At 36.2% G+C, this 72,089-nt stretch overlaps 1 protein-coding gene across 1 annotated transcript; it reads left to right on the top strand.

Moving 5' to 3' along the window:
- The first annotated feature begins 12,352 nt into the window (after positions 1–12,352).
- On the top strand, positions 12,353–70,719 carry SLCO4C1 (solute carrier organic anion transporter family member 4C1). The gene is made up of 13 exons (XM_008059167.2): positions 12,353–12,689; positions 16,197–16,460; positions 40,758–40,937; positions 49,987–50,083; positions 51,480–51,601; positions 52,782–52,900; positions 53,536–53,680; positions 54,077–54,272; positions 56,739–56,892; positions 60,609–60,799; positions 66,766–66,830; positions 68,115–68,252; positions 70,339–70,719. Exons 1-13 carry the CDS (start codon positions 12,353–12,355, stop codon positions 70,497–70,499), a joined length of 2,169 nt encoding a protein of 722 aa, XP_008057358.1. The 3' UTR covers positions 70,500–70,719.
- The last annotated feature ends 1,370 nt before the right edge of the window (positions 70,720–72,089 follow it).

Below are 72,089 nucleotides of genomic sequence, written 5' to 3'. Positions count from 1 at the left end.
TTATAAGTGTTAATCACCATGCCTAGCCTAAATTGGTTTTGTTTTACATCATTTCACTTAAAGTTGTAGTTTCTAGGAATCAATGGACAATGTGAAGTGAGGACTTACTGTATCTCATCATGTAATCATCACCAAAGTTATAATATAGAATGTTTCCAGCATCCCCCAAACTCCCTCCTGTCCCTTTCCCACATGTCTGGTCTTTGGCAACTATCTGCTTTCTGTCTCTCAAACATGTTTTGAAAATTGATATGTTTTGGCTGAGGTGAATGGATTGCCTGAGCCCGCGGGTTCGAGACTCACCTGGGCAACTTGGTGAGACCTCTTCTCTACAATAAATCAAAAAATTAGCTGGGCGTGGTAGCGCGCGCCTGTAGTTCCAGCTACTTGGAAGGCTGAGGCGGAAGGACCGCCGGATCCCAGCAGGTCGAGCCTGCAGTGGCGGGGAGCGGCCACTGCACTCCAGTCTGAGCGACAGAATGAGACTCCAACTCAAAAAAAAAAAAAAAATTGATACGTTTTATTGTTTTCCTTTTCTGCTAATCCCCAACTCATTTCCCATATTAAATGAAATCTTCAGGAGTCATTTAAATATGCTTGTCCCCATACTAATGAGCTCAACTACTGAATTCTTTAAGTTTTTTTCATTTACTAGGTATTTGTTATTTATTTTCATTTTTTGCTGCTGTTGGCAGCTCTTCTTTTGCAACTGGAACTCTTTCTAAGAGGTTGCCTTATTCATATACTTTAACTGTTTTGGAAGATCTCTTAAACAATATTTTTCCTCTACTCTCACACCGCCACAACAGACATCAACCTTAAGACTTCTGTGACTAAATGTGCGTGAGATTTTTCCCACCCACCAAGTAACTGACACCACCCGGGTGTCCTCTAATTGATTCTGACACTATCTACCTGGGAATAGTGTCAGATCTCACAGGTTGAGGACTCAGTCCCCAAGACTGACCCTCCCCAGACACCAGTGACAAGTTTGGGCCTCCAGAATTTCTGACCAAACAGGTTCAAGTTGGGGTTGCCACAACTCCTTCTTTGAGTCTGATTCATTTGCTATAGCAGCTCACAGAATTCAGAAAAATGCTTACTTACATTAGCTGGTTTATTATAAGGGATATTGTAAAGGATATAGATGATAAGATATGCAGGGAGAGGCATGGGGGAAAGGGTGCGGAGCTTCCATGCCTTCCCTGAACTCATCACCTTCCAGGACCCTCCAAGAGTTTAGCTATCTGGAAGCTTACCCAGCCCTGCCCTCTTGGGTTGTTATGGAAGCCTCAGGATGTCGGCATTCCTTCCCCCAGGGTATAGGCTGGAACTCTCTCTGTGGAGGGTCTTAAGACCCACAGCTGGAAAGGTAGGGGAAGATTAGAGTCCTGCCTTGGGACATGTGAAAGGAGGATAGAAGATCAGAGAGATTCTGTTTCTGAGGCCTGCCCCTGAAGCCTAACACACCCAACATCATAACAAAAGACTGTAACAAGGGCTATGAAAGTTATACACCAGAAAATCAGGTTCTATGTAATATGAAGTCAAATAGATTATTTGCTTGAGAATAAGTGGGTGTTTTTACTTATTTCTATACAGTAAATCATATAAATTAACTCTGTGGTGGACTGTTTATGTTAACCAGTTTTGCTTTTTCATTATTTACTGCTAGACATGGCCTAGCTCCATTTTGTTTTGGCATTGATAAATGTACAACTGCTTAACAAGTGTGCATTCTTGAATAGTTAGGTACAAAGCCATTGAGTTTCTTCCTTTCCTCCCTCCCTCCCTTCCGTCTTTATTTTTCAATTTTATTTTGTGTTGAAATTCAATACAATTTCTATGCGAGTGTCATATTTTACTTATGAGAATACTTTGTTTATTAAGATATTAGGTATTTGTGTTTTACCTTCTATCAAAACAGTCAGATTTTAACAATCATAATTTTTTTTTTTTTCAGTTGGAGTCTCACTCTGTCGCCCAGACTGGAGTGCAGTGGCCGCTCCCGGCCACCGCAACCTCGACCTACTGGGCTCCGGCGATCCTTCCACCTCAGCCTTCCGAGTAGCCGGAATTACAGGCATGCACTACCACGCCCGGCAGAATTTTTGATTTATTGTAGAGATGAGGTCTCACCAAGTTGCCCAGGCGGGTCTCGAACCCGCTGGACTGCGGGCTCAGGCAGTCCACTCACCTCAGCCTCCCAAAGGCGCGGGATTACAGGCTGAGCCACCGAGCCCAGCTAATCATAATATTTTTATGTAAGGTTCAAATTACATGACAATACCAGCTTTGTATTACTGGCTTTGTTCAATCTGTTTTTTAAAAAAATATCCAAAATGGGCTGGGTGTGGTGGCTCATGCCTGTAATCCCAGCACTTTGGGAGGCCAAGGCAGGAGGATTGTTTCAGTCCAGGAGTTTGAGACCAGTCAGGGCAACATAGCAAGACCTCTGTCTCTACAAAAAAATTTTCTTTGAAAATTAGCCAGTACACCTATAGTCCCAGTTACACAGGCTGGATGATTGCTTCAGCCCAGGAGTTGGAGGCTGTAATGAGCTATGATCACACCACTTCCTTCTAGTCTGGGTGACAGGACATTAAAAAAAAAATGAAAATCCAAAATAATATACTAGTCTTCACTTTTTTAGGATTCAAAAAACCCCACATTTCTATATCTATTATAAAAGAAACAAGAATCTTAATAAACAGGTCACTTGTTTTTTAACTATCCAGATAATAAATGCAAACATGTTTGGAGACTTTGGAAATTTTCTCAAGGGCACCTGTTGACCGTAGGTAACCACTTTTCAGATCAGCCTCTACTGGCTGGCACCACTGCATGTATCCAGTGGCAGTTTTATTGTTTTAACTCGCTTTCACTTTAGGAATTTTTTACTTTACTCTTGAATTTTGTGCGTGTGTGTGTGTGTGTGTGTGTGTGTGGCGGGGGTGTTGAGCAAGAAAATACAGGTATAAACTTCTGAACTATAGAAGCCATAAACTAATATGTGATTGAATCCAAAACATTGACACAACAATCATAACAATCATGCTGGAATATTATGATTTAATATATTACGACAAATACATTATAGCAACTAATGTTCATGCTTAAAATATTTTTTGTACTTACAAAATACTATACCTACTGATTTCTTTAGCAAGTATTGCATGTCATTCATTAAGTATGCATTTTACATTCAGGCTGATGATTTGGTCCGGTATTTGTTGGTGTATATGCCTTCAATGTTTTATGACATTCCACCCCAAAGATGACCTCACATCTAAGTATTGTTTTCATCTGCTTTATTCTTATTTTCTTACTTCCCACACACAATCCAGGACTGAAGCTTTCTGTGCAGATAAATGCTTTGAATGCCTTGCACATACATAGGAAGCAAGAGTCAGGGTAAACAATACACCAGAAGCCTGAGAGACCTATGGTCTACTGAGGCAATGAACAGTAAGAAAGGAAGGCAGTCAAAACCAACTAACACCCTAGTCAGGGATCTCAGGGATGGTTCCAGTTAGAGTAGAACATTTGTTTGACTGGACAAGGTCTAGAGGCAAATGTAAGGTTGTTAAGTAAGGGAATAGGATATGGGGAAGGATTAAAAGTGCTCTAAAGGCAAGACTACGTAATTCTAATTATGGCTCTGACACTAAATAGATGTTTGCCAAAACAAATTTTAACTAAGTTTATGCTTTTGTCAGTACATCATGAAATTAATGAATGATTGCCTGGATTAGCATCATTGAATTTCAGATTTTGAATAGGCTTCAGTGGTTGTCTAACCCCAAAATCTATGGTTTGAATGCCTCACACAATATCCCAAAAAACTGACCAGCTAGCTCCTCCAGTGATACAGAAAAAAATTTATTATCTATTGAGACATTCTATCTTGTTTTGTATAGCTCTGCTTCAACAGGTTTTAAAAGTTTTGGTTTCAGCACTTCTTTTACACTCTTAGAACTTACTGAGGATCCTAAAGGGCTTTTGTTTATGCGGAATATAGCTACAAATATTTATTATATTAGAAATTAAAATAAGCCTTTTAAATTTCTAATTATTAATTTATTTAAAGACAATAAACTCATTACATAGTAACATAGTTTTTAAAATTTAATGATTATATTTTCAAAAATTATAGTGAAAAGAATGGAATGATTTATCTTTTTGAAAATCTGTTTTTAAAATATCTCTAATTTTTTTCGTTCCTTTTTTTTTTTTTTTTTGACATCTCACTCTGTCGCCCAGGCTGGAGTACAGTGGCACGCTGTGGCTCCCACAGCCTCAACCTGCTCAGGCAATACGCCTCAACCTTCAAGTAACTGGGACTACAGGTGCATGCCACCATACCTGGTTAATTTTTGGACTTATTGTAGAGATGAGGTCTTGCCAACTTGCCCAGACTGGTCTCGAATCCCTGGACTCAGGCAATCCTCTCGCCTTCGTTTCTCTGAGTGCTGGGATTACAGGCATGAGTCATCATGCCCAGCTTAAAATATCTCTAATTTACATGTGACAAATTTCAATTATTTTTTTCTGTTTCAGCTGCACTATCCTTGGGCCTGCTCTTATTACTCAATGGTTCCCTTAGTGCATTATTTAAGATTGAATACAATATTTTGAGGTTGTCTGAGTGGCACAAATAGACAATCTTAATCTGAATTAATGTCCCTTAAATACATTTACTTTTGATCCAGGTTTTAACTTACTGGTGTTTAAAGAAATTGCCCTTATTTTACAGATTTATTTATTTATTGACAGGGTCTCACTCTGTTGCCCAGGCTAGAGTGCAGTGGCACAATCATGGTTCACTATAGCCTCAATTTCCTGGCCTCACGTGATTCTCCCACCCCAGTCTCCCAAGTAGCTGGTACTATAAGTACTTGCCCGACTAATTTTTTTTTTTTGCTTTAGTAGAGAAGGGAATCTTGCTATGTTGTCCATGCTGGTCTCAAACTCATGGGTTCAAGCAATCCTCCTTCCTCCTGCCTCCTGCCTCAGGCAGGAGCCACTGTGGCCAGCCTTACAGTTTTGATTTGATTTGTAAATATTTTAAACCTATGTCAGCTTGTTAAATATGTATTATGGTTTTTGCTTTTTTGGTACTGATGCTGTTACACAAAGTATTCATAATTTTTGTGGCAGATACATTGCTGTGTGTTCAACAAATTGTTTATTTTCCTCTGAAGCATGCAGGACAACTACATACCCAGCACCCCTTGCATCTAGTTAGGCAAGGAACTAAGTTTTAGTTGATGGCATATGGGTAAAAATACCATATGACCTATTTCAGTGCTGGCCAGAAACATTCAGTGCAAACATCTTCACTCTCTTCCCAGTTTACTTTCAACAAGAAAAGAACACTCAGATTAGAGAATCAGAAAATAGGAGGAATTTCTGGATTTCCTATCACTTGTAGAGAAACTTCCCAGTAGGGCTATTATTTAGTTCTTTAAACTCATAGGATTGTTCGATAGCCTATCCTGATACATGTTCTCAGCTTTTATTAAAATTCTCTCTCTATGTTGGCATTGATCTGTTTTGTCATAATCATTTCATATAAAAGAATTGTCTATCTCAATTGTACTAATCTTACTATACTGTCATTTAGCCCATATTTATTTATTATATCCACAAGGATAACAAGGTAATTTGGGGCAGGTGCTATGATGAATCCAGACAAATGAGTAATTCTGGCACCATAGAGTGCGTTGAGATTTATTGCCTTCTCTTTGATTGTTCTGGGAAAAACAAAACAAAACAAAAACCTGTGTAGAACTGGCATTAATTTTTCTTTAAATGCTTCATAGAATTCACCACTAAAATTATCTGGTCTGAGATTTTCTTTGTTGGAAAATTTTTAACCATGAATGTTGAGGTTTTCTATTACCCTTTGAGAGATCTTTTAATTTGTTTTATAAGGAGTTTGTCCATTTCATCCAACTATCAGATTTATAGGCCACTTTTAGTGTAAGCATGATATCCTTTCACTTTTTTTATGTTCAGTCTATTGGCCTTTATAATAAAAATGCATTTCTTGTGGGCAACATATAATTGATTCTTGCTTTGTCTATCAAACCTGATAGTTTTCTTTTTAATGAAGTGTTTTACTATTAGTGTAGAATGCTTATACAATTCACATGATTATTAATTTGGTTAGGTCCAAGTTATGATCTTGATATTAGTTTTCTCTTGGTCCTATCCATCTTTTGTTCCTTTTGTCCTCCTTGCTGCATTCTTTTGAGTTAACTGAATTTTTTTTATGGTTCTACTTCATCTGTTTTTTTGGTTCCTTTTTGTTATTGCCATTTTAGAGGTTGCTCTAGGGTTTGTTGCATGAAGCATTATCATAGTCTACCTTTGATATTACATCATTCACATATAAGACGTATAATGTATCACTTCCAGTATAAGACATTTAAAATGGCATATTACTTCTTTTTCCTAGACCTTTGCACTACTATTGTGATACTTTTACATATCTTACAAACCGCATAATACTTTATTATTTTTGTTTAAACAGTCAATTATCTTGTAAATAGATGGAAATAACAATAAGGAAAGGGCAACCTCCTCAGGTCCCGTCCCACTGTGGGAGGATCTCTGTTCTCTTAATAAATCCTGCTTTCAAAACAAAACAAAACAATAAGGAAAAATCTTATACATTTATTTATGTATTTTAAATTCTATCCCCTCATTTTTATTACTCTGCATTCCTTTATATAGATTCATATATCTACCTGGTATTGTTTTCCTTCGGTCTGAAGGAAATTTTTTTTCTCCTTTCTTATGTGTAGGTTCTTTGAATGATGAATTATTTCAGGGTGTTTTTTAAATGTCTGAAAGCATCTTTACTCCACCTTCACTAGGCCCTGTGTGAGTACTGGCCACTGTCTCTCTTGACCCTCCAGATGATTATTTTCTTGGGTTAGAATAGCTTCTTTATACCCATGTGCTGTCCATATCCTGCTGACTACTTGAGGGGACACTCTGCACCTCGCCTCTGGGCAGCTTTCTGCTCTCTGGTACTCTGCTCTGCAAATTCTAGTCTCCTTGAACTTTCATCTGTCTCCTCAACTCACAGAATCTGCTGGATGTTCCATGGATCTTGAGTCCTACCTCACCCTCCCCTCTCAATCACTTGGAAATTCTCTCAAGGAAGGAAACTGTTCACCTAGTTTCTTCTTGTCTCTTAGAGATCACTGTCCTTCATTATCTGATTTCCAGTGTCTTTTGTATTTTCTTTCACACATTTTGTCTCCCCCGCCCCTTTTGCATGTCACAGGTGGAGGTTAAGTCTGGTTCCTGCTACTTCATCTTGGTTGGCAATGGAAGTCTCTCCATCGGCTGTACTTTTAATGGCAGGTTATTACATTCCATTTTTAAAAAAATGTTGGCTTTGTTTCACTACTGCTTCAGAAGATTTTGCTTCCTATAATCCTTTGGTCTAGTAAATTTTCATTTGCTCTGATGAACTAGAGTACAGAGATCTTTGTACTTTCTCTTCAAAGAGTGGACAGTTAATTCTGTGCATTTTCTCTGCTGCTCATTGAAGTCATTCTCTGCTTTCATGCCTCTGTGTGAGATATGAAGTCTTTGTCCTTGTCCTTTAAGAGTATGCTCTGAGAGCTTCCACAATTGTGAAGTATAAATATGTAAGTTTCTTTTTTTTTTAAGCTTATGTCTGCTGCTTTACACTCTGTTCATTGAAGCTGTGACTTGTTATTTATAAGAATTTTTTTTTTGCTACTTAGTAGCAGTTTGCTAGGTCTCTCAAAGTTCTTCTAGACTTCTCCCAACTACCAGGAAATTGAGAAAAGATTACTGTGAAAGAATGTATGAAAATTCCTCATTCACCTCTCTCCCCTTTTTTTTGTTTGAATTGGAGCCTCACTCTGCAACCCAGACTGGAGTGCAGTGGTTGCTCCCGGCCACCACAGCCTTGACCTGCTGGGCTCCGGCGATCCTTCCTCCTCAGTCTTCCAAGTAGCTGGAATTACAGGTGCACGCTACCACGCCCAGCTAATTTTTTGATTTATTGTAGAGATGAGGTCTCGCCAAGTTGCCCAGGTGGGTCTCGAACCCTCAGGCTCAGGCAATCCACTCACCTCAGTCTCCCAAAGCGCGGGATTACAGGCCAAGCCACCGAGCCTGGCTCACCCGTCTCATCTCAATTGTTATTGATCTCTTTCTTGCTTCTGAGTGCATTGAACTTTTGGATGGATTTGACATTCAATTCCTGGAGGCAGGCAGCTGGAACAAATGATATCTTGATGTTCCTTATAGTTCTACAAATACACTTTTTTTTTGGTCAAGGTCATGCTTTGTTGCCCAGACTGGAGTGCAGTGGCATGATCATGGCTCACGGCAGCCTTGACCTCCTGGGATCAGGTTACCCTTCTGCCTCAGCCTCCTGATTAGCTGGGACTACAGGCACACACCCCCCATGCCCACCTAGTTTTTTGAGAAAAAATTTTTTTTTGAGTCACATTCTCACTCCATCACCCAGGCTGAAGTGTAGTGGCACACTTATGACTCACAGCAGCCTCAACCTCCTGGGCTCAGGCAATTCTTCTGTCTCAGCCTTCTGAGTAGTTGAGACTACAGGCATGTACCACCTCCATGAGCTTGACATCCTCCAGGAATTTCTGCATACTGAGCTATAGGAAAACTCTTCCAACCCAGTTTTATATGTATATAAAATTATATACATCTATATTTATAGTTATATATGTATATATGCATATATATTTATATACATATATACACATATACCATAGTTTATATGTTTTTTCAAAAAATTATCAGCCATGTTTATGTGTGTATCTCTTAATGTTTTACAGTTAGTATAACTACAGGAAATAGTATAGCAGCAATTCTTCTTAATGTGACTATTTCTTTATGTGCAATTGCAATATACAACTGTATAAAAACAACCTAATTCAGCAATAAATTTTTTCCTAGATATAACTATTTTTAATTATACATTTTGTGAAATACTTAAAATGCAAAAGATAAATGAATAATACTAAGATGATACTTAGATTGTTTCATCATTTTTATTTAACTAATAAAAGATTATGTGATATTAACAAATATTTAATACCGGAATTTTTAATTAGCCTCAACAATATCCACATTTAACCATGTTTGTAGTTGGCCACTGTCAAGTCTGTCTAATTTTAATATCCTGTGATCCTCATAATATTACACTGCTAAAGGATTCACATTAGAATGCACCTGGAAGGGAATTAATAAAGCATTAAAAATACAGCAGGGTTAATGATAAAGTACTTGAGGTAGGCATATCAGTATATTTTCATCCAGTAGACATATCTACATGGAAAGCCAAAATATAATCATAAGATTGCTTGTAAGCATGGCATCACAGAAGGAAGAGTTAGTCCTTAGTGGGACAATCTTGAAGGTTTTGTTATTAAACCATTTCATCTTGGTTCATTCAATTCCTGATAGGGAAGACCTACTGCATATCTCAGACAAAGAATGATATTCAGAGGCAGTGTTGGAGCTTTATTATAAAATCTGTACACTTCTTTCTCCCATCTTCCACTCTTTATAGCAAATTATGCTGAGCATGGTAGCTCACACTCATAATCCCAGTACTGTAGGATGTTGAGGTAGGAGGATCATTTAAGGCTAGGAGCTTGAGAATAGCCTGGGAAACATAATGAGACCTTTGTCTCTAAAAAAAAAAAAAAAAAAAAAAAAAAAAAAATCACATACCTGTAGTCTCAACCACATGGAAGGCTGAAGTAGAAGGATCACTTGAGCCCAGAAGGTCAAGGTTGCAATGAAATGTGAAGAATGTGCCACTGCACTCCCACCTGGGTGACAGAGTGAGACACTGACTTAAAAAGAAAAAAACATTATATATATATATCTATATATACACATATATGGGTATATATACAGAGAGAGAGAGAGAGAGAGAGAGACAGAGAGACACAGAGAGAGAGAATGAAATCCACTCCAAGAAGAATAAATTATCAAATACTTTCAAAAATTTAACAGATGTATTTTGTCTATGCTTATTAGAGGCATATTAATTTAGCTAACCAAATAATTAATTTAAAAATCAATAATTTTTAATAGAATTATCAGAGGTAATATCTATCATATCTACCAAGTTTTCTTTTCTTTCTTTCTTTCTTTTTTTTTTTTTTTTTTTTTTTTAGTGTTTGTTGCAAACTTGAGCCCTCTTCCTTCCATCATTGCAGCATAAAGAATATAAGGGAACAGGAAAGTGGTGTTGGTAACACATTCAGTAAGAGCAAATATATTTAAGATTAAGCAATAACACTTTTGTTAATCTTTCAACAAAACTCGCTGACTCTCTAAGACTGTAAGAGTGGAGATTTCTCCTTAGTATGATTTTAAGTGTATGATGATTATGCCACTTTGAATTTGACAGTATAATTTGACTTTATTAATTTAAAGTTGTAAAGCAGTCTTAAGCCATGATTTTATATGACCACATCTCATCAAAGCAAAAGTTACTGGTTGGGTAAATACTTTATATTCCATAGATAAAATGGTGATAAAAGTAGACATCTACTTTGAGTCCATTTCTGTCAAAAGAAGGCCTCGGAGGAAAAATGCCATGCTTAATTTGAATACTTCCAAAATCTGAGATATTCAGAGCAGTATAGTCTTCAAACTTCATAAATATCAGAGAACTTCAAGTTTTGATCTCCTAGAAATTGCTATTCAATAAGTCTACCTTACAGAGATGGGTTGTAGTAATTAAAATATAGAAAATGCAAAGTCCAGGGAAGATATCTGGCTAAGTGAGTTGAGTTCCTTAACAAGTAGCAGGTCACTTATTAGTTATGTGACTTTGGAAGGCTTCCTTATCCTTTCTGGGATGTGGTTTCCTCAATATGTAAAATGTAGATAATAGCAAGTGCTTTTGTAACGATTGCTAATGGGGTGTATAGCAGACATTTAAAATATGCTAGTTCCTACTTTTTTTTTTGACATTTTTGACTGTGAAGGAATGGGAAACAGATGTTCAAAGTAAGATACATATTTTATATCGTAATCTCTTAACCCAGTAAACACAGCATAGATAATCAAAACAGAAGTTTAACAAAATAGTTTTTATTTATCATATTATGGCCATGTACTGTGTATTATTACTAATTGTCTGCCTCCTGCTAGAACATAAGCACCACTCGGGTAGAGGTATTGGTCAGTTTTTGTGCACTTGTATATACCTAGAGCTTAAAACAGTGTTTGGCACCCAAGAAATAAAAAAAATTTTTTTTGTGCTAATAAGTAAAACAAGGAATGAGCGAACTGTAGCTTCCATCACACAATGGTGTTAAGTTCTTCAAAATGCTTTTCTTATTTATTCCACAGATAGAAATTATTTATATGATTATCAACATTGTTGGTCTTAGATATGAAATATGCAGCAGAGAGAATGTCATATGCTTTTAAAGTTTCAAACTTTAATTTCGGGCCAGATGTGGTGGCTCAAGCCTGTAATCCCAGAGCTTTGGGAGGCTGAGGCAGGAGGATTGCTTGGGGTTAGGAATTCAAGAACGACCTGGACAACATAGAGAGAACTCCTTTCTAAAATAAAATAAAAATAAAATAAAATAAAATACATAAAAAATTAGCTTGGCATGGTGGTGTGTGCACCTGTAGTCTCAGTTACTAAGGGAGTTGAGGCGCACAGGTGTTGGAGGCTGCAGTGATTTCTGTTTCTAAGGAGGATGACAGGTAAAACTTATCAAGGTGCTCATGGATCCGAAGTATGGTACTTGTGGTGGATTGATTCTTGGAGTCCAGCCCTAGCCTGGTTTGGTAAGTAGCAAAGGAAGACAACCGCAGGATCTTTTCTTGAACAATCTCCTGATGCAACTGCGTTTACAACTTTCAAAGCAGCACCCGGGGGAACTTTCGGTCAGAGACTCCCACAACCTCCATTTGTTCCCAGTCCCTGGCCTCGGGGACCCATGGCCGGCTGAGGGCGGACTCTGGACGAGCGTAGCGAGCTGCGCACTCGCCTCCTCACCTGGCCGCGGCCGGGGCGCACGCCCACGCCGCGCACTGGGGTTGGCCGGGTGGCGACAGGTGGGGCGTAGCCGACCGCCAAGCCCACGGCCTGCGGCGCTGACGCCCGCGCTGGCGACAGCCGCGGGCGGCAGGAGGAGGGTCTAGGCAGCAGGGAGATCATTTACAAGAAGGAGGGCGGGGGGCGAGGAGTCGTGCCGCACCGGGGCGCCGTCACCAGCCCGGTGGCGGAGTCAGGGAGGAACCTGGCTGTTGGCTGCTCAGGGGCCCCGGAGTCGGAGAACCCATCCTGACCATGATGGGCGCCAAAGGCATCGCGAACCCGGCTTTCGTCCCGTCCAGCCCGGACACCCCGCGCCACTTGTCTGCCTCGCCCTCCCAGGTCCAGGTCTCCGCCCCGTCGTCCGACCCCCGGGGGGAGAATTCGGAGCCTCAGGAGCCCCAGAAGCCGTCGGAGCCACCTCTACCTCCAGCCGCTCCTCCTGCGTCCCCAGAGCGGCCCGGGCCGCCGTCGCTGTCCGAGCTCGAGGAGGGGCCTTGCGGGTGGAGGAACTTCCACCCCCGGTGTCTCCAGCGCTGCAACACGCCCCGAGGGTTTCTGCTGCACTACTGCCTCTTGGCCCTCACGCAGGGTAAGGTCCAGCGCGCTCCCGAGGGGGCGTCGGCGCAGCGCAGAGCCAGGGGGCGCGGCGAGCCGCCGGGGGGTGTGGGCAGGGGCGGCGGTCGCGCGGTGCTAGGCGGCCCTGGGCTTGAGACGCCCCCCGACGTCCACCAGCCGGGCTCAGCCTTTCTCGGTCTAGCTTCTCCTTTATCGCAACTGTGGGAACTTGCTCTACAACCTTTTTCGCTTTTGTGTTCTGCCTCAGTTGAGCGTCTTCCGTACCTCCAAGAAGGTGGCAGAGACCTTCCTTTGGGAATGGCATGCCCTGGGGGAGTTTATTCTACCTTGTAAAACTGTACATTTCACTGAATCCCTCATTAAAGGGGATTGGAAAAAAATTTTTAAAAATGTTTCTTTAGGGAAAGGATTAATAATACATTTGCAGATGAGATTAGGATGCGCATCAAAAGAGAAAGCTATTTAAATTCTATAGTATAGATTAGAGATAAGCATTCATGTTTTGTAGGTTATACTTAGCATGGGGGGGGGTCAAAAGGGGAGCCCGGTGAGTAAATTAGCATAGGCTTCTGGGTTGTGGAAGCAGTCACAAGGGAGATTTCCAGTATCTGTTTTGTTGTAGGATCTCTTTTAGGTTCTCTTGGGAGTTACAGATTAAGATAAATTTATACCCTCGGGAGTTTGCAGTCTAAGCTGAGTTTGGAGAGGTGAATGAGATGGTGGAGGGGGGAAGGCTCCCTTGAAAGAAAGCATAGAGAAGGTAAAAGTTGTTGTGGTACTGTATCTAGTGCAGGGGTGAAAGAAAATGAGACATTACTCTTAGGTGACATTGAGGAGGGGTGGAGATAAAGTGGAGTATTTTATAGGACACGCTGAAGATTAGTTTGAATTGGTATGTAGATTTTTTTTGGCCATTTGAGTCAGCATTTTGATATACAAAATTTTGTAAGTAAGCAAAGATTGATTGGAAGATATACAACCTAAGAAATGTTCTTTGGGGGCTTTGAAGTTGTTTTTTTAAAGATTTTAGATAGCTAAATCAAGGCATATATGTTCTTATTCCTGCTCCCCTGCTCCAAGGAACCCAGTGCCCCTGTATTTCCACGTGTTCGGTGCTAAGTAACTATTTGCTGTTTGCAAGTCAACTGCAGCTCTTCTACTGAAGAGATTTGTGCTAAAGAGTTATTGACCTGTCTACCTTTCTTGTCTGCACTAAAGTTCCCCTTCCATGAATGTCTTTTTTTTTTTTTTTAATTGTAGAGGTGAGGTCTCGCCAACTTGCCCAGGTGGGTCTTGAACCCGCGGGCTCAGGCAATCCACTCAACTCGGCCTCCCAAAGCGCTGGGATTACAGACTGAGCCACCGAGACCGGCCTCCATGAATGTCTTGATCATGGTTGTCTAAAATTGGTGATTGTGAAGCATTCAAAGGAATGTAAGGTTCAAAAAGTTGGACCCAAGTAAAAAATGTCTTATGTTTTATCATATGATCTTCTGACACATCTACATTATTCCAGAAGATATTATTTTATACTTTATATAGCATTGTTTAAAATTATTATCAAATGTAATTAGCACTCTTAGAAAAATATGTCAGGTTTAGTTTGGAGCCCACATCTACCCAAAGGTCCCCAATTTAAGAAGCATAATCTGAGGTAAAAGTGACCCTATAAATTAATTCATGTTTCAGTTTAGGTTTGAATGACCAAAATGTTATTGCCATGTTCCTCAGCGTGATCTCTAAGAAGATCATTTCCATCGTATATTAACAGATCTTTAGTTGGGAAGAAAAACAAAATTTGTAAGAGCTTATTTAACTCTATTTCTCAAAGGCAGTTAGGGTTTATCTTAGCACTTAATTTCTTAATGTGCTTCCTGTCTTCATGCTTTTACAATAGAGAGATGTAGTATACAGTATATCATGGATTTTTTTTTTTTTAATTAGTAATCTTGGAACTTGTATTGCATATAATTCACTTTGTGATTTATAGGATTAAATTGCTATCCTTCCACAGGAGTTTACAAATTTGTTTTTTTCAAGGAGCAAACAACCATGTTATCTAATGACTGATTTTTTAAATCAGTATGGCAGGTGGGTAGATTTTCCTCTTTTTTCTTTTTAAAATTTGATACCATGTCTCATTCTGTCATCCAGGCTGGAGTGCAGTGGCACAATTATAACTCATCGCAGCCTTGACTGCCTGGGTCCAGATGATCCTTCTGCCTCAGCCTCCCAAGTAACTGAGACTATAGGCATGCACCACCATGTCTGGATAATTTTTTGATGTTTTTTGTAGGAACAAGGTCTCGCTATGTTGCCCAGGCTGGTCTCGAACTCCTGGGCTCAAAGCAATCCTCCCATCTCAACCTCCCAAGGTACTGGGATTACAAGTGTGAGCCACCGTGCCTGGCTGGAAAATTTTATGTTATCAGATAACTTTATTTCTTACAAGAGTATTATTCCTAAGTACTTTAGATTATTTATTTTGAAATTTCAAGAATTGTAAGTTGGTTTATATAGTCTTATTAAACTGGCATACAAATAAAACTCATGTTAGGACCTTTGAAACTTGTTATATCTATTTTTCTTGTTATATCCATTTTCAGTTAGTCTTGATAGAGCAAAATTTAGAGATTTGTAGAGATCATGACTTGAATATACTCATTCTGTTAATTAATGAATGAAAATAACTTGCAACACCTCTTAAGTAAAAGCTGCATCTAGTTAAAATTTGATCAGATGCTTTTTATTTTCATTTTATAGCAATGTTTAAACTCATAAGTTTAATCTGTGTCTGGACAGGCCATTTTAAAGTCAGTCAAAACCAATTTTTAGTCTTTCCTTATTTACCTTCTATTCCTTTATTATAGTTCTAATAAGTAGATGAAGTGTCAGATTTTTTCTTCTACTTTCCATACAATTTAGAATGCTAATGGTTGCAATAAGACTCTCAGTCTATGTTTATTTTTGCTCCAGAACTTTTTAAATAACAACTTTTGTATTTGTGTTAGGAAAAAAAATGGAAGTTTGAGAGCTCAGTTTCTCCTTCTTTTTTAAGACTAAATCAAGGTGCTGTCATGTTCTAGATAAATATGTTTAAGGATTAACTTGGCAAGCAACTGAGATTGACTGTTATAGCCGCTATGGCCACTTGTATCTTTTATATTTTTCCAAGTGAAGTCTATGGGAGTGTACTTCTTGGAAACTCTAGCAAACTGACTTCATGGAACTTTACTTGACTGATTTTTTGTCTTTTGAAGAAAAATGAATTAAGGCTAGTTACTACAATTTAGTATGTAGCAAGCATACTACACCTGAAAACTCACTATTATACAATTTAAAAAGCAAGCCAATTTTTAAGTAAGTATGTTTGGGTTGCCTAACTGAAATTTTGAGACTTTAAAAATTGGCACATTTTTAAAAAATCAAAAGAAACGAACTTTATTGCATTGTGTTAATAATCATAATCTACATGGGAAAGTTTTCATAATGCACATGCATTTACTTTTCTCTTTTTTAGGTATCGTAGTTAATGGCCTAGTAAATATTAGCATTTCCACTCTTGAGAAGCGTTATGAAATGAAGAGTTCCCTGACTGGCCTGATTTCATCAAGCTATGACATTTCATTCTGTGTATTGTCTTTATTTGTATCATTCTTTGGTGAAAGAGGACACAAGCCAAGATGGCTGGCATTTGCGTCCTTCATGATAGGACTGGGAGCACTTGTGTTTTCGTTGCCACAATTTTTCAGTGGAGAATACCAACTGGGGTCCATTTTTGAAGGTAAGTTTCTTTTGAATTTGTTTGTTTTAAAGAAGTGTATAAAACTAGGTCATTAACTTGATATTGTAATTCATTTGTACAATAGATTTAAGTCTCTTCCACTGCCCACTACTTCAATTCATTTATTTGTTATGTGAACTGTGTGAGGTAGGAGATTACAGAGACAGACCTTCACTTCAGTCGTTCTACAAGTCTTTAATCTTCTGATTCTCTTTTCCCATATTACACACACTCCTCCTCAAGAAGAGGTGACTCGCTTTCCTTTGCTGGTGTTGAGACCTCTTTGGAGTTCTGAGGTCTGTAGTTTTTCCTTTGTGTTTTTATCTGCTGTGTCAACAGCTTTGCACCATAGACATGTTGATTCCTAATTTGAGATCAAGAGAGGTGACATTTAGAAGAGAGACTTAGTTCCTAAGAACTAAAACGAGATCTACTTTGGCTCTAGTTTAGAGACACAGAACACAGAGAAGCCTACAGTGTTGCTCTAGTTAGATGAAGAAGTACATTCTTCAAAGACTCAGAAAAGTAATTTGATTATTAAAAATATTTTTTTCCAAAATTTCATTTTTAGTTGAAAAACAATTACAGTAGAGTCAGAGAAATGTGTAATGAAAGTAGACCTTTGTTCTGTGCCTAGTTGTCAGGAGGAAAACAATCATATATTTTTATATCCTTTCTGGAGCTTTTCATAGCAAATATTGAAATAATTAGAAATAAATTCGGATGGTAACAAATTCAGAAGCTTTCAGGGATTCAGGAAGTGAATAAAAGTGTTAGAATAAGGAGACAATGGAGAATTGGAGCTGGCTATTCTAAAGCCATTAGTTTAAAAAAATTTGAGATCATTACATTTTTGTGTTAATATTGAAAATTAGTATTTGCTATAGTTTGGTTGTTTGTCCTCCCAAACCTCCTGCTAAAATTTAATTCCACAGTTGGAGGTGAGAGCTTAATGGGGGCAGATCCCTAATGAATATGTTGTCTTGTGGGAGAGATCAGTGAATTCTCCCTCTATTAGTTCCCACTGCAGCTGGTTGTGACAAAGAGTCTGGCCCCTCCCCTCTATGTATCTTGCTTCCACTCACCATGTGATCTCTGGCCAGCTCCCCTTCACCTTTTAGATGCTGGCATCATACTTCTCGTACAGCCTGTAGAAACAAGAACCAAATAAACCCCATTTCTTTATAAAATACCTATCCTCCAGTATCCCTTTTTAGCAACACAATGGACTAAGACAATATAAAAGTATTACTCTCTCCCAAGATGAGTTTTCCAATTCTAGAATGACAACAAATAGGAAAATATTCTCAATAAAAAAGTATGTTATGCAGCAAGGTTATAGAAGTGCACTTACTAGGTAAATAGACTTCATTTTAGAAGTTAAAATAGATTATACAAGCAGATAGATGAATAGAGGGTGTTTTAAGAGTGAGGTGGAGCTTGAAATGAATACAATAAGGAGAAATATAGTGTCAGTATTAGGAGCACTTAGGTAGTTTCTAGTACGTTATCCAAGATTGAACAAGGCCGACTTGATATAATTTCACTTAGTGTAGTTTTAAGAACAAGGCACATATTGCAGCCTAGGCTTTAGTTAAAGTCTAAATAGTAAGGGGAAATCTAAATATATTACTATGCCATACAAGAAAACATGATACTGGGCAACCCCCTCGGGTCCCCTCCTACTGTGGGAGCTTTTCTGTGCTCTCAATAAATCCTGCTTTAAAAAAAAAAAAAGAAAGAAAGAAAACATGATACTAATTCCATGATAGTGAAAATGTTGTTGGTTTATAGCATTTAGGTGGTAATATTTGTGCTATATCTAGGCCCTTATTCTTTGAATTGATCAGATGCTTTTCTTTTTCTTAAAGTAAACAAACCTTGTTCAAAAAACTCTCTAAACTAAAACAAAAATACGTCTTACTGTATACAAGCCTGATTTGTCTTCAGTGAACTTCTCAGCTTCACCTCTTGCATACCTGGAGTTATAGCCAATATGAATAATTATTTTCCCCCCAAAGGGAAGTGGTCACAAATTGAGGTGTTTGTGTGTGGCCAGAAAGGAAGCTAAGATGATTTCTGAGGCCATATCATAAACATTTAGTATATTACTGTTCATTGCTTAGGTTTTTTGTTGATCTAATTGACGTCTCTCATTATTTTAGTAGATTGGATTTAGTAGATTGTTGAAATAGATTAAACAGAGAAATTATCTAATCTGTAAAACTTTACTCCAATTTAAGACTTGTACTTTAAATAAATATCTGATCTGTGGCAAGTGAAAGCAAAAGTCAGGTTGCCCTTATGTTATCCTGCCATTCATACAACAGATATTTATGGATATGAACTATATGTGGCTCTGAGATAACAATAGTAAAATAGTTCCATGCCATCTGGATTTTATGTACTAGTGGGAAGGAATACACAATTATTAAGCAAATCAACATTGAAAACTTGAAGTCAACCTTGAAAAATTGAAAACTGAGGTGCATGATGAGGGGAACAAATAATATTAAGTAATAGTGTACAAAAGGGTCAATATGTAGGCCAGGGAAGGCTACTGTGATAAAATCTGGGTAATGAGTCAGCCTTCAAAGATGCTTTCCAGGATGAAGAAAAAGATGGTTAAGAGGGCCTTGGAGCAGAGAAGAGCTTGTTAGATTTTAGAAATTATCAGTTGTGGCCGGTATAGTCAAAACAAGGGAGAATGTCTGAGAGAGAAAGGTAGACACCAGGGAGGCAGTTAGATTTTGCTCCACCTACAATGTAAAGTCACGGAAGAGTTTTACACAGGGAAGTGCATGATCTCTTGGTATGGGGCTTTTTTTGTTTGTTTGGGTTTTGTTTTTTGAGTTGGTGCCTCACTCTGTCACTTATGCTGCAGTGTAGTGGTGTGATCATGGCTCACTGCAGCCTCAACCTCCTGGGCTCAGAAGATCCTTCCTCCTCAGCCTCCTGTAAGTACATCACCATGCCCGGCTAATTTTTTGTGGAGACAAGGTCTTGCTATGTCGTCTAGGCTGATCTCTAACTCCTAGCCTCTAGCAATTCTCCAACTCAGCCTCCAGAAGTGTTGGGATTACAGGTGAGGGCCATTGCTCCTGGCCTTATTTTAAAATGATAGCTTTGGCTTTTATGGTTCTGAAAGAAGAGTAAACGGGAGGAAATCACTCAGGAGGGTTGTAGTGTAGTTCAGGTGAGAGAAAGGTGCTGAGACTGGTATGGTAGCAAGAGATTGAAAGGATGGCTGATTCTCAATACATTTTAGAGGAAAAAGAGCTAGGACTCTATTGGAATTCTTGTGATGGAGGAACGTGTAATGACTCTGGTATTTGACTTGGTCAACTGGGGCCATTTTTACTATAATGTGGCAAACTTGGTAGAACAGAATTGGGAGGAGAAATCAAGAATTTGGGTTTAGAGTTTTAGGTGTGAACAGTGAATTATATCCAGTGTTGCAGTATATGTCCTCAAACATATACATAAATGTGCAAGTCATTCATAGGGCTTGATTCCTAGAAGTGAAAATGCTGGATTTGAAGGGCTTCCTCATTCTATTTTTTTGATAGAAAATATTACACTGGCTTTCAGGAAAAAAGATATTAAAATTCTCCCAATGTTACTGTCTGAAAATGCCTAGCTGCTATTTGAATTTTTATATTTTTCCCCTGAAACTTTTCCATAACAGAGATATCATCATTGTGTGTGTGAATAGATGTTTCAGAACTGAAATTGCATTATGTATTTAAAGGAACCCAGACATTTAGAAAACGAACGGAGTGTTAGAAATTACAAATCCCTTCTTTTTACAATGTACCTTAGGGTAAGAGTAAAGTGACTACATAGTGGTTTCATAGATGGTGAACAACAGCTAAAACTAATTCTAATTTTTATGCTTTATTTTTTTTAAATTTGTAAGCTAATTACTCAGTAGGTTATCTGCTATGTAGAATTATTTAAATATTTTTATGACTTGAAGCCATTTCTTCTCCAATTTAGGTAGTCAGTTATAATGGTCTGTACTTTATTTAAAACATCATAACTTTATACTTATCTGCTCAAGTAAATGAATCCACTTTTGGAAATATGGAGCCTATAGTCAAAAACCTGAATTATTTGTCTAGTAAGGAGAGGAGAAAAGAAAATTAAGGATTTAAGAAGGAAAAGGAAAACAAATTAGTTGAAAACTTTCTATAAGTTAACTGCAAACAGGAAAATGAACAATCTTCTTCCTTTTCTTTTTTTTTAAGTCAGATTCTCACTCTGTTGCCCAGGTTGGAGTGCAGTCGCACAGTCACAGCTATTGCAGCCCCGACCATTTGGGCTCAGGTAATCCTTCTGCCTCAGACTTCCAAGTTGGGACTACAGGTGTGCACCACCACGCTTGGCTAATTGTTTTTATTTTTTGTAGAGACGAGGTCTTCCTATGCTACCCAGGCTGGTCTTGAAGTCCTGGACTCAGACAAACCTCTTGCCTTGGCCTCCCAAAATGCTAGGATTATAGGCATGACCCACTGTGCCTGGTTTGACAATTTTCTTAAGTGACATAATGTAGAACATAACATTAAGAAGTTCTTTTATTAACTGAAACATACATGTAATTTAATTTGAAATGAACATTGAGGAAACTAACACATCCTTGTGCACTTTTTCTGTTGTTCTTGTTTTTTGAACTTGAAGGAAACCAAAGTCAGTGCTTACTTTGGATGAGATAATCTCTATTAGAAGAGATTAAAGTAATGTAATATAGTTAGTAAGTTGAAGAAAACAAAATATGAAATGTGATAAGCATGTATAATTTCTCAGGTGTAAGAATAAGACAAAAAGGTCAAAATGCAGCAAAAAGTGCAAAGATGTTTGGAAACTGATTGAATTTTCTATTGTTTTGTAAAAAGATTTAATTAGAGTTTAGGATAATTTTTTTTTTTTGAGTTGGAGTCTCATTCTGTTGCTCAGACTGGAGTGCAGTGGCTGCTCTCGACTACTGCAGCCTCGACCTGCTGGGCTCTGGCGATCCTTCCACCTCAGCTTTCCAAGTAGCTGGAATTACAGGCGTGTGCTACCACACCCGGCTAATTTTTTTCATTTATTGTAGAGATGAGGTCTCACCAAGTTCCCAAGGCGTGGGATTACAGGCTGAGCCACCGAGCCTGGCTAGAATTTTTTTTTTTAATGGAAGCTTTTATGGAGACATAAGCATTAAAGGTGATGACGTTTGAATGGAGATTATCAAAGAGAAATTTGGTTGTTATTGGATTAAAAAAAGAGAAAGTATTAATATTAGGAAAAACAAATACATTCTTTTAAGGGTTAATTTTTGTATATGTTAACCTGAAAATGAAAAAGTGTCATAAAATATTTTTCTGAAAAATTATATTTGGCACTCCCTTTTGACATAGTTCAATATAACGTTAATATAACTTTAAAATATTTAGAATGCAATAAATCTTCTTTTTTTTTTTTTTGAGTTGAAGTCTCACTCTTGTAGCCCAGGCTGGAGTGCAGTGGCACGTTCATGGCCACTGCAGTCTCGACCTGCTGGGATTAGGCAGTCTTTCCGCTTCAGTCTTCCAAGTAGGTGGAACTACAGATGCACGCCACCACGCCTGGCTAGTTTTTGTGATTTATTGAAGAGATGAGGTCTCACCAAGTTGCCCAGGCTGGTCTCGAATCCCCAGGCTCAGGCAATCCTCTTGTCTCTCACCTTGGACTCAGGAATCAATATTTTAAAAAATCACCCAGGTTATTTTGGTCTAATTTGGAATACATGTCCAGTTTCATGTCGAATTATTTTGTAAAGTTTTAGCTGTGGACATATAAAATTTTCTTTTCATTTTAAGATTATTACTTTATATCTTCCTTTAAAGAGGTTTCACAACCATCATGAAATAGTAGGTGCTCTAATGTAGTCAGTTTTGTTGAAATTCAAATGACTGAATTTCTGAAATAGAGAAAATGTATGGAGAAAAATAAGGGGAAAAAAAATCTCAATGAGATGTTAACACAAACTCAATTCTCCTTACAAGCTACAGTTTGCTGGTAGATAGAGGTTTAAAAACTCCATGGCCTTCATTAAGAGAAAAAGTATTTCTCAAAGTGTGAGTGCAGATCATGGTTTCTAGAGGTATTAAGAGTATATTAAAATGTGTTCCTTATGATTGAAGACCCCTCTTAAGAAAAAAAAAATGTGTCCATGATTAAATGAGTTTGGGAAAAAATGAAAGTTAAACTTTCTTGTGAAAGCAAATGCATTTTAAAGTTATGATGTTTTAAATGTCTTTAGTTGGGCGTGTGATATGCTGGGCTTGGAAGTTATTGACCAGGGGCTCCTTTGTTATGCTTGTCCACTTGATCCTGTATCCACCCCTCACTTTACCTTTCTTTCTCTGGGTAAGTGATGCATGGAACCTACTTTGGGAAGATCTGCTCTATGCTGCCTTCATATTTGAAAACCCTCACTGGGTTTAGAAACTTTATTATGACCAGCACTTAGAACAGCAAAGAAATATTTGCTGAATTGTCAAATATATTAATGAATGAACGGATTCTTTCTATGGAACTGTATATAATCTAATGCCTTATCCTTCCATAAAAGACAGAAAGACTAGGTAATGACAGATAAATGTTATTTGGGATTCTCTGTCTACATTTTCATAAACTTAGACTAGAAAAAGAATGGGACAACTTTCTCTCTCTCTGTCTTTTTTTTTTTTTTGCTATGAATTAGGAGGAGTTGCTTTGTTATCAGAGGTAAAAACTATTTGCCATGAATGATCTCTGTGAGAAAGATTTGGGATCTGAAAAATTTGCAATGTGAAAAAGGAAGCTAAAATAAGAAGCATATTCAGAAGTAGAAGCAAAATGCTTTGATATTCTACTTTTGGTTTTTGTCTTAATTGCTTGCTGAAATGTTGTCTTCATTTTAGTGTTTTTAAAGTGGTGCTAAAATTCAGAATTATTCTTTCTTTTTCTTTTTCTCTTTTTTTGTCACTCAGGCTGGAGTGCAGTGGCACAATCAAGGCTCATGGCAGGCTCAAACTCCTGGGCTCATGCGATCCTTCTGCCTCAACCTCCCGAGTAGGACCACAGGTGTTCACTCCCACACCCATCTAGTTTTTTGATTTTTTTTTTAATGGAGTGACAAGGTCTTGCTATGTTGCCTAGGTTGGTCTTGAACTTCTGGTCTCAAGCAATTATCCTGCCTCAGTCTCCCAAAGTGCTGGGAATGCAGGCATGAGCCAGGATTATTTTTTGATAGATTTAATTTTTCACATACAAAATGAAATGGTCTGATAGGGTATTCAGGTAGGCCATAGGTAGAGTGTGTCTAGCCAGATATAATGTATGAGAAGTAATGTTTTTTTTCTTTTTTTTTTTTTTTGTAGCTTCCTCAGAAAGGTTGGTAAAAATGTGGTTTGTGGTTTGTGACAGGAAAGAAATGAGGAAATTCTATTTTCTTAGTCACTGCTCTTAAAAATGCCCAAATTTCTCCGTGTGTTTTAATGTGTTTTTTGTGATGTATTTCAGTTATTAGCACATTACATTTAATGAAAGGATGCAGCAGTATAGCAGGGATGTTAGAGTCAGAAGTGAGTTTAAATTTTTTCTTGCACGCTATGATAGAACTATGTGATCCTGGAGATAAGGTCCTTTCGTTGTAAATTATGTTGATAATCATCACTACCACATTTTCACACACATATGCAGTGAAAATGCAGTGCCTGGTGTGTGGTCAGTGCTCATTCAATACTATTGAAGGATAGTAGTGAGGAATAATAAATACAATTTTTGTTTGTAGGTGCCACTTGGTGTGGACATATCTACGAAGTCTGGTCAAACGCTTTTAAAGTAATATGTTAGAAATGGTTTTAACTAGAGGTGTTCTAAAGATTGTATTCTTCTTATGATATAAGAAGAATTATTTGGCATAGCTCAGATTAATTAGGCCCATTTAGAATGGCACATTAAAATATTGCCTTTTAAATAACCAAGTTGCCTCTTTTTAGATATCTTTTTAATTCTGATTTTGAGCATATGTACTTTGTAAAACATTCAGAAAATAGAAAAAACACAAAGGTAGAGTAAGGAAGGAAATAAAGATTTTTATGATGATACACCTGGATTACTCACTGTTAACATTCAGTCTTTTTTGATATATATGTATTCATATATGAATTCATACATGTATTCACAAATAGCCACATGTAAATACATTACACAGTCATTAACACATATTTATACACACAAACACACACACACTTTACACTAACATTCTCATATGTTTACCCATCTTTACATCACATTTACATACACACATTCTTCTTCTTCTTCTTTTTTTTTTTTTTGGTTAAGAGACAGGGTCTCATTTTGTTGCCCAGGTTGAAGTGCAGTGACATTATCATAGTTCATTGTAACCTCAAATTCCTGGGCTCAAGTCATCCTCCTACCTCACTCACCCTCCAGAGTAGCTAGGACTACAGGCTTGCCCCACCATGCCTGGCCAAGTACACATTCAGAATCCTTGTTTTAAGTAAACAACATTTTGAATCTATTGATATCTACAATTTTTTGCTTGGAATATGTACTGGACATCATCTTATATTAGTAAAGATAGAGATGCAGAATATTTATGTTTTCATATTATTTTTAGATAATTTATTTAATCAAGTCATTTTTTTGGTAAGACATTTTATTTTTCTGGTTAGAGAGGTTTGTGAGTCATGTGACAACTTGGATAATACTCAGAAGTGAAAAGAGAAAAAAACCCGATTCATTCTTCCTCCCTCCCTCCCTCCTTCCCTCCCTTCCTTCCTTCCTACTTTCCTTCCTTTCTCTTTCTTTGTCTCTCCCTCACTCTTTCTGTCTCTCTCTCTTTTTCTTTCTTTCTTGATCTCACTTTGTTGCCCAGGTTGGAGTGCAGTGGCACGATCACAGTTTACTGCAGCCTCAAACTCCTGGCCTCAAGCAATGCTCTTGCCTCAGCCTCCCGAGTAGGTGGGACTACAGGAACATACCACTGTGCCTGGCTAATTTCTTGATTTTTTTTTTTTCTTTTTGTAGAGCTTAAGTCTCACTATGTTGTCTAGGCTAATGTTAGTCTTTAATGTTTAATGTTTAAAGTTTAATGTTAGTTAAGGAAAGCAACTTTGGGATTGTCTTGCTGTTTTTCTGTGCCTATTTTTAATAGTTAATAAAACATTTTGCAATCAGTGAGCATTTTTATTCTTGCATAGCATTACATTTCATATTTTAATCATTCTCAGAGTTAAATATTTATACTTAAAAAGTTTTTCTAATTATAAATTACCTTATGGTAGACACTTTTCTGTGCAAAGATTTTATAATATTTCAGTAATTATACGGTATATACTGTTTTGTAATTGACTTTTTTTTTTACGCTGAATAATTCTCTGAATATTCATCAAGTTGTTGTGTTTATCAATTGTTCTTTTCTACTGCTGATTAGTATACCATGATAAATGTACCATGGCTTGTTTGACCATTCACCTGTTAAAAGGACATGTAGTTTGTTCCAATGGGGTTTGTTTTGGGTTATTACAAATAAAACTTCAAACATTAGTCTACAGATTTTTGCATGAACATCATTCTTCTCTGGGATAGATGCCCAGGAGCAAAACTGCTGGGTCATAGAAAATTCTATGTTTCGTTTTTGAGAAATTTACCAAACTATTTTCCAGAAGCAATGTGCCTTTTTATATTCTCATCAATAATGTATTAATGTTCAACTTGAAAAAATTGATTGAAAAAAAAGAAAAAGAAGTAATATATGCATGATTTAGTTTATCTGCGTTCTTGTCAGCATTTGGTTTTAGCCATTCTGTTAGTGAATGTGTGTAGTGAAATCTCATTGTGTTTTATTTTGCATTTTCCTGATGGCTGTTGATACTGAGCATCATTGTTTGGGCGAGTTTGCCATCTGAATATCCTCCTTGGTGAAATGTCTTAATTTTCTAACTGAATTTTTTTTTTCTGTTTTGTTTAGAGTTATTTAAGTAATACGTACTAGTAAATATCAAGTTCCACTCTATTTCTCTTTTCTTAGACTTTTTAATCATTAATTGTTGAATTTTGTCATGCTGGTTGTGCATCAGTTGTTTCATGTTTTTTCATGAGCAAGTGATTTTTTTTTACTTTAGCCTGTAAATATAGTCATTTTATTTTATTTTTGATTTTTGAATATTGAGCCAGCCTTGCACCCCAGAATAAATCTCACTTGGCAATGGTGTATACCTCTTTTCTCATATATTGCTGAATTCTATTTGGTAATATTTTGTGAATTGTCTTATCTCTATACTCTTAAGGGATATTAGCATATCATTTTCTTTTTTGTCCTGTCTATATTTGGCTTAGTAGTTTAATGGATTTCAGAGGATTCTTAGGTTCATAAAATAAATGGAGACGTGTTCCTCTTCTACTGTTTTCTAGAATAAATTATCTAGAATTGATCTTAATTTTTCTTTATATATGTTTATTAGAATTCAACAAGTAAAAGTATTTGGGCCTGTAGATTTCTGTTTAGGGAGTTTCCCAGTAAAAAATTCAGTGTTTTTAATAGTTATCCTTAATAGCTGTTCAAATTTGCTTCAGTTTAGGTGAGTAGAGGTAGTTTGTGCTTTTCGTGGAAATGGTTCATTTCATCTTAGTTGTCAAATTTATATGAATATAGCTAGTTGTTCTGAGTATTTCCTAATTATCCTTTGGTTGTCTACAGGGTCTGTGAAGTCCTTTGATTCTTCATATCGATAATATTTGCCTACTCTCTTTTATTCTTTGTCAGTCTTGCTAGAGGTAGATAATTTCATTTATATTTTCAAATAACAAATTTTTAGTTTCATTGCTTTTTTTCTATCGTTTTTCTATTTTTAGATTCATTGATTTCTGCTGTTATTTTTACTTTCTTCTGTTTGTTTTGAGGTTTTTTTTTTTCTTTTAGTAGTTAACCCAGAAGCTTTGTTTTGGGACTTTTTCTTTTTTCTAATGTATGTATTTTAGTGCTATAAAATTTTCTTTCAGCACTGTTTAGCTGTATCTCACAATTGTGATGTATTTTCATTCAATTCAACTTTTTTTTGTTTCCTCAAAGACTTTCTCTTTGACCATGAATTATTTGGAAGTATGTTGTTTAGTTTTCAGTATTTGAAGATTTTCCTGTTATCTTTTTGTAATGATGCCTAGTTTGATTCCATCATAGTCAGAAAGCATACTGTGTAAGATCTGAATTTTTACAATTTATTAAGGTTTGTTTTATGACATGGAATATGTTCTTTCTTGGTTTATGTTTTCTGGGCATTTGAAAAGAAAATATACTCTGCTATTGTTTGGAGTGTTTTAGAAATATCAATTAGATCCTGTTGGTAGATGTAGTTGTTTAGTTTATATCCTTGCTAATTTTCTACCTAGTTCTACTAGTTGCTCGGAGGAAGGTTTTGAAATCCTTAATTGTAATTGTGGGTATACCTGTTTCTCTTTTCAGTCTATGAATTTATGCTTCATGTTTGACAGCTTTATTGTTGGTGAACACATGGTTAGAATTACTGTGTCTTCTTGGTAGAGTGACTATTTTTTTAGTATGTAATATCCTTTTCAGTGTCAGGTAGAATTCTTTGCTCTGAAATCAGTTTTACTCTAATATTACTATAGATACTTGAACTTCATTTTGATTAATGCTTAGTTGGTTAATTAATGCTGGTTGTTTTCTATCCTTTTAATTTCAACCTATACTTAGTCATTATGTTTGAAGTCAGTTTTTTGTAAATGACACATAGTTGGGCTATGTTTTTTATTCATTCTGTCAATATCTGTCTTTTTATTGTAGTATTCAGACAATTGACATACAGTAAAAGTACTGGTATGTTAAAGTTTAAGCCTGCACTTTCATATTTTGTTTTGTCCTTTATCTTTCTGTTTTTCATTTCTCTGTTTTCTCCTTCCTGTCTTTCTATGCGCTGGTTGAACTTTTTTTAGAATTCCATTTTGATTTATCTATAGTGTTTTGAGTGTATTTCTTTGTACAGTTTTTTGAGTGTCTGTTTTAGGTATTGCATTACATGTACATAAGTATAGTACATGAAATGTACTTGGTGTTATATTATTAAACTCAGACTCTTTTGCTTTCACTGCTTACTTTGACACTTCTCTGATGGGTTTGGGGTGGGGGTGGGTGCTGTCTTATTATTGCCAAGTGAGGCAGAAGTTCAAGTTCACCTCTTGTCCTCCACTGACACTTAGTAGGAAGATAGCCTCATTGCTATTGTTGGGTGGTGGTGGTAGTTCTTATCTGTACTAGAATTCCATACCCTGTCTGAGAGTGACCTGTTGCTATTTCCTGTGTGACCTCTGCTGACAACACAGAGGACAGATATGGGCCAATTTCTACTGAACTGTGGCGAAAGCTCTGACTCTTCACTAGGTTTCCTCTTACACCAGCGGAGAGGCAGATGGCTGCCACTGGTACTGCATGCATGGGTCTGGAAATCCAGACTACCAATGTAAATTCCACTGGCAACTGGGGTGGGAGTCACATATTCCTTCTCAGCTTTCTCTGAAACCATCCTGGAAGGGAAATTGGGTACCTTGTTTTACCTTCTGTCTATTTATTGCAGGGATGAGGGTGGGTAGGACTATAGTCTTCTGTGGTATTTGACTAGAGTAGAGTGGTTATTGTATACATTTTTCTGCCAAGCTTCTATTTTCTTGCTCTTTTGGCCAGAATGATTAGGGTTTTCTTGTGTGTGTGTGTGTGTGTGTGTGTGTGTGTGTGTGTGTATTTCTGTTGCACTCTTTGGCATTTCTGGACTGCTAGCTTATTTAGCTGTAAATCTGAGATAGATGAGGGACTCACCACTGTGTTGTTTGTTGGGTACCAGTATGACTAGCCAGTCTGTCTGTCTTCTTTTCAACTTTAGGGAGTTGTGGTATTTGTTTTATATGTAACGTTTAGGATGTTTAGTTGTAATTAGAGGAGGAATAGGACAAAGCATGTGTACGCAGTCTTCTCAGAAGCAGAAGTCCTCTGTGTTTATTGATCATTGTATCCCCAGCATTTTGCATAATGATTAGAAAAAGTAACCTCTCAGAATTTATTTGTTGAGTGGCTGAAAGAAGGGCACTTAACCTACAGTCTGAATACATTTGGTATTGTTTTGTAATAAATAACCCTAAGATTTCAGTGGCTTAAAAAAATCACATCTGTTTCTCATTTTCTCTATGATTTTCATGGATGGGCTGCTGCTAGTCTCCTAACTGTCTTTACCTGAGGTCAAGGTTGATGGAGCAGCTTCTATTTACATATTGCAGATTGTGGAAAAGAAGATAACCAATCACTCACAGGCTCTTAAAGCATTTACCTTGGAATAAGTACTTAATTTTCACTCACCTTTCAGAGCAATTTGTATGCAAAATGCTAAATAGGTTCATTCTAATGTGAATGGAGCAGTGAAGTATAATCTTTTTCTTAGGTAGGTAGCAGAATAACTTTTGGACAATAATTCAGTGTACAGCACATGAAATATTTAAGTTTGAGTAATGTGATGTTTTAGAATTATTTCCAGATAATCTACTTACTAATGGGGGTTGGGAAATGAAGTGAGGGAGTATGTACAAAACAAGATTGGTTATTGAAGCTGATTGTTGCATATGAGGAGGTTCATTATTCTCCTTTCCATTTTGTCTTAGTCATTCTACAATAAAAACCAAAAAAAGAAAAAAGAAAAAAATCAGTTTCCATACATATGAGAACTGTATGAGGAGAATAGTGAGAGAAGACTTTTTGAAGGAAGTGACACAGTACTTGAAAAGTCTATTGCTATTTTTTTTATTTTTAATTTTTTTTAGTTGGAGTCTCACTCCGTTGCCCAGACTGGAGTGCATTGGCCGCTCCCGGCCACCGCAGCCTCGACCTGCTGGGCTCCAGCGATCCCTCCGCTTCAACCTTCCAAGTAGCTGGAACTACAGGTGCACGCTACCACTCCCGGCTAATTTTTGATTTATTGTAGAGATGAGGTCTCGCCAAGTTGCCTGGGTGGGTATTGAACCCGCGGGCTCAGGCAATCCACTCACCTCAGCCTCCCAAAGCGCTGGGATTATAGGCTGAGCCACCAAGCCCAGCTAGAAAAGTCTGTTGTTATATAAGATATCAGCAAACATTTTCTGTAAAGCACAAAATGTCAAGTGAACTTAGAGGTCATTCAGTTTCTGTCGCAAGCATTGCTTTCAAAGCTAAACTTTTGACCAGGCATGGTGGCTCACGCCTGGGCAACAGACATATATCTATCCTAGTTGCAATTTGCCTTCTGGGACAGATACATATTCTAGATATGATTTTGTTTTTACTACGTGCAGTACTTCTACCAATACCCAACATTGTTTGACTTACATAAAGCCTTATTTACTATTACCATTTGATACACATTACTTCTGACCAAGAAGCTCTTTTGCAGTAAAGGAAGTATGGTAACAGATTCCTGCTCATGGAATTTGCTTGTCTTGTCATATACCCTAACACCCAGAAGCCTCTGGCTTAACAGAATGGTGTCTGTTAAGGTATAACTTGCAGAATAAAGTTTCTTCCTCTACGGAACATGATGTATGCACAAACCAGTTTGTGGTGCTAGGTACTCCAATTGCCAGAATGCACAGTGTAGGGAACTAAAGAGTGGAAAGGGATTGGGGCCTTCTCTCACTACTGGATCTAGTAATCCACTTAATGGAATTTTTGCTTCCTGCATTGGCTTTGTTGAATTCCAGTCCCTAAGGGAAATCCCTAAGGAACACAGTCATTATTCCTTTAAACTCACAACTGAAACTGTTTTTTAATCATTTTTTATCACTTCATAGTAAAATATCAACAGGGAGAGAAAAAGTTCACTAACCTGGCAGAACTGATGGCTTTCAGTTAAAGGGGAAGTTGAGTTGTTTCTTTCCAGTTGCAAGGGACAGTGTATTTCAAGCTGATAACCCCATTAAAAAGTGGGCAAATGACATAGACCTCTCTCAGAAGGAGATATACAGATGGCCAATAAACATGTGAAAAAAATGCTCAGTATCACTAATCAACAGGGAAATGCTTATTAAAACCACAATAAGATACCATCTTACACCAATCAGAATGACCATTATTAAAAAATAAAAATAAAAATGCGGAAAAAAGGGACTTTTGTGGGAGTGTAAATTGGTACAACCACTATAGAAAACAGTATGGAGATTACTCAAAGAACTCAAAGTAAATCTACCATTTGATCCAGCAATCATACTACTAGGGATCTACCCAAAGGAACAGAGGTTGTTATATTAAAAAAGACACCTGTACTCGCATGTTCATTGCAGCACAATTCATAATTGCAAAGATGGGGAATCAACCTAAATGCCCATCAGCCGATCAGTGGATAATGAAGATGTGGAATATATACACTATGAAATACTATTCAGCCATTACAAGGAATGAAATAATGTCTTTTGCAGCAACTTGATTGGAATTGGAGAACACCATCCTAAGTAAACTAACATAGGAACAGAAAATCAAACACTGCATGTTCTCACTTATAAATGGGAGCTAAACTAAGGATAACGGACATTGGAGACTCAGAAGGGGGAGGGGAGAAGGGGTGGGAAGGACAAAGCATCACCTGTCTAGTAAGTGCACAGGTGAGGGTGGTGGTACACCTAAAGCCTAGACTTCTTTGCCAACTGTACAATGCAAGCATGTAACCAAAAACTATTTGTACCCCCTAAAGTTATTGAAATAAAGAAACAAATATTTAACTCCCCCTCCAAAAGAAGAGTGAAGCTCTGACTCAAAAAGTTGTTGCTTCAGTTGCCCCTTTTGCCTGTGTCCTGCTGGAACTGTGACTGATACATAAATATGCTCATCTACATATTATATTTTAACTTTAGTTTTTTAAAAGTGTTTTGATTTAAAGTTCCTATTTGCAAATGACTATTGTTTGAAATGCAGTTGTGCTAATACTTTCTAACAAATTGGGGAACTTTTAACATTTTCTTTTATATATTGGAATGTTTAAATAACACAAGGACGGACTGCTTTTGATTAAATTTTGATATAATTCTCCAGAAAACCTGCTTTAGTTTGGTTGATTTTAGAGGTAGACTTTTGATTCCCATTTCAATTTGTTTCAAAATTATAGCTTCATTTTAGTTTTATATATTTCTAGTCAACTTTTTTTATTTTTAAAAATTAGAGAATTCACTATTTAAAATTTTTCAAACTTGATGTAGGATTGTACAAAGCATTTTCTAATATTTTAAAAATCTTTTCTTCATTCGTGTTCATTTTCCTTGAATTCATTATTGATCTCTGTTTTTCTTCACTTTTTAAACTTTTTAATCCTTTCTTATTCTTTAAATGACAATTAGGCCAAGGTTTTATATTTTAGGGCAGATAAGGAGATTGACTATTAGATCTTATATCAAAATTTTTCCTTCTTTATCATGTCTTGATAACCTAAAACATTTATAGAAAAGTTCTGAATTCCCATCCCAAATTATTTAATTGGCTACTTTTAATTTCACTGATAAACCATGAAATGAATCTGTTACAAGTTTAGACTTTTGCATCTTAGAGATCTGGGGGAAGTTAATCTAATCCTGACTTTAGTCATCTGTAAAATGAGGAAAGTGATAGTACCTTTTTCACAGGGGTTTTCTGGGAATTATGTAAGCTAGTGCATGCCTGTGAAGGGCCTGTATAATAATATTGCTATTATTATTGTTATTAAAATAAGTAAGAATAAGATATAAGTAAGGTATACTAGAGAAGAACCCAATGGATCATACAAGAAAACTTCACTAATGAAAAATGATATTAGTAAGTTAAGGAAGAGTTTTCTTTGGACACTGAGAACTTATGTGGGAAATGAATTTGAGCTGTACTTGAACAATGAGTATGATTTTAGTAGGAAAGAATATGGTATGGATATTTTTAGCTAAGGGGCATAATATTGAATGATTTTGGTGTTTTGATCTTGATTTCTGGAAAGTGGATTTTATAAACGGTTATTAAAAAACCAAACAGTAGCCAGGCTTGGTGGCTCAGCCTGTAATCCCGCGCCTTTGGGAGACTGAGGTGAGTGGATTGCCTGAGCCCGTGGGTTTGAGACCCGCCTGGGCAACTTGGCGAGACCTCATCTCTACAATAAACCAAAAAACTAGCCGGGCATGGTAGCATGTGCCTGTAGTTCCAGCTACTTGGAAGTCTGAGGCGGAAGGATCGAGGCTGTGGTGGCCGGGAGTGGCCACTGCACTCCAGTCTGGGCAACAGAGTGAGAGACTCCAACTCAAAAAACAAAACAAAACAAAAAAACCCAAATAATAAAAAAAAGATGATGAGTTTTGTTTTAGAAATTAGATAGAAATTTGGCATTAGAAATATAGCTTTAGAACACAAGAGGCATTGGAAGTTTAAAATTTGCTTACTTTAAACAAATCCTTTTCCTATTTTTTAATTTTTGGTAGAGTCTGGATCTCACTTTGTTGGCCAGGCTGGTCTTAAACTTCTGGCCTCAGGCAAGCATGCTGCCTGGGCCTCCCATAGTGCTGGGATTACAGGCATGAACCATCGCACCTGACCGGAAGTTTAAGATTTGAAGTTATTTCTGCAGTTGAAATCTTGTCAGTGGATGTTCATGCCACCAGAGAGAGATGTTAATACAGAAAGTGAAAGGCAAAATGCTAAATCTTGGCAATAACTTAACCCTGAGTTGTATCCCACATCTTAAAAATAAAAATTCAAAAAAAATTCAAAAAACAATCAACTACAAGGGCTAAATTTAAATATTTTAAATGACCTAGGACTGTTTTACTTGATACCTTTGTCATACTTCTAACCATTTTTTTCCGAAAGTATGCTTATAGAACACTAGTTCTGTGAGATGTTAGACGTTAATGAGGAAAAAAAAGTAACTTGAATATCTGATAATGTTGTATAAAATGAATTTTCTTTATCATGTTTCATGTAAATATGATTATGCCACTTGTCACTCTCTAAGAGGGGAGGTATAAAGTTCACAAAACCTTTGTCCACCTATGCATTCTGAAATAACATAGAAGTGCTTGAGACACTTGATATACAGTATACTAGTAGCTGCTGGTATTTGTATTCTCTACAAAGAAAATTCTCAGTGGTCCAAATGGGTACGCCATTTGAAGTCTCTTCAAAGTCCAGTCTAGGCTGTGTCTTGGTTCATGTCATGGTCCCCTGGCATCCAGTTATGCAGATTGAAGTATATGGAGTTACATTTATATTTTTAAATTTTAATGACATTTTCTTTTCTTTTTTCTGGTTTGAGTTGGAGTCTTACTGTGTTGCCCAGGCTGGAGTGCAGTGGCACACTCACGGCCACCCCTGCGTCGACCTGCTGGGCTCCGGCGATCCTTTCACCTCAGCCTTCCAAGAAGTTAGAACTACAGGCGCATGCTACCACACCTGGCTATATTTTGATTTATTGTAGAGACGAGGTCTTGCCTACCTGCCCGGGCTGATATCAAACCCTCAGGCTCAGGCAGTCCACTCGCCCTGGCCTCCCAAAGTGCTGGGATTATAGGTTGAGCCACCGAGCCCGGCTGACATTTTCTTAAATTATTTCTTTGAGTGTTTTGTTCCATGATTTTATTTTTCTTTCCCGGGCTCTTCAACTATGTGTATATATGCTCTCCTTTGGCCACCTGATATGTTTAACATTTCCTGTGTTTTTCTTTATCATTCGTTTTGCTTACATTTCTCATTTCTTCCCCCCCTCCACTTTTTTTTTTTTTTTTTTTGAGTTGAAGTCTTATTCTGTCACCTAGGCTGGAGTACAGAAGCACCATCACGGCTTGTCACAACCTTAACCTCCTGGACTCAAGCTATCCTCCCACCTCAGCCTCCTGAGTAGCTGGAACTACAGGCATGTGTCTCCACGCCCAGCTAATTTTTTTGAGTTTTTGTAGAGACAAGGTCTTGCTATATTGCCCAGGCTGGTCTGGAACCCCTGGGCTCAAGCAGTTCTCCCACTTCGGCCTCCCAAAGTTCTGGGATTACAGGCATGAGTCACTGCGCCTGGCTTTTCTTATTTCTGTTCTACATGCCAGTTACTGCACTTTCTTAGTCTGTTCACCCTTATGCCCTTTTCCACTGTACCTTCATTTCTATGGGGTTTTATAGTTTTTCTTTTCTTTCTACAAGCACATCTTTCTTTTTAAAAAATATTTTCATATTATGTTTTCCCATCAATTTGCCTTGTACATTTTATATTTTTTGGTTGGACTTTATGAAAAATAAACATATGCAGGCTTACTTTTTTCCCTCTCTTAAACCATAGTTGAATTACCCAAATTAAGATGCTTATATTTAGTTTAAAAAAATTTTAATTTATTTTATGTATTTCTTCTTGCGAGCATGACTCCCTGTGTGTGTGTGTATACATGTGTACTAGCACATCTTTCATCTCCCCCTTTTTTCTCACCATTTCTTTTGTTATTTCTTTCTGTACATCATTTCTTCATTTCATGATGAAATTTATGTTTGCATTTTTCATCTGCTCCATAAAAATGTCTTTGTGGTCTGTACCCTACACTTTAACTTAATAAAATTAGCAGCTCTTTTTTCTTATAATATCTTTCTATCGATAACTTCCGATAACTTGGAAGCTCTTTTTGAAAATCACATCACTGACTCAGGTTCCCACAGGAGGTGAGTGACCCGACTGGCATCCCAGGCAGGCTGGTTATGCAGGCAAAGGCTCTCCGTGTTTCAGTTTCCACAAAGACAGAGACAGGGCTGAACTGTCTGAGAGATTGTGCAACCTCTTCCCACCCCCACCCTCTCTGTTTTTATGACTCGAAGCTACCCAAGACGTCCCTACTGCCACCTAACTCATTGCCTGTTACAGTCAAGGGACAGAAACGTGGACTGCAGTGTTTTTCTTGCTGCGTTCTCAGATCTTCTGCCATTGGCTGCCTTTAAGTCTGGGCAAAAGAGGCCCTGCCCGGAGTTCTCTGTCAGTGGAACCCATGCATCACAAACACTGAAACTCAAAGCTACTTTCCCCCCCTTTCTCGTGTTTATTTAAAAGAAACGTTTTTGAAAGATTGGTAACGGGAGATGTGAACAGAGATTACAGGAGAGGGATGTAGGAATCAGCTAGACTTCCCAGGCCAGAAGGTGGTATTTAGACTAGGGGTTGGTCAGGTTTACACGAAAGTTACAGCTCTTTCTCCTTCCTCGGGGCAGTGACTAGGAGGTGAGGCGTGGGGTTGAACATTACAGCCACTCCTTGGGAAGGGAGAAAACGAAGCTGCTTTCGTTTAACGTTAACTGCCTCAAAGCACCTGATGCAGGTAATTGGGGGAAACTGGGTTCCTGGAAAAATGAGCTGCCTTACTCCCGTCTCCAGAAGGCTCAGACACCTGCAATTACTATCAGGAGTGTGGCTGGGGGAGTGGAATCCTGTCTCAGGCTGAGTCCAGCCTGCCTTACCCTGGCAGCAGGAGAGGCCCAGGGGGAAATGAGGACCTTTCATCTCCAGGTCTCTAGGGCAAATGCCTAAGGAGCAGTGGGGCTGTGGGCCTCTGAGTGGATCAACGGTTGGACTGAGCTTGATATTTAACGCATAAATATTTTCAGATATGGTATATGGACGTTTTTTGTCCTTTTGACGCAGGTCCTGCTGATATTAGTGGCGAGACTGGCCACTGGTTTGTCGATTAAGTACAGTTCTAATCCTTAATTTTATTGGCCATGAGTCTCTAAATTCATAAACAACACTGGCACTCCCTCTAGTGGTGTTTTATCAATCACATGCCTTTCAATGAATGTTACAAGTACCGCCTTTGCAGGGCATCGGTTTCAGGACCTTCGCGGATAACAAAATTCTCAGATGTTGAAATCCCTTCTATTAAATGGAGTAGTATTTTATATAACCTACCCATATACTTTAATTCATCTCTAGGGCAACCTCTTCGGGTCCCCTCCCACTGTGGGAGCTTTTCTGTCCTCTCAATAAATCCTGCCTTAAAAAAAAAAGTTCTCTCTAGATTTCTTATACAATTTAAATGGTATGTACATAGTTATGCTGTATTTTTAAATTTATATTATTTTGTTGTTGCATTGTTTATTTTTGTAAATATTTTTAACCAGAGGTTGGCTGAATCTGAGGATGTGGAACCTGCAGACATGGAGGGTCCATTGTATTTTGTCAGAAATTGTTTGATTTCTCATTAAAGGCTGAAATCCTAGGTTCAAAGTGTTTTCTCAACTAACAATATCACAGAATTCACATAATTGGGAAACCTAGCTATTTTATAAACTGTATCATAATGATATAATTTCATAAGTTCTTTTCTTTTCTTTTCTTTTTTTTTGAGTTGGAGTCTCACTCTGTTGCCTAGACAGGAGGACAGTGGTCGCTCCCGGCCACCGCAGCCTCGACCTGCTGGGCTCCGGCAATCCTTCCGCCTCAGCCTTCCAAGTAGCCGGAATTACAGGTGTGCGCTACCACGCCCGGCTGATTTTTTGATTTACTGTAGAGATGAGGTCTCGCTGCCCAGGCGGGTCTCGAACCCGCGGACTCAGGCAATCTGCTCACCTCAGTCTCCCAAAGGCGCGGGATTACAGGCTGAGCCACTGAGCCCGGCCTCATAAATTATTTTATACTTGCTTCTGATTATCTTCTTCAGGTCCACCTGGCATCTCTGAATGTGATATTTCTCTATAGTCTGGAATGTATCTTATGGTAGCTTTTCTCAGGAAAGGCTCATTCCATGAGATTTAAAATATGTTTAAATATTTGTCTATGTCTTTATATTTGAATGACAGCTTGAGCATAAAATTTGTGGGTCACATTATCGTTCCCTGATTACTTATTTGGCATTCCTTGACTGCTTCTATGGGTTTACTGTTGCTTCAGAGAAGTCTAAATGTAAACTTACTGTTTTTTATTTCTCTTTATCTTTTTGCGTAGCTGTTTAAAATAAAGTCTTTTTTCATCTTTTAAATCCAGTAACTTTACAAGAGAATATATCTTGATGTTGAAGATTTTCTTGGGATGCTCTATGTGTTTTTAAATTGTAAATCAATCTTTATTTCCAGAAAGTTTCCTGAATTATACCTTTGAATACATCTTTTTTTCTTTTCTGGTTGATTATGCATATGTTTGATTACCTTTGTCTAAATTCTGTATTCATAATTTTCTTTCTAATCTTTTAAATCTTGATCTTCGTTTTTCTTTATTTTTGTGTATAGTTCTTAAGTTCGTTATCTCTGTTCTTGTAATTCTTACAGTCTTCATTCTCTTGCCCATTCCAGTGTTCTTTATTTCTGATTGATCTGTTTTTTTATTTCATGTCTTCCCTGAGTTCTTTATGCCCATGTTTTTTCTTTTATCATGCATTTCCATGAGCTTATTAAATCCCTACTTTGAACTTTTGATTTTAAGAGGCAATTGTTTTTATTACTTTTTTCTTTTTTTGAGTTGGAGTCTCACTCTGTTGCCCAGACTGGAGTGCAGTGGCCACTCCCGGCCACCGCAGCCTCGATCTGCTGGGTTCCGCGATCCTTCCACCTCAGCCTTCTGAGTAGCTGGAACTACAGGTGCGCGCTACCATGCCCGGCTGATTTTTTGATTAATTGTAGAGATGAGGTCTCGCTGCCCAGGTGGGTCTTGAACCCGCGGGCTCAGGCAATCCATTCATCTCAGCCTCCCAAAGGTGTGGGATTACAGGCTGAGCCACCGAGCCTGGCGGTACTTTTTTAAAAAGTATGGCAATATAGTAATTTTAAAATCTTTATTATGTGACAGTTTTCTAGAAACTGTTCTCCCATACTACTTGCTTATTACTTGGCTAACTTTTTGTAAGATATTTATATCAGATGTCATAAGTAGATCTATTATCTGTTGCAGAACCTTTCATGAAAGACTATAAGATGTATAACAGCCAGGTTGAGATATTGATGCCTTCAAACCTTAGAAAGCCAACTTAATCACTAGATTTTTGCTGAAGAGTGATTGCAGAGATCAGTGACATGAAACCTTGTGACCAAAAATAAACCCACACATAGGAAAACTAGCCAAATATGTGCTTTCTGCTTAAGTCAACAGAATGTTGGATCCCTGTCTTCTCCCACTAAAAGATATTATACATGAATTAAAAATAAAGTGATAAAATTCTAATGATAAAATATTTTTTATGTCAGTTATGGAGAATGGAAGACTTTTTAAAGTTGTATATCAGACTTGGAATATATGAAGTAAATTTGAAAAATTAGTTCACAGAAAAGAATGCAAGTGGTCAATAAATGTGGAAAATGTTTAATTTCATTGATGATTTAAAAAATGAAATTTAAAAATTATGCATACATTTTTAACAAATGAAATTGGTAGTAAAAATGTAAGTTCTACTTTGTAAAGTGTTGCTTATTTGTTGGTAGGGTTGCATATTTGTATAGCTTTTTGATAGGGCAATTTGACAATATCAAAATATAGATGACTATTCACTTTGACCTAGCCGTTCCAGTCTTTGTGATCTGTCCTACAGATAGGCTAACACAAAACATGCCAAGGTAAACTTAGAAAGTATACATTATAATATTGTAATAGAAGTAACAAAATGATCTAAATATATGTATAATACAATATAATACTTATGTATTTTTAATTAAATAAATGTGCCAAGCCAGGTAATACAATTATACGACATTAGTGCTGTGGAATATTATAACAGTGGTAACAAATAAATTTACATATAGCACTAAGTGCCAATGTCAAAGATGCTGGGACATAATAAGTGAAAACTAGACATTGGTTAATATAAAGATAGTATGTTTTAGTATGATCATACTTGTATAAAAAATATACAACGTGAGAGTGTGAGTAAATGTCTGAAAAATAATGAAAGGAAATGTTAACAGCGGTTACCTCTGTGAGAGCAGGCAAGGGTAAGCGAGAGTTTAATTTTCCTCTTGATAGTCTTCTAGTGATATATGTGTTATTATTATTATCCTTCTTAATGTAGAGACCAGGTCTTGCTATGTTGCCCAGAGTGGTCTTGAGCTCCTGGTCACAAGTGTTCCTCCCATCTTGGTCTCCCAAAGTGCTGGGATTACAGACTTGAGCCACCACACCCATCCTGTATTTTTAAATAGCTAAGCATCATTAAATAAAATGATTGGAAGAAATAATTAAAGGCTATATCATGAAAGTATAATTTGTCTGGTGGAGATTTAAGCTGTTATGAATAGTTAAATTTCTGTAAATTCACAATTTTATTTTATTTTGTTCACTAAAGATACTTGCTTAACAAGGAATAGCACCAGTTGTATCTCTTCGAGTTCCTCACTTCCTAACTACTTGTATGTCTTCATCTTGGGACAACTGCTGCTGGGGACAGGAGGCACTCCTCTTTATACCCTGGGAACAGCCTTTCTTGATGACTCTGTGCCCACACACAAGGCTTCTCTCTATATAGGTAAGTTGACTCTTGAGACTTTCTCAGGATCATTTTGTCTATTATTTGTTTACATTATAGGGAAAGCATAACAAAGGTTTATTAAAAATTTAGTTGTAATACCATAGGTATATCTTTCAGACAAATACAGTTTTACTTTCTTGTGTTCCATTATTTACTGCCATAGCGAGTCAGTAAACAGAAAGTATGATCATTTTTGTTGATGTCCTACTGTTTTCCTGCTCTGGGCTTGCCAACCTTCCGGGATGGGAAGAGCCATCCCAGCAGCATTTTATCTAGATAACTTAAATCCCAGGTAACTTAGACATGCCGTGGAGATTGAGCTCTGCCGTTTTGTGATTTAATACATCCAACATGGACGTGACTAGAGTCCACAAAGGAAATCACAGGATAGTGCCCAAGAACTCTATGGAGGTTTTTGTTTTGAATGAACCCTTTTTATATGTGACTCAATATTTTTTCCTTTGTGATCTAATTCCTGTAGCATAAGTGTCTCTTAAGTTTTCTTCCCTGATGTTCTTGCAAGGTAGAGCTAACTAGGTCATGCATGGCCCTTACATCTAATTATTTCAAAACTCATTTGTTTCTCAGTGTTCTCTTTGTCTGTTTATTCTAACATAGGTGATTCATTGCCAGAGCCATTTAAAGTGACAATGTTCAGTACTGCCCTGACAGACGCTACTAAATTTACTCACACATACCCCTAATATGCAAATGTATATAGCAATTTTATACTTCTACAAAACTTACAAGGTATTCTCACAAAATTATTAGTCTAACCCAACTAGAAATTACGCAAAAAAAAGTTCTTCACCAAGGATAATTTGTGAGGCACCGATTTCCAGTATTTTCAATCATGTATTTTTATTCATAAATTTCTTGAGTATGAATCCTTTGCATGTGCACATTTAATTATTTATGATTTACTTTAATTTTCCTACTAATATGTTTTTCCTTTTTATTTTTTATTTTTGAGCTGGAGTTTCTCTCTGTCACCCAGGCTAGAGTGCAGTGGCAAGCTCATGGCCACCGCAGCCTTGATCTGCTGGGCCCCGGTGATTCTGCCGCCTCAGCCTTACAAGTAGCTGGAACTACAGATGCATGCCACCTTGCCTGGCTGTATGTTTTTCCATTTAAAATATAGCTATAATATAAATTAAGGTAGTTGACAGAAAAATGAAAGTTCTTATGGTCTTCAGATCATCTTGCATGAACTTTAATTAGAGATCTGATCTAGTACTTGAGTTATTTTGTCATTGATATATGCTTAGTTTGGAGTATAAATTAAAATGTTCAGTTCTTCAGTTGTATGAGAATGAGAATCTTAGCAGTGAACAAAACAATCTAGAAGGTGGTAAAGCATTAAGACACTGGGGTATACATAAATTTTATTTGGTAAAACATTATTAAGATGGCTGACTGGAGGCATCCAGCAGTTGTCTTTCTACAAAGAAGGACCAAAATAGAGAGTCAGCAATTACATGTCAAATAGAGCAGGAGTCCCCAACCCCTAGGCCATGGGCCAGGATCTGTGACCTGCTAGGAGTCAGGCCACACAGTAGGAGGTGAGTGGTGGGGGAGCAAGCAAAGCTTCATCTGCATTTTCAGTGTCTCCCCATCACTTGCATTGCCACATAAGCTCTACCTCTGTCAGATCAGTGGTGACATTAGATTCTCCTAGGAATGCAAACCCTATTGTGAACTGCGCATGCAAGGGATCTAGCTTGCACACTCCTTATGAGGATCTAATGCCTGAATACCTGAGGTAGAGTTGAGGTGGTGATGCTTGTACTGGTGAATGACTGAAAAAAAAACCCAAACAGATTAACATTGCCAGTGAGGTTTGACTGCACAATTCCCCCTTCTGTCTGTGGAAAAATTGTCTTCCACAAAACTGGTCCCTGATGCCAAAAAGGTTGGGGACTGCTGGAATAGAGCATTGAAGGGAGAGCATGGGAATTCAGCAACAAAGTGACAAAGACTGTCTGAGATGTCAAAGCTTGAGGTGGTAGCATAGATAGGGAAGCAAAGCAGCTGTATGGATTAGCTTGGAGCCAAGAGAGACTCCTCATTGTGAGGAAAAGATAAGTGGGAATTTTCCTGCAGTCCAAATTCCCACCACAAATTCTTGAAATTCCACTGGATACACCCTCAGCCTTCACAGGCCCTGAGCCTGGTACAGGGAGCTACCTGGAGTTCACATGACTGCATTGTTACAGAGAGAAAAGTCCCAATGGCTACCTCCTACCCTCTGGAATCCAAGCTTCTGCAATAATGTATCATTTGGAGAGTGGAGCCACCACTAAATTGCATCTTGTGCTAAGACCCAAAAGTCCCTGCATCTTCACATCCCTGGAGACTGACCAGCATCCCCATTAACCTACACAGCTGACGCATCATGATAGCAGTTGGACTCAGCAGTGCATTTGTGTCCTTGGCACCCAAGGCAAGGCAGCACCCTATATACCAGGTGGTTCAGCACACCAGGGAGACTGCCTTCTGGACATAGGGGCCCTCACCAGAACTTGAGAGGGCCATCTTTGTTCCCATTCAGTGACAAGGCCATTGAGTGACTGCGTGTATCACTCAGAAGCCTGAAGATCAGCATGCTTGGGGCTTGCTACAAGCACCACTGGTGTCTGTTGAATGATCCAGAATTGAGGACCATTAAGCTTGGGACCCACCATTGCCACCACTGTTGTCTGTGTATGTTGCCTGGAGCCTGAGGACCAACCCCCTCGTGCCTGTCATCACCATTGCTGGTGATTAGCAAGCCTCCACTATTGCCACCTCTAGGCCCAAGAACTGGTCTGCCCAGGATCTACAGTCAAAACAACCACTGGTGCTTGCATGCATTTCCTAGGGTCCAAAGCTGACTTGCCACCTATGACACCTGTGCATGATGTTTGGGAACCCAAGGACCTCCCCATTTAGGACTTTTCACTGCTACCACCTGGCAAATTCACTTCCTTCAGCAGCAGGACTGCTGCACACCTTCACATACTGCCCAGAAACCTGAGGACTAACCCACCCAGAAACCATTACCACCACTGTTGGTCCTCATATATGCCCCCTGGGCTTGAGGACTGGTGTATCAGGCATCCTTATCCTCAGCAAAACTGTGCCACAGCCTCCAAAAACAACTGCAGCCTAAGCCACTGAGGAACTCACAGACACTACTGACCTTGTTTACAGCCAAAGTATTCATCTGGAAATTACACTACTGTGTCCACAAGAACCAAGCCCAAAGCACCTATTCAACTGACACTATAGATACATTTACAGGAAAAAAATCTTATCAAATGAAATGCTACTCAATGAAATTGGAAGAGTGACTATTATTCCAGCTGAACATATATCAGTGTAGACACACACATACACACACACACACACACACACACACACACACACACACTGAAACAAGGAAACATGATATTTTGAATGAAATGCAATAATTAACTTGTTACAGGTCTGAAAAAAAAATCTATGAAATGCCTGAAAAGTAATTAAAACTAATGATCGTAAAGAAACTAAGCAAGATACAAAATAACTCAGATAGAAAATACAAAGAAATCAGGAAAATAATTCATGATCTAAATGAGAAATTCAACAGAGATATTATGAATGAGAACCAAATAGAAATCTTAGAACTGATTAACACAATTAATAGGTAAAAAAAATACAATTGAGAGCTTTAACAATAGACTAGATCAAACAGAAGAAAGAATAAACAGTTATATTTAGAAAATTCAATGATTCCCCAAATAGATTTAACCCAGAAAGGTACTTTTCTAGGCACATTATAGTTAAATGATCAAAAGACAAAGACAAAGGGAATTCTAGAAACAGCAAGAGAAAAATGTCAAGTTAAACGTGAGGGAATTCCCATCAGACTAACAACAGATTTATCAGCAGAAACCTTTCAAGTTGTGAGCGAATAGTATAGTATATTCAAAGTACTAAAAGAAAAAAGTTAGTAAAGAATACTATACCCAGCAAAGCTAACCTTTAGAAAGAAGGAGAAATAAAGTCTTCCCAGATTAGCAAAAACTGAGGGAATGCATCACCATTAGACCAATCTTACAAGCAAACAAACAAACAAACAAATAAAAACCTTAGGAGAGTCCTATGTCTGAAAGCAAAAGGACAATATCTACCATCATGAACAGTGAACACACATGAAAATATAAAATATAGCAGTAGAACAGATACTGAAATAAGAAAAAGAAAGGAATCAAACATCACTACAGAAAACCATCAAACCACAGAGACATACAATAAGAGAGGAAGAAAGAAAAAAAGGTATATAAAACAATCAGAAAACAATTTAAAAAATGACAGAGGTAAGCTCTCACTTATTAATGAGATCAACCTTGAACATAAATGTTTTAAATTTCCCAGTTAAAATATACAAATTGGCTGAATGGATTTTAAAAAACAATCTAACTGTCCTATCAACAGAAAACTCACTTCATCTGTAAAGACACACATAAACTAAAAGTGAAGGGATGAAAAAAGATACTCATGTAAATGGAAACCCAAAGCCTTTAGAAGTGGCTATATTTAAATCAGACAAAATAAACTTCAAGTAAAAAAAAAAACAAAACAAAAAAGAGATAAGATCATTATACAGTGACAAAGAGACACATTCACCAAGATGATATAACAGCTATATCCACCCAACACCAGAGCATTCAAATATATATAGCAAATATGATTAGAGTTAAAGAGAGAGAATAGACTTCAATACAATCATAGTTGAGGGCTTCAACATTTCCACTTTCAGCACTGGAAAGATCATCTAGACAGAAAATCAACAAAGAATATCAGACATAAAATGCACTGTAGACCAAATAGACCAAGCAGATAATCACAGAACATTCAACAGCTGCAGAATACATGTTCTTCTCTTCAGCACATGGAACATTCTCTAGGAGAGATCATATGTTAAGCCACAAAACAAGTGTCAACAAATTTTTAAGGATAAAAAATGTATTAAGTATCTTCTTGGATTATAATAGAATGAAACTAGAAATCATTAACAAGAAACTTTTGATAACTGTAAAGATACATGGACATTTAACAGCATGTTCCTGAGTGACCAGTTTGGTCAGTGAATATATGAAGAAAGAAGAAAGAAATTTAGGGCAACCCCCTTGGGTCACCTCTTGCTCTGGAAGCTTTTCTGTCCTCTCAATAAATTCTGCTTTCTAAAAAAAAAAAAAAAAAAAAAAGAAAAATTTAAAAATTATTCAAATGAATGAAAATAAAAATACATTACCAAAACCTATGGAATACAGTAAAAACAGTGCCATCTGGGAAGTTTATAGCAATATATGCCTACATCATAAGAATAGAGAGATTTCAAATAAACAACCAGGTGATGCAGTTCAAAGATAATAGAAAAGCAAGAAAAAAACAAACTCAGAATGGATTAAAGGAAGAAAATAATAAAGATCAGAGAAGAATTAAACTAAATCGGGTACATAAGATGCAGAAAAAGTATTTGATAAAATTCAACATCCATTCATGATAAAATTTTCCAACAGTGTGGTATAAGAACATACCTCAACACAATAAAGGTCATGTATGACAAACTCACAACTAAAACCATACTGAATGGGAAAAATCTGAAAACTGTTTCTCTAAGAACTGGAACAAGACAAGGATGTTCACTTTTACTGCTCTTATTCAACATGGTACTAGACATCCCATGTAGATCAATTAGGCAAGAGAAAGAAATAAAGGGAATTCAAATGGAAAAGGGAAAGCCAAATTATCTCTCTTCACAGATGACATGATCTTATATGGAGAAACTAAAAACTTCACAAAAAAACTCTTAGAAATAATAAACAAATTCAGTAAAGCTGCAGGACACAAAATTGACATACAAAAATCTATAAAGTTTCCATACTCCAATAATGAACTAGCTGAAAAAGAAATTTTATCTATAATGGCTACAAAATTAATAACCTAAGAATGAATTTAACCAAGGGGATGATAGGTTTTTACAACGAAGCTACAGAAACACTGATGAAAGAAATTGAAGAGAACACAAAAAATGGAAAGCCATCTCATGCTCATAAATTTGAAGAATGAATATTGTTAAAATAACCATAATGTTCAAAAGTCTATGGACTTAATAAAATTCTTTTCAAAATAGCAATGCTATTGTTCACAGAGATAGAAAAAACAATCCTAAAATTCATATGGAATCAGAAAACACACCAAATATCTAAAGCAATACTGGCAAAAAGAACACAGCTGGAGGCATTATACTACCTGTTCAATATTGCTACAAAGCAGTAATAACTGAACTCCATAGTATTGGTATCAAAACAGACATGTAGACCAGTGGAGCAGAATAGAGAACCCAGAAATAAATCCACGTATTTACAGCCAATTGATTTCTGAAGAAAGGTACTGAAAACACACATTGAGAAAGGAAATGCTCTTAAATCAGTGATGCTAGGAAAACTGGATATCCACATGCAGAATAATGAAAATAGATCCTGTCTCTTATCATGTATAAAACTTGACTCACAGTCAGTTAAAGATTTAAATGTAAGGCCCCAAACTTTAAAACTAGTAAAATAAAGCATAGGAGAAATGCTTCATGATGTAGGTCTAGGCAAAGATCTTATAGGTGAGCCTACAAAAGCACAGCCAACGAAAACAAAAATAAAAAAAAGGACTATATCAAGCTAAAACATTTCTGCGTGGCATAAGAAACTCAACAGAATGGAGACAAAATGTACAGAATGGGAGAACATATTTTCAAACTATTCACCTAAACAAGGGATGAATACGCACACTCTATAATGGACTGAATCAACAGCAAAAAACCAAATAGTTCAAGGAAAAAAAAAGTGGGCAAAGGACCTGTGTAGACATTTCTCAAAAGAAGACACACAAATGGCCAACAAGTGTATGAAAAAATACTCACCATCACTAATCATTAGGAAAATGCAAATCCAAACTCCAATGAGATATTATCTCATCGTGATTAGAATGGCTATTATAAAAAAGACAAAAAAATACTGGCGAGGATGCAGAGAAAAGACAACTTTTATACACTATGGGAATGTAAATTAGTACAGCCATTATGGAATATGGTATGGAGGTTCCTCAAAAATTGCCTGAGCCCGCGAGTTCGAGACACACCTGGGCAACTTGGCGAGACCTCATCTCTACAATAAATAAAAAATCAGCCGGACGTGGTAGCGCGCGCCTGTAATTCCAGCTACTTGGAAGGCTGAGGCGGAAGGATCGCCGGAGCCCGGCAGTTTGAGGCTGCGGTGGCTGGAAGCGGCCACTGCATTCCATTCTGGGCAACAGAGTGAGACTCCAACTCAAAAAAAAAAAATTAAAAAGTATAAACACCACATAATTCAGACATCCCATTATTGAGCATTTATCCAAAGGAAAGGAAATCAGTATATGGAAGAGATAGTTGCACCCCCATACTTATTGTAGCACTTTTTACAGTTGCCAAGGTATGGAACCAACCTAAATGTTCATCAACAGATGAGTGGATAAAGAAAATGTATATATGCACAATGGACTACTATTCAACCATAAAAACAGAATAAAATTGTGTCATTCATGGTAACATGGGTTAGCCTGGAGACACTATATGAAGTGAAATAAGCCAGGCACAGAAAGCTAAATATCACATGTTCTTACTCATAAGCAGGAACTAAAAAAAAAAAAAAATCAATTCATAGAAGTAGGGAGTAGAATTATAATTATTAAAGGCTGGGAAAGGGAGGAAGAGAGGGTAGGTAGAAGTTTGTTAGTGGATGCAAAATTACAGTAAGGAGGAGTAAATTCTAGTGTTCTGTAGCACTGTAGGGTTGATATATAGTTAGTGATTGTTTATTATATATGTCCCAAAAGCTAGAAAAGAGGATTCTAAGAGTTTCCAACACAATTTATAAGTGTTTGTGGTGATGGGTATCCTACTTACTCTGCTCTGATTATTACACATTGTATGGTTGCAGTGATATATCTACTCCATAACTGTATAAAATGATTATATGCCAGCTAAAAATTAAGAAAAAAAGTGGAAATGTATTCAGCTGGCATTGAAACTTGAAGTTCAAAGGGAAAACCACAACGAAAATACACGATTGATCAAATAAATTATTTTTGTAAAAGCCACCAGTTATATATGACAAAATTTTAAATATCTGACAAAAATAAGCTCAATTTAATTCTGCTCCAAGTAAAAATAAGGAGAATCAGCCAGGTGCAGTGGCTCATGCCTATAATCCCTGTACTTTGGGAGGCGGCGATGAAAGGATTGCCCGAGTCCAGGGGTTTGAGACCACCCTGAGCAACTCAGTGAGACTTTGTCTCTACAGTAAATCAAAAAATTGGTCGGGCATGGTGCTGCACGCCAGTAGTTCTAGCTACTTGGAAGGCTGAGGTGGAAGAATCACCTGAGCCCAGCAGGTCAAGGCTGCGGTGGCTGTGAGCGTGTCACTACACTCCAGCCTGGGCAACAGAGTGACATTCCTACTCAAAAAAATAAAAATAAAATAAAATAAAAATAAATAAGTAAATAGGGAGAGTCGATAAGAATAAGAGGCTTACTTTTAAGAAACAGACTTCTTAGTAGATCCAGGTTTTAAAGCTGTTGTAGTCAAGATAAAGAACGCTTTCCAAACTGTGCAGTGGAAAAATCTCCTTGTTTCACTTTGTTTTCTCCTATGATATTGTAAACAAGAATAATTATCGCTATCAGTAAATCCTAATAGTAGATGTCCTACCCCTGCCACCAGTTAGCATAACTTTCCATAGATTTCTGATTTTTATTTTTATTGTAACTATTATTGAGTTATTTATTTTAGGCTTTTGGGCTTGACCATTAGCCAAATAATGGCATTCAAGTGGTATCTTTTAGTGGAAGTGTGTGCAATTTTGATGTAAGTATAATCATTTGAATTTTTCTGCAATAAAACATTTGTCTTTCTTCACTTTTTGTTAGACATGCAAAACAAAGTTATACATATAACTGTATGCAATGTTTTTGTTCTTATTCTAGGAATTGGCTATTCTATGTCAATCTTAGGCCCTGCTATTGGCTATGTGCTAGGAGGACAACTGCTAACCTTGTACATTGATGTTGCTTTTGGACAAAGGCAAGGCATTATCCGTTTTTCTTTTATTTCAATTTATTTTATTTTAGTAATACTGACATCATACATGAAGCATTTTTACAGTACTTCCTTGGTATAACGTGGTATTTTTCAGGAAACAAAACTGAATAGTCATAATTCTTTTATAATATTTTATTTTGGCTAAATCTCATTATTGCACACCATCTCTTAGTGTAATAATGTATTTATTCAAAAATAAGGATATTTGATAGAGTCACCTAGTGAAATTTTTAAAAATACATATGTAAGATTCCACGCATTGTTTGAAAGAACTCATTAAAAATTCTTCATGTTTTCCATAGCTTTAGTTGGGGGCTGATAGCCTGAAGAGTCTCAAGGGTCTGTGATTCTATGAGTAAGTTCTATAGTAGCTCTGATAATGTCCTAAAGATCACAATTATGTCATTTAAACATGTGACAATAAAGGATATTAGTAGGTAATATTTGTTTGTCCTATATGATGTTCTGGACAATATATGCTTTGTGTGTTTACATATTTCACATGCTATTTTATTTAATCTTATCAACAATCCTATCAAGAAATTGGTACACACAGGCTGACAAGTGGCCAAGACATGAATTGAAGTAGAACTTTTTGATTCCACAATATTTTCCTTTTCCTGAATAGAGGAATTGGTCCTTTTTGGTGAGGCCATATTTTCTCTTTTTGCCATTGGGAATAATAACTGTACATTTTTTTGCATGACTGTAAGCGGTAAATAAGAAAATGTAGTCATGGGTATGTGATTTGTTCTCTAAACTGTTAATCTTATGTTAATCTTTTAAAGACTATAAAAAGTGTGCAGAAAAAGTTCTTGAAGCAAAAAGTCAGAGTTTTAAGAAAGGATATTCTAATTTTGGTGGAAAATTATATGAGTTATACAAATGATGTGTTTTGGAAAGAGTCTATTCATTTTACACTATGAGAATCATAAAAAATTATTAATAAATCACTTTAGGAATAATTTACATTTAAAGAAATGCCATAATTGAAGCACAATATTAGGGCTTTTAACATAGATCATTAACTTTCTGTGAGATATTTAATTTCATATGGTGGAGGAGAAAGCTTAGTCAAAGTTAAAGAATGTCCAGAAATTCTATGTTCTTTTCAAATATTTACCATACTTATTTACCATTAAATATTGTTAACTTTTATGTCATTTCCTATATTAAAATACTTTGTAAGGCATTATTTTTATAGTTCATTTATACCTGCTCCCTGTTTTCTGATTCGGTACACTGGCAGTATTAAAATTTTGGCTATTATTATACTATTCTACGATATATATTTGATGTATAAAGTATATGATTATCATAGTGAGTTTTAATTAATAAGGAAGAGTTTACTTTTACCTCTCGTTTTTCTAATGTACAGCACTGACATCACTGAGGATGATCCACGATGGCTGGGGGCTTGGTGGATTGGATTTCTTCTATCATGGATCTTTGCTTGGTCTTTGATAATACCTTTTTCTTGTTTTCCAAAACATTTACCAGGTAATTACACTTTCTTTAAAGTGAAGGAGTTTTATTCTAATTCTAGGCCAGGTGTTATTTTATATATGATTAACAACATCCATAGATTCACTCTGTTTTGTAGAATCTCAACTTTCTGCCTAAGCACATTTTTGCATATATAAACATTAGGTTTTCTTAATTTTCAATTAGTAACCAATAAAACTGTGTGCATATTCGCCTTCTTATTACTTACTAAATTGGTTTCTTATGTTTTATCTGATTCCTGCTTTATGCATATACAGAATACCATATGATATCTTCTAAACTATTAGCTTGTGTTCGGGTAGTCACTAATTTCAATTTGCCTTAAGTCACTTGTGTTATCTGTAATTTAAAATACAAGTATTCACTTTTTTTTCCAAAAGCCATACTGTAGTATACTTTTTCTAAACTTTTTTTAATAGTAAACATTCTGTCCAAAAAGAAAAGATTAATAAAGTATTAATTTTTTCCTGAGATCTTTTTTCTGTATAGTTGTATAGTTAAAATACACATCTGTAGCCTAAAGGTACTTAGTTGTCATAGGATGGTTAGTAATCTGTCCTCTTACTTGCAACAGGATAGATGATTAACTTTTGGAAATGGGCACAAGAAAAGCTGGTAGACTAGAAGTAGGTGGACTCATTGATTTCTTTCTACCTTGGGCAATTTAATTTGTAATTCCATATGTCGACTGTTTCCTCAAATTTATTCATAGTACCTTTATTAAAAATAAAAGGCACATGGTAATAGTTGGTAAACAGCTTGTTGGTAAACATCTAACAAGCTGCCAAGCATGTTAGAATTAAGAGAACAAATGAAAAAAAATCCACGAACACACTTTAATGTAAAGAATAAAAAAAGAGAGCCATTATAAAGGAAGAAAAAACTTTAAGATAAGATTTTAAATGAAAAACATAGATATGTGATTGGAACAAAATTGTCTCATTTTAATGTTTAGGCTAGTTGGAACTTCCTTAGCTAGTGGTAATGAACACTAGCTCTTAAAACAGTCTGATTACACACATAGATATTTGTACAATTTTCTTGACAAAGAGAAGGACTGGCCTCTTATGTTATGGAATTTATATAGTTGTGGAAGAATGTGTCAGTAAAAAAGTAAGCATTTTTAAAAAAGAAGAATGAAATGATAGAGCAAGTGCATTTATTCTTTTATTAGGTACAGCAAAAATTCAAGCTGGAAAAACCTCTCAGACTCATAAGGATAAGAGTAGTTCCTTGCAGCATGAAGATGAGAAATTTGGGAAAAGTATTAAAGATTTTCCAGCTGCTCTAAAGGTAAAATAAAACAGTTCTCATTCTTTCTTTTTCTCTCTCTCACACACACAGATGCACACACCCAACTCACATGTAGATATATGTATACTTTGCACACACATGAATAACCACACATGTATACATATATACACATAAATACACATATGTACACATACAAATGTTTTCATAATACATTCTTGTTCGCTTATTTGCAATAATTATAGGTCTTGTAAACAACTCTTTGGATTTAGTTTTATTGTCCTTTGAGTCGATGAAGTCTGTTCACAACAAAAAAGTCAAATATGGAGTAGTCTTATCATGTGGAGATTTACAGTAAGACTGGGGATAGGAACATTTCCAAGCAGGCTTTTACCTTCTTCCTCTGGTCCCTTGTATGTGATAAAAGTATAATCACTGTACTGATGAATCATCTGTCAAATCTCTAGGTCTCCACATAAAAGTTCTTTTGTCATTGCATATGTAAATCTATCAATTATCCATAGTTATATTTTTTGTGCTGGAGGAAGTGCCTAAATTTTAGAGATGATTATATTCTGTTTATTAAAAAGTTCAACATTCATCATGCTGGAATTCTAATGCTGTACTCTGCAGCATAGTCATAGTTATTCATTTGGTGAACTATATTTTTTCTTTAGAATTTGATGAAGAATACTGTCTTTATGTGTTTAGTTCTATCAACTTCTTCCGAAGCCTTAGTTACTACTGGGTTTGCTACATTTTTACCTAAATATATAGAAAATCAGTTTGGATTGACATCCAGCTTTGCAGCTACTCTTGGAGGTAAAAAATTTTTCTTTGTCTAACAGTATTTTTACAATATTAAGTTTGTATTAGGATGTAATTTGAGCTATCTGACTCTTTGAAATTAAAACTTAAGATTAATTTTGATAAAAGTTTCTGATTTTCTGACATTAGGCAGTCTATTGTATGAACTTCAGAGAGACAAAAGCTATAAGATTAAAGAGAAGGCATATTAAACTTAATGTTCAGTGCATTCATTTTATTAATTTCTTAATGGAAGTAGTAGTCCATTTGTGCATATATTTTTATGTTAGGTGTATATGTTCATATGTTAATACCATATTAGTGCTTGTTTTTGATGTTTTCCAATTGTCAGTATGAGTTATGGAGTATACTTGTGTGTTTTTTCACTGTCTGTGCCTTTTTTCTATTTAGGGGCTATTTTAATTCCTGGAGCGGCACTTGGTCAGATTTTAGGTGGTGTCCTTGTTTCAAAATTCAAAATGACATGTAAAAATACAATGAAGTTTGCACTATTCACTTCTGGAACTGCGTTTGTGCTGAGTTTTGTATTTATTTATGCCAATTGTGAAAATGAGTCATTTGCTGGTGTGTCTGAATCATATCATGGGTAAATATACTTCAATGCTTTCTGATATTAGTATCGGAATCATTAACTATGTATACATTTCCAAGTATATGCTTTCTTAAAGTGAGAAGGAATTAGTTTTTTAACTGAAAGTCTTTTTTAGAATGTAAAAACATGCACTTTGTATTTAACTTAAATGATTTATATCTTCTTAAATGATTGGTTTTATTTATAACATTCTGTTTTCAGTAGTGGTATTTCAACGTTCCCCTTTGTTGTTAAAACACAAAGTCTTCTTAAAAGTGGGGGTATGTATTCAGAGAGCATTTAAAAAGCAACTGTCATATACTGGGCATTATGCTTAACTCAGAAATACAAAAATTAATATAATAAAATCTGTGCCTTTAAGGAATTCACATCCTAGGGATAACTTCACATTATATGTTCCTACTCATTTAAAATTTCAAAAATTATAGAGGATATTATTATCCTCTATAATATAATTCTCATAGTAAGTAGGTTGAAAACAGACTAGAAGATAAAATGAAGCTACTTCTAGCTGATACTAATCATAATTGTACGATCATTTTACCCCCTTAATTTTATCTTCTGTACCCTGCATGTGAAAATGTTTATATCATGAAGAGCTTAGTCAAAACAGTCTCATCTAAGAAACATGTGCATAAGTAAGCGTACAGGCATATGTTGGGGAAATTGTGGATCTGGTTCCAGACCACCATAATGGAGCAAATATTGCAATAAAGCAAGTCACACAGGGTTTTTTGGTTTCCCAGTGCCTCACCTCATGACTGCGGTATTGCCCCTTCCTTCAAATTCATACTCTTGTACAATTCCCAGAAGTATTACTTTAAAATTAACTTTTGACAATGTCACTTTCTAGTCTAAAAATAGTTTACATTACCTTTTGTCAGTAAGTTAAAACTCATTGTTTTCAACAAGGTGCACGAGGCCCTCTTTAATCTGGTCTCTGACTCTTCTCCATCTGCATTCTGATACATCATACATCATTCCAATTTTTCCATAGAAAATGCTGGTTCAACTCTATGCTTATGTACCACCCTTTTCTGAAGTGCCTGTCCCCTTTCCCGCTTGCCCGGCTAACTCTTCATCCATTTCCCATTCTCCCCGAGAATACTCGCTGGCAGCTGTGTGCCTGCAACTTGACCCCAAGATAATTCACAGACTACCACCAAAGTTTGCCACAAAATTTCTCACTTCATTATTATTTTCGCATTGCTCTAGTATATTGATAGTCTTTGGAAATAAATGACATCAATTTATTTATAGCATTCTGTTTTCTGTAGTGGTATTTCCATGTTCCCCTTTGTGTTGTTCCGTGCTTTGAAATCTAACACACACACACACACACACACACACACACACACACACACACACACACACACACAGAATTAAATACTGATCATCATAAACATTTCTGTTACTTAAGATTAGAAGCAAGTTCTGTTTAGAAATAGCTCCGAGAACAGTTTTTATATTTTATTTTCACATTGAAAACAAGTCAGATTTGTTTCAGCCTCAAAGAATGTATGTGTAAAATTTAATCTGCAGCAAGCTGCACTTTTTTTTCTAAATAGGAAAGAGGTTAAGGTTCATCGTAGGCATTACCTCCTGCAGACCCTCTTCTCTAACCTTTAGCCTGTGTTAGGTGTCCTTCCCTGGTGCTTCTAAAATATACTTTGCAGATACCTGTAACTGCACTTAGCGTATCAGTGTCCAATTATCTGCGTCCATTTCTATTGTGAAATCTTTGAGGACAAAGATTATCTTGTTCAGCTTCCATTTCTGTTCTTAGCATAGGGCTTACCACTTGTTCAATATATATTGTCTGAACAAATGAAACAATAAATGAGGGATTAGGGAAGCATATTTGGTTAGCATAACCCTTTATACTAGGAAAGATGTTTTTCCTGTTAAGAGGCAGCATGAAACAACACTGTGCCTGAGAACCAGGAAAATTATTTTTGGCAAGGAAAGATAAGTAAGTTCATCTCTCTGGGCCTTAGTATTCCCATTGACAAGATGATTCAACAACATGATTTAGTTCATTCTTCCAAGTTATTTGGTAATGTCTGGAGACACTTTTGTTGCTATAATTAAGGAAAGTGCTACTGGCTTCTTGCGGGTGGAGGTCAGAGATGTTAGCATTCTACAGTCTACAGAACCAGCCCCTCACAAGAGAATTGTCTGACATAAGATATGAGAAACTCTGCTTTCTTCACTTATTCTGCCTTATTTTTTAAATCACTGACAGACATTATATTACGTATCTATTGTTTTTACTGCCTCTCCCCCACAAGAAGTTAAGCTTTATGTGCAAAGACAGAGATTTTATTTGTTATATTCATTCACTAATTATGTATTGAGTGAGTGAATGAATGACTGAATGTCAAGATATCACAACGCTTCTGGACTGTTCATGAAAAGTTATGACAGATAATTTGCCCTTCTTTCATTTCTTATTTACAGAACTGGAGAACTGGGAAACTTGACAGCCTCCTGTAATGCAGATTGTAACTGTTTGAGATCATATTATTATCCTGTCTGTGGAGGAGATGGAGTTCAATATTTTTCTCCCTGCTTTGCAGGTTGTTCAAACTCAGTTTCAAAAAGCAAACCAAAGGTAACTCATGTCTCCTTCTGTGCCTTTAATGCGGCAATGTGTTTGTCTATTTATGGATGTCTGTCTTGATCCCTCTAGTAGGGTTATACAGTGCCTATTCATTTCTTCTAGCCCCACCTCCCCCATTAAATAGTCCCTGAACTCTCTAGCTGAAAAAGACTCCTCCATATCTCATACAGTTACATTGAGAAATCAATTTGGGAGTCACTCACATAGAACTTAGTGACATTACTTCTGTTACAGTAGTGCAGTATCTTTTACCCTGCACATTGTGTTACAGTCATCCCTTGGTATATACAAGGGATTGGTTCCAGGACTCCTGCATACACTCATCCACCATACTTAAGTCCCACAGTTGACCCTGTGAAACGCACAACACTAAAGGTCGGTCCCTTGGTATATGCTGGTTTCACATACTGCAAATTCTGTATTTTCTTCTTCTTTTTTTAATGAATTAAGAAAGGTAGATTTATTAAAGGAAAGATGCATTGTAAAGGGTTCAATGGCAGGACAACAGCAAGAAGATCTGATTTGTACTGCCTTTCTTTTTAGTAGGAGTCTCACTGTGCCTCCCACGATCACTGCTACCTCAGCCTTCAAGTAGCTGGGACTACAGGAATGCACCACAAAGCTTGGCTATTTTTTTATTTATCATGGAGACAAGGTCTCACCATGTTGCCCAGGCTAGTTTCGAACTCCTGGGCTCAGGCAATCCTCTTGCCTCTGCCTCCCAAAGTGCTGGAATTACAGGCATAAACTGCTATGCCTGCAAAGACTGTGTTTTAGATTAATGCTTGATTGAAAAAACTTTGTTTATAAGTGGACCAGCACAGTTTAAACCTATGTTGTTCAAGTCTCAATTGTATTTTTCATTAATTATACTTCAAGATCCTTGAAGGCAGGCAACTTTGTCTGTTTTTACTAATTGCAGTGTATATAATACAAACTTTATTTTATTTATGCACTATGAATACATTTAAAAATATCCAAATCAGTTCATTCTCAAATATAAATTCACTTTTAATTTTGGATCAGAATGCATATCAGTTTGACCAGATGTTATTTAATATAATGTACTAGTTTTAGGAGATGCAATAGAATTCTATTGTACTATATACAATCTAAAGATTTCAATTCAGCTAAACTTAAGAGTCTTAGGAGTAAATAATATTTAGATTATGAGTAGTGCACAATGTATTATGCATTAGTAGATGGGTGTGATAACTTTAAGAAGACCTGAGGGAAATATATACTATGGTATTAAAAAAAACACAATGTGTAAAATATGTAAGAATTCTGTAAACGATCTTGAACATTTGAAATATGGGATCATGAAATGACATTTATATTTCTGTGCAAAGATAACTTGAAGATTTCAATAAAAGATGGCCACATAAATAAAAAATTACTTCAAATTTCTTCTGAAATGTTATATTTGTCTTGGTTTTTTATGACCAACAAGCCATCTAACAATTCATTGATTCATAAGACTTTTTTATTTTCTTATGGAATAGTTCAGATAGGCAAAATATGATAATGAAAGAATCATATATGTACATTTGTTCACAGTGATACATTTAGTCATATTTCACATCAATGACCCAACCTAAGAAAAAAAACTAGACTTTGACAAATTGCTATATTGCAGGGAAATGTATACTCCTTTATTTTATTTATTTATTATTATTTTTGAGACAGGGTCTTATTCTGTCACCCAGGCTGCAGAGCAGTGGTGTGAAAGCAGCTTACCATTGGAAACCTCTTAGACTATGGCGATCCTCCCACCTCAACCCCAAGAGTAGCTGGGACTATAGGTGTGGGCCACCACACCTGGCTATTTTCTTTTTTTTTGTAGAGACACGTCTTGCTATGTTGCCTAGGCTGGTCTTGAACTTCTGGGCTCAAGCAATGATCCTGTCTCAGTCTCCCAAAGTGCTGGAATTACATGTGTGAGCCACCGTGCCCAGCCTATAGACTCCTTTATATGAGAGAGTTGTAAGGGTTCACCAGGAAAGAAAATACTATTCCTACTTTTTCTTCCTAAGATTTTGTTTTGTTTTGAGTCAGGTCTACTTTTATCGCCCAGGCTGGAGTTCAGTGACATGATCAAGGCTCATTGCATCCTCAAATTCCTGGGCACAAGCTATCCTTCCACTTCAGCCTTTTGAGTAGCTAGGACTACAGGTGTACACCACCATACCTAGCTAATTAAAAAAAAAAATTTGTGTGGAGACCAAGTCTCACTATGTTGCCTAGTCTTGCTCAAACTCCTGGGCTCAAGCTATCTTCCTATTTCAGCCTACCAAAGTGCTGGGATTACAGGCATGAACCACCACTCCTGGCTTCCTTCCTAAAAATTTTAAAGACTCAGTTACTTTATAAATCTGATTGCCGAGTATGTATTAGTCAACTTTGGATGTGTCACCTGCATATTTGTTTTTCTCGAATCAGTACCAGAAGTCTTAGAACTGCTGTAGCTCACAAAAAATACTTTCTGACCTTAAGAACAATGAAAGCACTACATCTCTGACTTATTTGACTCCTCTCTGATTTTGTTGATGCTTTAAATATCTAAAATGATTTATGGCAAGAATGGACTTGAATTGTAAAATGACTTTAAGAAATTATATGTCTAGTGAACTTTTTAAATATCAAAGTTCTTTTTCTACAAAGGTAATACTTGTTTTTATTTGTCTTTTCATTTCCCAATATTCATAATATTGACATATATGCATACCTATGCATATGTATATATGAAAAATAGTTAATATGTTATTTATATATAAAATAGCTCTTATGATGATGAGGTAGTAACTTCAACTTTTTTATGGCAATAAATAGCATTTTAAGAATATATGGTTTGAGCCAGGCTCAGTGGCTCAGCCTGTAATCCCGCGCCTTTGGGAGGCTGAGGTGAGTGGATTGCCTGAGCATGCGGGTTCGAGACCCGCCTAGGCAGCGAGACCTCATCTCTACAATAAATCAAAAAATCAGCCGGGCGTGGTAGCGCATGCCTGTAATTCCGGCTACTCGGAAGGCTGAGGTGGAAGGATTGCCAGAGCCCAGCAGGCGAGGCTGCGGTGGCCAGGAGCGGCAGCTGCACTCCAGTCTGGGCGACCGAGTGAGACTCCAACTCAAAAAAAGAATATATGGTTTGCTTTTGGTTGCAATTCAAAAAAGCTCAGAAAGTTAGAGTTAAGAGGTTGCAGTTAAAAGCAGCATTTTTCCCCCCAACATCTTAGAACATATTGGTAAATTTTACTGTGGCACTTGTCAAAATTATAGTGTTTGTTTTTTCAAATGTGTGAAAATAATGAGATTGTCACCATAGATGCCCCTTTGCCTCCCATAGTGTAAAAGAGAAGAATGTTAGTAGGAAAGCATTGTATGAACAATATGGTCTATTGAAAGTAGTCTAGAATTTGGGAGATCATGTAGCTGTTATATTCCTATCAAATTGTTTTATGAGTCCTGAGCCGATAATAGGTTACATTCAAAGTAATGGTCACAAAAGTCAAGTGCAGATAGTTCTCCTTTGTAAATGTGATTTGTTTGCCCTTGTTTAATTTCTTAAGTGTTAAATACTCTTTCTTAACATAATTTGCTGTATCTGGATTAAGACAGTATGAGTGTGTTTGTTGTGTCTAAAGATCACCTAATTTGCAATAATTTATTTTAAAAATAGCATTCATTATTTTTATGTCTAATAATTATAGAAATATTACAACTGTTCCTGTGTTGAAAGGAAAACAGAAATAACATCAACTGCAGAAAATTTTAGTTTTGAAGCTAAAGCTGGAAAATGTGAAACTCGATGTGCAAACTTGCCCATATTTCTTAGCATTTTCTTTGCTACAGTTATTTTTACCTTTATGGCTGGTACTCCTATAACTGTGTCCATCCTAAGGTATGTATAATGTTGTGAAATTTGCATTCCCTAAGGCAGTATGTCAAGTGGAGAGAAAATGGATTCAGAAGTCTGTGTCATTGGATAAGCTACCTCATAGAACCCCAGGTGTTTGAGATTTAAATGGTAGCATGCGTGTGAAAGTGTCTTAACATCCTGGCTAGTACTTGTGTTATTTTCTTTGCTTCTTTCATGAAGCTTCAGTTTTGAGCTGGAGATATGTTCATTTTGAGTGTAATAGATGTTAATTACACTCCACCTATGCCAGAATCAGAATGACATGCATTCTACCTTATATATTCGCTACTGTAATATTAAATCTTCCTGTGAACAGTGCTAATTGATAAACTGGCTGCTGCCTGGCTGATCAGCTTTATTTTGTGCTTTCAGTTGCTCTTCCTTCTTCTATATTACTTTACAAAAATATTTCCTACCTGTCCTTTGATAGACTCATCAGTCTGTCTCTTTCTTAACCAACTCTAGCTTTTTCTCTTTTCAATCTTTTGTCCCTTAATATTCACTGTCTACCTTTTCACATTTTTTTGATGACTGGAAAGTTTAATAATTCTCTCTAAAAAAAACATTAAATGGTAAACATCATACTACTTGGAAATTGAAGGTATTTAGAAAAGAGATTTTGTTTTTGTTTTTCTGAGACAGGGCCTCTCTGTCACTCAGGTTGAAGTTCAGTGGCACTATTATAGCTCACTGCGTCCTCAAACTGGGCTAAAGCGATCTTCCTGGCTCAAAGTAGGTAGGACTGCAGACATGTACTACCACACCTGACTAATTTTACTTTTTGTAAAGACAGGATCTTGCTCCCTTGCTTAGGCTGGTCTTGTACTCCGGGCCTTAAGCAATTCTCTTGTCTCAGCTTCCCAAAGTCCTGGAATTATAGGCATGAGCCACCACATCCAACCAGAAAATGCTTTTTAAGAATTCATTTTTAAAAATATTATATAAATTGCTTTCAGTTACTTTGTTTTTTAAGAATAGCTAATCTCTTTTACCTCTCATGATTCTTCTGTGTGCAACATCATGTTTCATTTATCTTTGACAGTCATTACTTAAAGAATTATTGTTTTATCAGTTTGAGTTTCAGCAACTGTTTTATGTTACTTCAAATTTGTACCCTTATCTCATAGGTATGATTGTGATGTTGAAGTTTATAAAAGTGTAAAAATTATGTCCTTGCAACTTAAGTGAATAGCAGTAGTAAAAAATAAGTATTTTTTCATATAAATGCTAGGGTTTTTTAAAAAATATTTTTCCAGATTTATTGAGATATAATTGACAAAACAAGATTGTGAGTATGTGTGTTTGTGTGTGTGTGTGTGTATAAAGTTAAGGTGTACAATGTAATGTTTTGATGCTATACACACACACACACACACACACACACACACACATTGTGAAGTGATTATTGCAATCAAGCTACTATACATATCCATTACCTCACATAGTTATCCTTTGAGTATATGTTCTGAGAACATTTATGATCTATTCTCTTAGCAAATTTCAAGTATGCAATATAGTATTATTAACTATAGCTGCCAATAATAGTATTATTAACTATAGCTTCAGAACTTATTTGCCTGCACAGATGGAACTTTGTACCCTTGGATCAACATTGCCTCATCCTCCACCCCCAGCAACCACCATTCTGCTTTCTATTGCTATGAGTTTGACTTTTTAAAAATTAAAATGAGTAAGATCATGCAGTATTCGCCTTTCTATACCTAGCTCATTTCACTTATCATAATGTCATCCAGGTTCATCCATGTAGACACAAAATGGCAGGGATTTCTTTTTGTAAGTCTAAATAGTTTTATATATCACATTTTCTTTATCCATTCATTTGTTGATGAATACAGGTTGAGTCATGTATTAGCTAATGTGAATGATGTGATGAATATGGGAGTGTAGATATCTCTTCAACATACTCATTTTCTTTCCTTTGGCTATATACTCAGAAGTGGGATTGCTAAATTGCATGGTAGTTCTATTTTTAATTTCTTGAGAAATTTCCATACTGTTTTCCATAATGACTGTACCAATTTTGCATTCTTAGCAACAGTGTGTAAGTGTTCCTTTTTCTTCATATTCTTACCAGCACGTCTTTTGTCTTTTTGATAGTGGCCATTCTAAAAGGTATGAGGTGATGTCTTGTGTTTTTTTTTTTTTAATTTTGTCTTTCATTGTGGTTTTAATGTTCATTTTTCTGATAATTAATGGTGTCGAGCATTTTAAAATATACCTGTTGGCCATTTGTTTGTCTTCTTTAGATAAATGTTTATCCAAGTCTTTTGTCTATTATTTAATTTTAGGATTTGTTTTCTAGATATTGACTTGTTTGAGTTTCTTATATATTTTGGATATTAGCCCCTTGTCTGGTGTATGGTTTGCAAATATTTTCTTCCATTCACTACCTTATCTCTTCGTTTTGATTATTTCCTTTGCTGTGTGAACATGTTTTCATTTGAAACAATCCTATTTGTCTATTTTTGCTTTTATTGCCTATGGTTTGGTGTCATAACCAAAAAATTATTGCCCAGACCAATGTCCTGAAACATTTCCCCTGTGTTTTATTTCAGAAGTTTTATAGTTTCAAGTCTTATGTGTAAGTACTTAATTCTCTTTCAGTTGATTTTTGTGTATGGTGTAAGATAAGAGTTCTATTTCAATCTTTTGCATGTGGATATTCAGTTTTCTCAATATCATTTTTTTTTTTTTTTTGAGTTGGAGTCTCACTCTGTCACCCAGACTGGAGTGCAGTGGCCGCTCCCGGCCACTACAACCTTGACCTGCTGGGCTCCGGCAATCCTTCCGCCTTAGCTTTCCATGTAGCTGGAACTACAGGCACGTGCTACCACACCCGGCTAATTTTTTGATTTATTGTAGAGATGAGGTCTCGCTTGCCCAGGCAGGTCTTGAACCTGCGGGCTCAGGCGCAATCCACTCACCTCAGCCTCCCAAGGCACGGGATTACAGGCTGAGCCACCGAGCCCGGCTTCTCAATATCATTTAGTGAAGAGATTGTACTTTCTCCACTAAATGTTCTTGGTACCTTTGTCAAAGATCAATTGACTATAAATACATGGATTTATTTTGAGAATCTCTATTCTGTTCTATTGGTCTGTAGAGCAGTACTGTGTGGTTACTATGGCTTTGAAGCACCATGATGCATTGCTTAACGATGAGGATAGGCTCTGAGAAATGTTTCATTAGGTGATTTCATCATTGTGTGAACATTGTAGAGTGAATTTACACAAAGCTAGATGGTATCCTACCACACATCGAGGCTATATGGTATAGCTATTGCTCCTAGGCTTCAAACCGACACATCTTGTTACTGTACTGAATACTGGAGGCAGCTGTAACACTGTGTTAAGTGTTTGTTTCTCTAAACATAGAAAAGTTCAGTAAAAATAAAATATAAAAGACAAATGATACACCGGTATAGAGCACTTACCATGAACGAAGCTTATAGGAATGAACTGTATTGGTTAAGTCAGTGACTGAGTGTTGAGTGAATGTGAAGTCCTAGAACATTACTGTACATTACTGTAGACTTTATAAACACTGCACACTTAGATACACTAAATTTATTTTTAAAATTTTCTTGGGTGTGGTTGCTCATCTGTAATCCCAGCACTTTGAGAGGCTGAGGCGAGAGGATTCCTTGAGCCCAGGAGTTTGAGACCAGCCTGAGCAACACAGCAAGACCTTGACTCTGTAAAAAATAAAAAGGTTGACCAGGTGTGGTGGCACTTGCCTGTAGTCCTACTCAGAAGGCTGAGACAGAATTGCTTGAACCCATGAGTTAGAGGCTACGGTGAACAGTAATCATGCCACTGCACTCTAGCTTAGGTAGCAGAGTGAGACCCTAACTCAAAAAAATTTTTTTGTGTGTGTGTCAATAAGAAATTAACCTTAGCTTTTTTTTAACTTTATAAACTTTAAAATTTTTAAAGCTGTCTTTCGTAATAACATTTAGCTTAAAACACTAACACATTGTCCAGCTGTACAAAAGCATTTTCTTTTTTATATTTCTATTCCATAACATTCTTTTCATTTTATAGATTTGTTTTTATTTATTTATTTATACTTTTTAAACTTTTTTTTTTTGCTAAAAACTTAGGTACCAACACAAATTAGCTTAGCCTACACAGGGTCAAGGTAACCAATATTACTGTCTTCCACCTCCACATCCTACTTTAAGGTCTTCAGGGGCAATAAGGCATATGGAGCTGTCATCTCCTGTGATACATCTTCTGGAATACTCCTGAAGGACCTACCTCAGGCTGTTTAGCAGTTCACTTTTTTAAAAATGAGTAGTAATACATTCTAAATTAATGGCAAAATTATAGTATAGTAAATACATAAACCAGTAGCATAGCAGTTTATTACTATTATCAAGTCTTGTTTACTTTACATAATTGTATGTGCTATACTTTTAAATTAATTAATGTATTTATTTGAGATAGGATCTCACTCTGTCACCCAATCTGGAGTGCAGTGGTATGATCCCGGCTCACTGCAGTTTTGACCACTGGGGCTCAAACAAACCTCCCACCTCAGCCTCCCAAGTAGCTGGGATTACAGCCATGTGCCACTATGGCTACCCATATTTTTGTGTATTTTTGTAGAGATGAGTTCTAACTAGGTTGCCCAGGCTGGTTTCAAACCTTTTAGATTCAAGAGATTGTCCCATCTTGGCCTCACAAATTGCTGGGATTTCAGGCCTGAGTCACTTGCACCGAACTGCTATTCATTTTTATGACTGGTAGTACATCAGGTTTGTTTTCACTGGCATTACTGCAAACATGTGAAGAATGTGTCGTGCTACCACAATACAACAGCTACTACATCACTAGATAACAGGAATTTTTTAGCTCCGTTACAGTCTTATGAAACCACTGTTGTATTGCGGTTCACTGTTGACCAAAACATCCTTATATGGTGCATGACTGTCTACTTTGAAACCAGGTAGTGTGGTGCTTTGTTCTTCTTGCTCAAGATTTTTCAACCTATTTTGGGTCTTTTGTAATTTAAAAATTTTTTTTTATTTCTGTGAAAGATTCCAACATAATTGGTATTACATTGATTCTATAGATGGGTTTGTATAGTATGAATATTTTAGCAATATTAATTCTTCCAGTTTATGGAGAAGAGATATCTTTCCATTTATTTGTGTCTTCTTCAGTTACTTTCATCAGTGTTTTATGACTTTCAGTGTACACATTTTTACCTCTTTGACTAAGTATATTTCTAAGTATTTTATTTCATTTTTTTATGTTATTGCAAAAGGAGATATTTTCTTGATTCCTTTTTGATAACTCATTGTTAGTGTGTAGAAATGCAACTGATTTTTATACAATGATTTTGTATCTTGAGACATCACTAAATTCATCTGTTAGTTCTAACTTTGGTAGAATCTTTAGGGTTTTCTATATATGTGATCATGTCATCTGCAAAAGGGCAATCTTACCTCTTTTTTTGCAATTTCGGAAAATTGGAAATTTTTCCAATTTCTTTCTTTTTCTTACCTAACTGGCCAGTACTTAGGGTACTGTGTTGAATAGAGATTTTCACCATTGTGTGTGATTTGAGCTGTGAGTTTGTCATATATGGCTTATTGTATTGAGGTACATTTCTATGCATAATTTGTTCAGCCTTTTCATGTAAAAGAAGTCTTGTTAATGATTGTCTTTTTTGTCACACTTTAAAAAATTTATAAGGACTCTTTTTGGTGTTATTTGCAATGTTTTAGTTCAGACAACATTTAACTTCTTTTATAATTTCAGGATGATTAAACAATATATGAACTTCTACAAATAATTTATTTTATGTGCACAATGTTTACTTTCATAAAGAAATGCCAAACTTGTATAAATGTGATCTTGCTCAAAGGATAAATATACTATACCTTCTTTTATGGTCTCATATGTATTTAATATTTATAGGTGTGTAAATCAAAAGCAACGGTCTCTAGCATTGGGAATACAGTTTATGTTGCTTCGATTATTGGGTATGTAATTTTTCTTAATTCATTGGTAGCAGTTGACTATTTTGGTTCATTAGTTTTATTAACTTTTCACTTATGGTATGTGGCTAGAAAATAATTAAAATATAGTGGAAGACTATGTAATTGTTGAAGAAAGTTTTTTTCCAGTGTTTGAGATCTAGTATTATTTATATATGACATAAGAATATAATGACTTTACTTTTCACCTACTGTTTGGTTACCTGTTATTACAACTCCATTGCTAATATAACTCTGTAAAGCATATCATATTCATTTGAAATATAACATATCAGCACATAGTTCATTTTTTTCTTTTATCTTGATTTGTGACACTATTGTGTTTCCTTAGTAATTACAAATAATATGCTAAAAAATGTTTCAGTAGTAACCATAGCATAGATATGGTGACTAGTTAAGAATTTTTGGAAGAAATAATTTATATCAGAGAATCTTATAAAGTTCCAGATACAGGAAAGGTAAGAAGAAAGAGAGAAACATAGTAACATAATATTAACATCATTTATTTAAACAAAAACAAAAACTTTGAACATTGGAGATTACATAGTCCAACTTCCCTTGTTTTTCAGGTGAGTAATTAAAGTCCTGAGAGGTGCAGAGTTTTGCCCATAGTTACACAGTTAACGATGAAAATGGGATGAGGAAAATAATTCCTAACTTTCAGACCAGTGCTCTTTGACTATATCCTGCCAGAGGTCGTGAAAGAACAGACTGGATGTAGCTGAAATCTTTGTCTAAAACATATCACCTCAAATAATGTATTTGATTTGTAACAATTCAAATTTAGCTTCATAATTATGTGGAAGTTTAGTTCCTTTTGGTCTCAAGAGGATTTGGGGGTGGAGAGAGGTTTCTAGATAGTAATATTCCTAGATATGTTTCTATGAAAATATATCTACATTTGCATATACACACATATACCCTTATATAAAGTGTAATGGCTTATTTCCAAGACACATTCATTTATTATATTAGGCAGTGAATTAAAATATTTACTTAGCTAATTGTTTACTCAATATAAGTTAGAGATTTCTATTCAAAGTCTTTTTTAAGTTGATTAGAAATATATCATAATTACATATAATTATTTTAAATGTTTTACCTGTGCTTTTTATATTCCTTTGACTTGTACATAAATTGATTAATTTGCATGTGGACAGATTAATACATATCTTTATTTCTATAAAATATATGTGTAACCATGTATATAAAGATCTGTAATTATTAACTTTAATCTTTTCCCATGTGTATTTCACCTATAATTTTTAGGCACAATTCCTGGGCCAATTATATTTGGCACCACAATAGACAGCACATGTATTCTCTGGGATATTAATGAATGTGGAATTAAAGGAGCTTGCTGGATTTATGATAATATCAAGATGGCCTATATGCTAGTAGCCATAAGTAAGTGGTGACTTCTTGGTAATTTTATTTTATTTAGTTAATTAATGTACTTTTTTTGAGTTGGACTCACTCTGTCACCCGGGCTGAAGTGTGGTGGCATGCTCATGGCTACTGCAGCCTCAACCTGCTGGGTTCAGGCGATCCTTCCACCTCAGCCCTCCAAGTAGCTAAAACCACAGGCTTGTATCACCACACCTGGCTAAATTTTTTGATTTACTGTAGAGCAAGGTCTCACCAATTTGCCCAGGTTGATCTCGAACCCCTGGACTCAGGCAATCCCCTCGCCTCTGCCTCCCAAAGTGCTGAGATTACAGGTATGAGCCACCTTGCCAGACCCTTGATAATTTGGGAATAAACTAATGATTGTAAAAAAACAACAACAACAGCAATTTAGTGTTGGTTACTTGGGTCACAGTTGTTTTGGAATGTTTAGTCCACGTTGTTATCCATCCTATAATCCTGAAGCAGAGAACAGTAATCACAACATGTTGTAAGAGGCTGGGATGGAGTCTGCAAGGCTCGGTCTTAAATAGACGCAAATAAAATTTTAGCTTTTATTACATCATATATTATATAATTTTTCTTTAACAATTTCTCTCAAACTTTTTTGAACATTATACTCAAAAGCTAAAATAATTCTGAGAAACTCTCAGGAATGATTTATATCTGGGTATGCAGGCTTTGGAAAACATACAGCTGAGGTGGAGAAGTGTCATTTTTTTCCTAAGACACATTGTATGAAACTCTTATAATTTACAGGGTAAGCTAGAATGTTTAACCCTTTTTGCCTCTTGCAGTTTGCATACTTTAAATGAAAGTTAAGGTAAGATTAAGGAAGTAGAACAAAACATCTAGTTTGTATTAATAAGATAAAATTTGAAGTTAAAATTTCAAAAGCAACTAAAGTAATGAAAATATTTAAAACTGGAGCAATCCTAAGTTTTTATGCATATATGTAATGTGTTAGGTTACAGTTAGGATGATTTTCATTGCTATTATTTTGACACATGTATCAAAATAAGCTCATTCATCTTACATGTATTTAAATCCAGAATAAACTATCTTAATCTTGAATGACAGTGTAATAGAATATTCACTGAAGAAGTAAATATATAAATCCAAAGACAATGAGAGTAAATATTGACTAGAATAGACACATCTTCTTATTTTTTACCTGTTGTTAAAAACCACTTTATTCAGTGTGTTTATGTTTAAAACTTATTTAATAGGCTTTGTTTATAACTTTTTGGTCAAGATATTTGGATAATGAATTGTTTATTTTTCTAATGAATGATGAATATGAGACTCCCCTCAAAATTTATACACCTTAAAATTTACCAAAACAAACCACAGAGACATTCTCCTAAGAATTTCAAAACTTTTTTATTTTTATTTTTTTGGTTTGGAGTCATAATCTGTTGCCCAGCCTGGAGTGCTGTGGCACTCAGGTGATCCTTCCACCTCAACCTTCCAAGTAAGTGGAACTACAGGCATGCGCCATCATGCCTGGCTAGTTTTTGTGATTTATTGTAGAGACGAGGTCTCACCAAGTTGTCCAGGCTGGTCTCGAACCCCCAGGTTCAGGCAATCCTCTTGCCTCAGCCTCCCAAAGTTCTGGGATTACAGGCTTGAGTCATTGCACCCGACCTCAAAATCTTTTTTAATTTTAGAATTATTTTGAAAATTCTGCAACTTACTATTCAGGTTCAAGGATGGTGTAAACTCATTTTCTTTATCATTGACTTTTCTTTGCTTGTAATTTTTAAATAGATGTGATATTGTGTTAACAAATTTAGAAATGGAACATAAATTTATTTAATTCTATACAACACATTTTATAGAAATGCACAATTATATATGAGTAGGATAATTATTTTACATTACCACTGCTTAGAAAGAAAATAAATGCAAGTATAACAAACTGTATACAAATGTTTTATTTCTTTCTCCCAATGTTTTAAAACATTTAAACATGTAATCCTTTAAAGTAGTGAGTTTCTATTCAAGAAGAATTTCTCAGTGATAATTAACTTTTGCAATACTTAAAGACACAAATGCATGATTACTTTTTATTTTTAACATTTAGGTGTTACTTGTAAAATTATCACCATTTTCTTCAATGGACTTGCAATCTTTTTGTATAAACCACCACCATCAGGCACCGATGTATCATTTCAAAATCAGAATGAAGTTGTGACAACTGTTTCAGTAGAAGAGGATTTCAGCAAAATTGGAAAAGAAGGATAAAATGGCACAAGAGGAGACTGTTTACAGCTGAAAAATTTACCTACATTTTTAAGAACATACATTACCATGGCAGCATTATCTACCCAATATAGACAATCATATTTCAAAAATTGATGTTTTACAATCAAATGTATTTTTTTAACCACATATATGGACTCTTACTTGTTTTTGTTTTGTTCAAGAAACAGACCTGTGCCTTCAAAGCCCACCAAAATCCTCAGCATGTGCATGTGTGCATATGCACGCACACACGTACAATAACATTTCATTGTCTAGGTGTGAAATCTCCAACTAATGACAAGAAAAATGGCCAACAATTAGTTAAAAGTGTGCATTTTAAAAGCAGTGATCTTTCCATCTCCTTTGCAACTTGTTTAGTCGTAATTTTCATTGTCAATAGTTTGAGCTTAACTAGAACACTTAAGTATAAAAATTTAAACTAATCAAATTTATACGATTATTTTTGGGATTGATTATTGAAAGCCCATGAAGTTAAAACTAGTTTAATCATGTAATTTGTTTTAAAATTTATGTATACTAGTCTGGGCTTTCTCTGTCAAAGCAAGTAATTGAACTGTCAAAATATAGGTTAATTATTTTTGTGCCCATGTTATAGTGAATACAAAATTATCAGCATTTTATATACACATATTTTCACTGTAACTCAAGAATTCCAACAAGTAATTTGTTGATATAAATATATATATACGTATATATGTATATATACACACATACACATATACGTATATATATATTTTTTCTTTCTCAGTTGGATTCTCACTCTGTTGCCCAGGCTGGAGTGCAGTTGCTTGATCATGGCTCACCACAGCTCAACCTGGGCTCAAGCGATCCTCTTGCCTCATCTCCTGAATAGCTGAGACTATAGGTGAGTGCCAGCACACCCGGATAATATGATCACTTTTTGTAGAGATGAAGTCTTTCTATGTTCCCCAGACTGATTTTGAACTCCTGGCCTCAAACAATGCTCTTGCTTCAACCTCCCAAAATGCTGGGATTACAGGCATAAGCCACCACACCTGGCTGATATTATTGAATTTTAACACTTTTATGATTCTGTGATCGTATTATTCAGCTACTTATATTGCAAAGGAAAGTACCAGCTTCAGCAAAGTGCCAATTAGACATTAAAAGATTTCTTAGTGAACTATTGATCAATACTTGCATATGTAGTACTTCAATTTTTCTTATTTTAAAAGCCAGTCACCCAGCATATTGCTTATAGCACCTAAAACAGTACTTCTGCATTTAGTAGTCATCATTACTGTTTGGTTAAAACATTAAACCCTACTCATTAATTGATTCATTTCTTTGATATAGTAGTTCATAAACCTAATAACATTATAACTTCACCCCATCTGTTCAGGTCAGATTTATACTGACTTTACTCAGAATATGGAAGATGTAGAAATAAACATTAACAAAAATATCTTCTACATCGTAAAGAATTTTACTGATTAAGAAAAGTCCTGCAGTTCAAACCTGGAGATGATTACATTTGAGATTTTTATTAAATGAAAATTACTAATTTGATAAGATTCATTATCAGGTTTCTGCTATCAGCTTTCCCCT

The sequence above is a fragment of the Carlito syrichta genome, unplaced genomic scaffold (genome assembly GCF_000164805.1).
Source record: "Carlito syrichta isolate Samal-C Ts95f unplaced genomic scaffold, Tarsius_syrichta-2.0.1 Scaffold303741, whole genome shotgun sequence".
Lineage (NCBI taxonomy): Eukaryota > Metazoa > Chordata > Mammalia > Primates > Tarsiidae > Carlito > Carlito syrichta.
Note: the sequence above shows the minus strand (reverse complement) of the source record. Positions and strands in the feature narration are given on the sequence as shown.

Excerpts from the sequence above, each read along its gene's own strand:
- SLCO4C1 (XM_008059167.2), top strand. The coding sequence starts at position 12,353 with ATGATGGGCGCCAAAGGCATCGCGAACCCGGCTTTCGTCCCGTCCAGC. Across the intron at positions 12,690-16,196 it reads CCTCTTGGCCCTCACGCAGG|GTATCGTAGTTAATGGCCTA; the intron begins GTAAGGTCCAGC and ends TCTCTTTTTTAG. Across the intron at positions 16,461-40,757 it reads ACTGGGGTCCATTTTTGAAG|ATACTTGCTTAACAAGGAAT; the intron begins GTAAGTTTCTTT and ends TGTTCACTAAAG.